General features: G+C 34.8%; 1 protein-coding gene across 1 annotated transcript; it reads right to left on the reverse strand.

Moving 5' to 3' along the window:
• Nucleotides 1-11,515: 11,515 nt before the first annotated feature.
• Nucleotides 11,516-47,962, reverse strand: LOC145669628 (uncharacterized). The gene is made up of 2 exons (XM_081737865.1): nucleotides 47,429-47,962; nucleotides 11,516-15,756 (listed from the first exon to the last, which is right to left on the reverse strand). The coding sequence occupies exons 1-2, from the start codon at nucleotides 47,779-47,781 to the stop codon at nucleotides 14,922-14,924; spliced, it is 1,188 nt and encodes a 395-aa protein (XP_081593991.1). The 5' UTR covers nucleotides 47,782-47,962; the 3' UTR covers nucleotides 11,516-14,921.
• Between the last annotated feature and the right edge of the window lie 24,127 nt (nucleotides 47,963-72,089).

A 72,089-nucleotide genomic window follows, 5' to 3' on the forward strand; every position in this document is an offset into this window, starting at 1 on the left:
TAATAAAACCATACGTGCTATAAATCTACTGAAATTTTTGGTTTCCATATTAATTTTAAAAAAAAAATGCTGGCGTGCTCCTCTTTATCGTCTTTACAGGAATTATTATTATTAAATCATTAAGCAAAGAAATAAAGGATAGAAATATGTTGTTGACAAAATCAAACATATATTGATGGGACTCTTTGTGGCTAAGTGCTTAGAACTTTGCTGTTCTTGCAGGAGCCGGGTTCGATTTCCGGTGTCAGGTACTGTTGTTTGTAGATCTACTACCATATAGCCTAGTAGCGTAGGTGATGAAATGAAGTTGAACTGTAAGTAATAAAAATATATACACAAAAATATTAGTAAATAATTAGAAAGTATGATACAGCCCAGTTTTCAATCTCGTTGATAACATAGGATAAGGATGCACAGTACACACATTCTTTTTTCCCTCTACGTTTATTCTTTTTGAGCACCAAAAGAAGAAGCGCGTGCTTACTACTAACAGCCATTTCTCAAAGTGGAATAACTTTAGACGGTGGAAATAGTCCTACGAACTACATAAAGGGAACAGTCGCCAATTGAACACTGAAATTTCGAACCAGGAAATGCTATATGTGTGTTTCTGCGTGTTCCATGTATTTCCACGTGTCCTGGGAACACCATCCATATTTTGGGCAATAATAATTAAAAAAAACAGAAACGAACAAGAAACCTTGGTGTCTGCTGCCGGTTACCTGGTTCATATTTCTTATCACAAGCAGTGACGCAATTCCGTGACGTGATACGGCTTGCAAAATATCACTGTTTGCTATTTGTATGTAGTCTAGGTTTATTTTCTTCCAGTTGCGTGACATTTTTCTGAAACACTGATGTGAAAAATACTAAATAAATATAGCGTTATCCAAGTGGAAACACAGGAATTATAATAAAGCTACCTAATGTTTTCACACTTGTGAGTAGAAAGGAGTAGGGCAGTGTCCCAATCCTCCTCAATTCATCATGTCGTAATCCTCCGTGTATACCCACTTTTACTACTGTCACTATAAAGCTACGAACTCTGGTATTAGAATCATACAAAAATGTTCTAAATATACTTTCAATACCTAACTCTCTACTCTTATATTAAATCCTCTACTACCTCTTCATATTGTCAAACATTTTTATAATATAAATCTCACATGATAGTTATCAGCGATGAAGGAAAATTTGACTTTACTTCTTAAAACTTGTGCACATTCAGAACCTGGTAGCAATGCTTTTTAAGTGTTGCCACCACATCTGCTAGCAACCACTATGGCTTAACACAAATCACAATAGAGATATATCACTGTCCCACATCTCCAACTGTGTCCCAAACCTCACACTTTTCCCCTATATTTGTGTGTGCTCCCTGATACGGAACTTTATTAAAAAATCATTATCTGAAAGTGCCAATGGGGTACATATTTGGGCAAAAGTTTACTTTCGGTCTCACAGTGCCTTCGTCTTTTGATAAAGTTATAAAACAAAGATCTCTACGCTGCTTCAAGACATAAATTACCTATAAAACACCCTTTAGAAATAACATTATAAGTGAAATTATAACGTAAAGGTATGGCGCGTTAGTTTTAGCTAACCACCAGCTCGAGGGTTATGCCCTCCATGGGGGAAAGAGAAGTCATGGGTACTGCGAGAAAGGAGTTAGACATGGTCTAAGGGATTTCCAACATTTGATAATAACTTTATGTCCTAAATAAGGTATGCAAATAGGACATTACGGTCTTTACAATCGTAATCATAATGACAGTGGAGAAAAGAAATTGTACAATGAATTATAGACATCATGATTAAAGTATTTGGATTTACATTTCATGATAATGCATTGACGAGTGAAATATCTATGAGATGAGGTGCATTTGGACGAGACAAATGGGATATTGTATTGTGACGGATATAGGCTATTCTTCTCCCTTGGGGACTGCTTCAAGCATTATTCAAAGGGATGGTAAGCTCTGTTAGTGACAAAGGAATTATTGTGTATAATATGTATGATATTGTGTGGAGGGTGATAGAGAAGAAACTTTCTGATGAGCGGAAGATCTTGATGATTCGGTGGTAAGGAATAATGATACATTGAAAAGAGGAGGAAGAGGTAGAATGACTGATGCTGTGAACGATATAAAAGTAGATATGGGCGTTGATGGAATCGAAGAGGAGTGGATGATGGGGATTGAGCGTTCCGGAAGTATTTGCGGCAAAATTCTTCTACATGGAACCAAATGTACGGAAAAGTCACGCCAGCATAGAGCTTTGGAGCAGAGCTCGGGGGTTTGATGTGGTATGGAATTCTGAGTGTGTAATGTTCGAGAACCTTAAGTTTTTGATCAAAGGGGGTTGCTGCCGAGTCCTAGCGGTATGGCCATAACTAAGCACAGGTCGAAGGAAGACTATATAAGTGTTTAAGAGTAGCTTTGCATAAATATTAATGGTTATGCCACTAATTCGTTTTAATAGATTGAGTCGATTGTATGCCTTTTTGTTGATGTCCTCGACATTAGTCTTCTATCTTAGGTGTCTATCTATGGCGAGTCCTAAGTATTAACGGTTTTGGAAATTCTAAGACGGTTGTCGTTAACAGTGATGGAAGTAAGTGTGTATTACTGTGAAATCTGGAGCGTTTCTTAGGAGGCAGAAACACTGTAGTTTTGGGTTTTGGCAGCATTGGATTTCAATCGCCGTTTATTACACTGCAGAACAAAAGTGTGTATTGTTGGTTGTAAGACGTTGTTTACTTAGTGTGTAATACGGCAAATTGCAAGAAAAGCTGTATCATCAGCGTATGGAAATAACTGAACATTTTGTGGGGGAAGAGGCATGTCAACAACATAAAGTAGATATAATAAGGGTGATGGTAAAGAGCCATAGATACGCCTGTGTGCATAAATATAGTTTGATATAACTGTTGATTAATGCATTCGTAAGTACGGTGGCCAAACAAGAAATTTTAAATAAAACGGATATATGCGATAAGAAGGCGAGAATGTAGCAGTTTTAGAAGCAAACCCTAACAATACACCACATTAAATGCCTTCTCTGAATCAAAGAGTACCAGACAGGATAGCTAGGTGGTATTATGCTGCTTACGGATGCAGTTGAGGAGACGCAGAAGCTGATCGTTGATGCTGATTTGTGGGCGGGAGCCTGCTTGATGGTGTGGTAAAAATGGTAATGAGAAAGATGAGCATAAAGTCATTTGACGATATTTTTTCCTAGGATTTTGGTGAAGATTCTGTTGAGCTGTATCGGACTGTGTTCTTGATTTTAAGAAACAAAAGAAATTTGGATTATTTCTAATGAGCTGGTACATAATTGTCCCGTGGAATAAATATGACCAAGATGATTGAGCAGTATTGGTGGATTGTCTTACATGTCGATAGATGTTATTGATTCCAGGGGCATTATAACGTTTATGATAGATGACATTAGTGATTTGTGTGGTAGAAATGGAGGCAGTGAGTGCTTTGTGAGTAGATATGTTGTGCGCCATGTTGGGTTGAAGATGAATATGTTGTGAATTGAAGTTGAAATGGTCTACAGGAAGATAAATAAAATGCTAAGTGAATGATAGGGGTGTGAAAATCTCCTATAATTAGGAAGCAAAGGTTTTAGCTTTTTCTTGGTCTCTGTGCAATGTGTGATCGTGGTGTAAGAGAGGATAAGAGGTTTACTAGCTAATGCGTTGAAACGCATCTAATATTGTGATATGTCAGAAATTGTGTTTCAGGTTTTAATCCACTGTCGTAATTTGTATACTCTTAAGATAATTACACACTGTTCGGTGGAGGGCTCTACGATGCTCAAGAGCTTCGCGGTTACCTGAGCAAACATATTCTGTATAGTTTCGAGGTGAGTGTTTAACTAGACGAAATTAGCGCGGAGGGATTTTAGGATGATTAACTCTTAGAGTACCAAGCCTACATTGTTAGATAAAGTATTAAGCGTGGGTAATTTTGACCCATTCCTGCTTCTTGTTAAAAAAATGTCAAGTTTCATTCAGGGAGTTAAAATTTCTAACGTACAATGAAAAGGGCAATGTACCTGATCGTTCTTTATATTCCAGTAAATTACATACGCTGTATACACTGTCAGTGGCGGCTCGTGATTTTTCAAACAATACCTGAATTATAGTATTGTAACATTAAAATGTATACACAAAAATACACTGTGTTTATTAGGAATAAATTCTGTCGCACATTGTATTTTAATTACATCTGACAGTCCGTGCAAGCGGTTTGCTGGTGCAATGCGCTTTGCAAACAAGCTTGTGACATTTTACATGTTTTTGAAGTGTGAAGAATCATATGTCTTGCTAAAAATAAAACCAGATATTTTAGGGAACTGAACAAAAAATATAACAATTGCTAAGAAAGAAATGTGTAGTGTGGATGGGTTGGGGGGAAAGAGTGGAAAAAAGTATTTGATAAAACTTTCTACTAATCTCACCCCAATCAAAGCTCGGTAGAACGGGGAAGTGATTGTTGCAGGTAAAAGAAAAAATACCGTTTCAATAAGCATAATAATAATAATAATAATAATAATAATAATAATAATAATAATAATAATAATAATAATATTTTTTTTGTGTGCCGTACCAGAGGGTACCAAGGCTAGGTCAAAATGACCTAGCTACCTTTTCTGTCATTTTTTGGGTATTTTGTGTTTATATGATTTTCGATTTCCAAAAGTAAAAATGGTTCTTAATGGAGGAATACCTAAGATATTAGCCCACTACCTCTCTTTGATATTATAGCATTTCTTTATAAAAGAACATCTGGGCCAAATTGACCCAGTTTTGGATTTCGAAGGGTTAAATTCATTTTCATTAAAAGAGGGATAGGACGCTGAGAGTGTATGAGTTTAGTAAGTTTAGTAGCGAAGTATGAGAAAAGGGGGTTGTGAGACAGAAGAGGAAGTAGTGAAAACTTCTAGAGTGAGTGTAATGGGCACAAGTTCACTACCCAGGAGATCTAGGATGTAGATGAAAATACTGTGGGCGAGAAATGAAGTGATCATTATGTCAGGAGTAGTGTTAAATCAGGAACGGATTGGTTTTGGAAATGGGTGAATGAAGCCTGTAGTGGAGGCAGTAATAAAATTGTTAAAAGCTGTTTCTCTCGGTCTGAGCGGCTATGGTTGTTAATATCAGAAGATATCAGCAATGTCGGAAATTATTAGACATATATTGGAATGGGAGACGAATAGGACGACCTGGTCGAACATAGATGACTGTCATTGTGACACATAAATGTTTGTAATAAATAGTTATGATTAGATGTTCTGGAATATTAGGTGTGAGTCAATACTATAGCATGTGTAAGGATAAAATACTATGCCACGCCGCTGGTGGCGCGTCAACCCGGAAGCTTCTTATCGTGTCGAATGAGTTGATAGCAGGTAAATTTTTAACTAAGTTTAGGAGTGAGATGCGTTTTACTGATAAGTAATGTGTGAAATTGTTCCTCGTGTAATAGTTGTTCAAATATGAGTATATGAGGTAAGTACAAGAGAATGTTGAGAAATAGAAATAAAAGTCATAGTAAAATACCTAGGTATATGATCACTGTGAGGTAAAATAATTGTTTCGAGTGAAGATACATGAAAGTGCACGTACGAACCATTGTAAGTGGCATGAAGATCAAGGTGAAGAATGTTGCGAGCTGTGTGTTGAACGTGTTGTAATATTAATGGTTGTACAAAAGATGAACGTTTGAGGAGTGTCGGTGACAAATGATAATAGTTTATGAATATAAAGAAATTGATTAGTCTCTCGTGAAGTCTTACCTTTTTGATTTTGAACATAATGAGTCAATAGTGGTACTACAAGTTTCGGCTTCAATTCTTCTGGAGCAAGCCAAGACTTACACTTCTAGCTGTATGTCGGAGGCGGGAATTGATGCCAAATGTAGTAGGTTGGAGCTTGTTGGAGATTCGGACAGCTTTTGATAGGAAGAGAAAAAGTGTGCACTTCTTAGTAGGATAACAGTTTCATGGGATACACCTGTTAATAGGATGTTCTTTGTATTCGTGACAGCGTTTACCTCGGAGAGGAAGTGGTCGTAATGAGCAGGATGGTTCAAATTGGTGTCTCTTCTTGAAAACGAAGATTTGTTTATGCAAACGGTCGTTGATAGTATCCTGTGATGTTCTCAGAATTCGAACTATGTTCGTTGGTCCCTGATTGTTCCGAATACGGATGCATTTTTAAAGCTACATCTCACTTCAGGTAGTTCAGCTTATATATCGTCATGTGTTATAGATGGAGGGACCCCTCGTACTACTATTGACATGGTATGTGGCTGAGGTTGCTAGTGTCGGATGTTGTTAAGAGAAGTTAAAATTACAGTTTTTCTGAACATTTCAAAACTGTATTGTCACGAATTATTTTGCGAAGTCAGCCAACTGTGATTTAATGATGAATCCATTTTTTTTTTTGTTTCTACCATTTGCGAAATATCTTTGCGTTGCCGACACTGAAGAAGTTACAGAAGTAAAAGCTTCGAACTCAAGTACTTTGTATTGTAGTTTTGCAGTAGGAAGCTGTAGACATGGTGCAGAGAACGATAAGCCGGTCAGAGTGAGAGTCAGAGCTCGAGATGCTATGTGCATTTGTATGCTTCTTAAATGGTGGTGAACTCGTTGATGATGCTTGGTGGTTGGCACTGATTGGAGAATGAAAACTCTGATAACTTGGTTCAGTGTATGCTCTGTCTCGTCGATTTCTCCGCTTCTTGTTTATCTTCAAAGGATGCGTAAAAGACTGTCCATAGTGAATTATCATATGGGATAAAGTAACCGAACTCAAGCAATATCCAAAACTATGAGATCAGATCAGTATAAGAATGAAAATGGTCATAATGATGATCAAAAATCATACTACTTGTATACTCCAGCTAGCTTCCGCTCGTGAAAGCTCTCAATTTCTTGCAACCTCTCGCCTGTTAATGTGTCAGCATCACCGTGCGCAAACACAGCCTAGACTTGGCAACTACGCCTAACTACATGTAATCCAGCTGGGAAAGTTTACGAATGCACAACTTTCTACCAGCCAGACAAAATGGCTAACAACCTATGAGAAGGTTACGCCCTCTGTAACGTGAGTGCTGAAAAGGAATTTACGTGCAAAGTGTAAGTGCTGGTCTGTGTTCTATCGAAATTTTAATTATACGGTATAACATCTAACAAAAATCAAAAAGAAAAACAAAAAATTGGGCATAAGGAACTTTGATCCTTAGCATTATGAAGGAAGTAAACATATATAACACACAACTTAATATAGACAGATTAATTCAATATAAATACAATACAACTAGAGAAAATGAAAAATTGTAAAGTGATAGGGAGGATGGAGAATGAGGGGAGGTGCGAAGCACAAGACAACACATGGGTATTTTAATCAGACAAGTGAATGTGTCTTCTGCATAGGGTCATCTCTATGTGATTATGGGAACCGGGTAAGCCAAACTGAGTAGAAAGTAATTACTGTGCAGGATACGATGGATCAAAGAGTGGAAGATGCTAATGAGTAAAATAATCAGATATAACCTTCAGCCCCAGATTAGCCCCAATTCGTGACTTTTCTTTTAATTATTTTTGAACAACTGCAACAACAGTTTTCTTAATTGGTATCTTAGCAACTTTGGATGAGACACTTGTCTGTTTCCGGGGAAGATGTGGATTTCGTATTATATGCCCAAAAGACTTGCAAAATATGGAATTAAAATGTTTAGTCTTGTTGGAGAAACATTAACTACACAACAAATATGGAAGCGTATGTGGGAACAGAACCAAAAGGTTCGTTCCAGATGGATAACAAACCTGAGGAAGTAGTGAAGAGATTGTGACAACCGATTTATGGTTCATCTCGCAACGTGACCTTTGACAATAATTGGTTTACAAGCTACAATTTAGTTAAATCAATGGAATGGGACAATAAGTTAACAATTATAGGGACAAATCCTAAAAACAAGGAAGAGTTGCCCCATTGTTTGTGAATGCAAAAAAAAAAAAAAAAAAAGGAAAGAATACAGGACTGTGTTTGGTTTTCATTAGAACTGCACCATTGCCTCCTACGCACCTAAGAAAAATCGGTGTGTAGTGCTGATCTCAAGTATGCATAATCACAGCAAATTAGATGAGAGTACCGGAGTTAAGGGGAAGCCAGAAATCGTCACACTTTACAATGAAACTAAAGGTGGGGTGGACACAATAGACCAGATACGTACTGAATATGAGGAAGACAGAAACACTAGACGATGCCCAATGGCGTTATTTTATCACTTCTTAAATGTAGAAGCGATCAATGGTAAAGTTATACATTCAGCGAAAAGAGCGAATAAATTCTAAGAGCGAAAATACCTAAAGGAATGGGAAAAGTTTGATGAAACAGAGAGCACTGAGTAAATGAAATCCCACAGAGCTTCGAAAATCGAAGGCAAGGTTTTCTGGATTGATTCTAGAAGAAGATGCTCCTGTACCTCCTCAACTAGGAAAACGAGGACGATGTTACATGTGTAAACACAGTAAGAGCAGTACTTTTGCCAAAAGTGTTGTAAGTGGATTTGCCTAAGGCACGCAAAAATGATGTGTGGAGACTGCTGTAGAATTGAAACGTGAATTTCCCTATGTGTAATACACCGCTATTAGGAGAAATACTGGTTTACTTCTTTCTAGTTAATAAATATTTTATTTTGAGTGCCGGTATTTAAGCAATAAAATAGTCACATAGTTATCGAGCTTATTATAACAAGAAATATATTGCTTCAATGAAATGAATGTACAGTTTCGCTTAAAGTGTATCCACTGTCTGGTGTATTTTGTATTTAATATTGTAAATATAATAAAAATTTAAATCCTAGTTCACATCTTATCAGGCAAAACTGTTTCTCGGTCCAGGAGGCAAAATGTTACCATTCATGAATTTTTTTTTTCACATTACCACTGTAGGGTTAAGAACGATGAATCTCAGGAGAGTAAAGTGTACTGACAGAGCGTAAACATTAGGGACAAGGGATATGCTAATAGCGATTTGGTGTGGGGTCTAAAGTGAGATACTAGATACTGCATCAATAAAGGATGCTGAGTTTGGAAGCGTTTGTTGATATAGGTTAGATTGTTTTTCGATATAGTACTGTATATGGGGAAAGTTATGCGTTGGTATAGCTCCAGAGTGGGGCTACGTAATCGGACAAGGAAACCTATGTGGAAAACTTACGGTTAGAAGATCAAAAGTTTTTGATAGATTTTGGATGATGCGGTTATCCACACCGGAAATCTGTGTTCGGCACTAAGAAAACTTTCAATGTACTTAGGATCGTCTATGAATAAAGTTCAAAAAGATGGCATCAAATTGTAGAAAAGTTAAAGTTCGTGCTCCTGTTTCGGGAAAAATATTTGTGCTTTCTCTGTGCTTTATCATTTCCATTGTGAATCCAGTAGTAAGCTTACGGCTGGAAATGCAGTAAAATACCGTTAATTCTTATTGCTACATAACACTCAATTAATATAATTTACAATGTTCAACACAGATGCCAAGAAAAGAGTGAGAGTGACTTGGGCAACGTGATCGCACGCTAGAGAAGCGTGCCAAATGAGGTGCTCCATATTCTCTGTTTAATGTGGTGATGTACAGAAGAATGCTGATCAAAAGCGCAGTGAACAGAAAACCACGTTTAAAGCATAATACCAAAATACACAAAGCGTTAAAAACAATTTTACGAATTGTACTATGAATATTAGTTTGTTGCTGGAATATGGCTGTTTAGTGGTGAGTGAAACATGTTTGAAAGAATCGGTAAGGAACAGTGGAATGCCGTTTCTCAACCAATTCTCTAAATAGATAAACGACCGCAAGACCATAGGGGCGAAGTGTTCGTACTTTTAAAATAAATGGGGCAGCAGAGCACAGAATCATCTCGTACGTGAGTGTGCAATTATTTGAGCTGAGGTCTGTCCAAAAACACAAACTTCGTCGGGTGTTTCTGCAGACCATATGGAAACAGTCCTCAAAGTTTACTTGAAACATGCCACGAATCACTTCGGGTTGCCATCACAGGGTAACACAGTTGCTCATTTTGGTGACTATAACTTGGGCTTAGATATCGATCAACTGTAAACATGGGATAACATCAGACACAAATGACATCCCTTTGTCGACAATTCTATTCAAGGACTCGATTTGGGATAATACAATGTTCATAACGCGCGTAAAAATAACAGCTTAGGTTATGTCATCTCTATTTTTCCGACAGAATGTGTCATTTCATATAAAGAGTTGCTTCTCCCAGACCGCGATTTCCCCGTTCCATGTCTTACTCCCAATCCCAGAAGCCAGCAATCCGACTCAAAAAGAAAGTTTAAGTCTGCCTGAAGTAGGCGCCTTAGGATGAAATTTTTAAAGTACTATGGTGTTACAGTGAACACTTTTACTAGTTGGAACAATAGACGAGACAATGGGTTCTTTCTCCGACGTTTTTAATGCAACAATAAACACATTGTACTGTTCAAAAAAGTAAAAACAATGAAATCTCCAACAAGGCACGGCGAACCGAGTCGCCACACATTCCGAAATAAGAAAAAGCTTTGGGAACTGTGGTATGCATTTCCAAATGAACACATATCTTTAAAAGAATTTTTTGATATAGAACTTCATATAAAAAAGCTATTGAGATGCAGCAAATACCTAGACTATATTTAAAAAAAAATCAGACACCAGCATCAACAACATTAAACAATTTTGGTCTTAGGTCTAAAACTTCTAGGATACCTCTTGTAATGTACAATGATGCAAGAGGTGCAGAGGTTGAGGGAAGAACAGAAAATTTTAATGAATTATTTTGTAATAAATTCTAAACTGCATAATCAACATACTTCCCTGTTCAATCCGCTTGCTCGTCCACTTTATCTCATTTATCTATCACTCCTCCAGAGGATGAGTTACTTTTATTTTCTCTCCTGCCTGAGAACCTCTGGCCAGGTCAATATAAGCTAAACCTTTCTGCGTTCGACGTCATCTATTATTTCTATTCCACTTTCGCTCATATTTATGGATGTTTCAAGAAAACCTCTTTTTGGAAAACAACATGTTTCTCTCCCATTTATAAATCTGAATTAGAAAGTTATGTGTTATTCTAAAGCAATATCTCGCTACTCTGAAACATATCACTCCTGTACGAGAAAATTATCAAAGACATTACTTCCGGTTCAGTACAATACTAAAGTTGGTATTGGAGGGTGGACGGCCCATCTGCCGTCAGAGAGAGCCAAAACGTGATTTTTCTTTGTTTCCTATTTACATAAAATGTAAGTAAAACTTTCATTATTTTTCAGTCGCTGTTTCATTTTTAACCTCCCTAACATCAAAAATAATAAAAGGAGACCATATCTGTATGAGTTAGCATTAGAACTAATAAATGAAAACCTGAAAGCTCGTTCTGAAATCTCAATTTAAAAAAAAAAAAAAAAAAAAAAAAAAAAAAAAAAAAAAGCTGCTGTTCTTGGCATTATACAGAAATCAATCTACAGATGATGATCCGGTCTAACCAATCCGAAGAGATATTTGCTACATCTTCGGGTGAAGAGAAAACAGAACTTGCCTTGAATGTAATGATTGTGGGAAAAACGTGTTCAGGAGGCAGTCAACAATTACTACTACTTTCAATGCATGCCAGCAATCTCAGAAAGACGGCAGTGACGTGGATGTAGATTAACTTTGAACCTGTTTTGAATCTACATATTGTGGAAACACATGTGCAAGAAGCACTCAATGATTACTGCTCCCTGCAGTAAATATCAACATTATCACAGCTAGCTCAGTGACATGGATGTTGATTAGGTTATATTCTGTTTTATTGTGTTTTGTTCAGTGTGTTCACTCATATTTAGCAGTGTTGTAATTTAATTTAAATTAAAAGTATACTTTTGGTCAACAATGATTTGTCTTAATTTACTAAACCTAAATGCGCCAAAACATACACTTTGCATCACGCACAGTGCTGGAAAATGTGATTAATCGATTACGGCCGAATTGACGTCGTTGCGAGCGGAAACGTGAATTGGCAGTACGTGAGCGGATCAAGGTAAGGAACGAGATATTTAACGAATTTTATCGCGAACTTTTGACAACTAAGATGTTTCGCATTTGTATATTTTATCACGTGTGTAACTTGACAATACCATTTTATGTACAAACATTATTTTTCAGTAAATCGTTTCACATATCTTACAATATCTTTTTACTAACAAAATGTGGACTTCATGTAAACGGTTTCCACAATTCGCATAGCCACCTTTTACCTGTATGAGATAGCATGTTTCCCCAAAAATTGCACTTCGATTATACCATTCTTCATAGTCTTCACACGAGCAGATCCTCCCCATCTGTATTAATATATCTGTTGCAAAATATAAACCTTAACCCTTTCCGGATCCTGGTATTTTGGGCTATTTTTTAGACTTTCAGTCACGCAGCTACTGCATCGTCACTATTTATCCTAGGATCATGGTTCATACGTCATTCTCTTCAGAATAGAGCACGCTTTCAAATGGTATCTCGTTCATGTCCATACCACATGCAAGGAGAGAGAAAATTGATATCAAACGGAAAATTTTGATGGGAAAATTTTTTTGTCCAACTTTGGGCCCCCCTGTGTGAACGTAGAGACCTTCAAAAAATCTGATGAGTAGTACTTGGTAAACTAAATGTGTGTACCAAATTTCAAGTTTCTATCTTGAATAGTAAGGGCGGGACAAATTTTATCTGAAATTCCCACCATACCCAAAATGACCGCAAAACACCATAATTTCACGGAAAAAATTTCCTGAGACATCCCTAATTACCCTAGGGTCATGTTTCGCCCATCATTCTCTTCAGAACAGAACTGCCTTTCAGACGGTGTGACTCACGTGGTCCTATCATGTATGTAAGGCGGGAAAATGACGAAAAACGGGATTTTTGGGGAAAACATCCCTTTTTTCCCCTTTGCCCCTCTGGTTCCCCCCTGTTTTAGCACTGACATCGGAACAAAAAATCTGGTAAATACTACTCGGTGGGCTGAATGTTTTTGCAAAATTTCAATCTTCTACGTAGAAAAATAAGCCTGCCAAAAAATATTGAACATAGGCTGAGAAAATGAGAAAAGAAATTTTTGTCTTATGACGTCATCACCTACTATGTCTGGCCGCAGGACGGTCTGAAACCATATGTAATGTCTTCTACAAGGCCTCTGGACTTGGAAAAAAAAACCGGCCGAAAAAGCTCAAATAGAAGAGAAATAACGCAATGTACCATGAAAAACGCGTATGGTAGAAAATTGTACCATAGGATCCGGAAAGGGTTAATTAAGTTATTTCTACACACTTACAACACTTTTTTTTAATAATATGTTTTCTCCTGTGTGTTTTAACATATGAATTGCAAAATGTGAGCTCCATATATATATATATATATCTTTTCAACTGTGTGTTCTCATGCTCAAATAGTACCATAGGATCCGGAAAGGGTTAATTAAGTTATTTCTACACACTTACAACACTTTTTTTTAATAATATGTTTTCTCCTGTGTGTTTTAACATATGTATTGCAAAATGTGAGCTCCATATATATATATATATATATATCTTTTCAACTGTGTGTTCTCATGCGTGTGAGATTTTCATCTCTGTATTAAAATGTCCTGCCAAACTTTTACACCAAATACTTTTCTAGAGTCGTCGTATGTGTAAAGTTTTCCACTTGTGTATATTAAAATTTGTCTTGCCAAGCTTGAACGCGAATTAAATGACGCACTAGAATCAGAAGTTGCTAACTCATTATTGCTAGATTTTACAGGATCACGCTTTAAATTTTACAGAAATATGTTGTAATAGCGATATATCAATTCAATGATCTAAAATTGTGTGCTGGTTCGTTTTGACAGGTATGCGATGTCTTACAGTACCAGATACTTATAAGGTAAACAACGGTTTTGAATAAAGTTTAAAAGCTGACTTAACAACTTTTCTTATAAAACGAGTGAAAAGTTGGTAAGTCAGTATACTCAACAACTTCTGAGTACACAATAAAGAATAGGTAGAGAATACGAAACATAGCTACGAACTTTACTTTTAACAACCCACATGCACATTCACTTCACATCATCATCCTGCGCTTCAGAAACTACAGTGAGCGAAAAAGAGTTGAAGATACTGTGTACCGAAGTTTTGGTACACAAACTCTTTCCGAACATACACCACGAATTCCGTTAACGTCATTAACACTTTAGATAAGAATGTCGTTAAAGTCGCTTTAAAATCAAAGACGTTAACAACTGGAGTGAAATCATGTTGACTATTATTAGTGAGTCTTCTTTTGACACATACAACCTTAATACGATTTTTGCGTGAAGTTGGTCTGATCAATTTAACTCATGTGGAAGGGAGGACGACTTGATTTTTGACCGCTACTTTTCTCCAATTTGCCCAGTTTCCGTCAATGAGCATGAAAAAATATCTTGTGAAATATAAATATATGCGGTGAAAACGGACCTGCGCAACTATGTATCGGCCAGCAAGATGCGGCCAAATCGCAGATGGTCCAGAAGGCCCTAGTGTTGGAATAGACTTGTAACATGTTTATCCGCTGGATATACACTTGTAGCTGATGAGGAAGGTGCCTGTTTTGTACGATATTTATCGTGAATTTAAGATTTTTTCTCAAAACTTGACTTAACATCTTGTGAGTGCGTCAAATCCCTTTCTATATCCTATGTCTAGTTACATGTCTTGCCAAAGCTGATTCCAAACTAAATCCTATTCACCACCATTTGCATGTTTTAGATTATTGAAATGTGTGTTTTAATATTGCCATTTGGCAAATATGAACTGCCAGTAAATCCTTTCCTACACTCCCGCACTTGTGATTATTGTCCTGTGTGGATTAACATGTGTCTAGCCAAATTTGAACGTCGAGTAAATGCCTTACAACACTCTTGGCAAGTGTAATGTTTTTCTCCTGTGTGGATTACCATGTGTGTAGCCAAATTTGAACGTTGATTAAATGCCTTACTACACTCTTGGCAAATGTGATGTTTTTCTCCTGTGTGGATTAGCATGTGTGTAGCCAAATTTGAACGTTGATTAAATGACTTACTACACTCTTGGCAAGTGTGATGTTTTTCTCCTGTATGGATTAACATGTGTGTTGCCAAATTTGAACGTCGATTAAATGCCTTACCACACTCTTGGCAAGTGTGATGTTTTTCTCCTGTGTGGATTAGCATGTGTGTAGATAAATTTGAACGTCGATTAAATGCCTTACCACACTGTTGGCATGTGTAAGGTTTTTCTCCAGTCTGGATTAACATGTGTTTAACCAAACTTGAACGTACACTAAATCCTTTAGCACATTCTTGGCAAGTGTGAGATTTTTCTCCAGTCTGGATTAACATGTGCTTAGCCAAACTTGAGCATACACGAAATTCCTTTCCACATACTCCGCTGATGTGGGATTTCTCACCTGTATGAACTGACTTACCGCTTGACAAAATTGAACTTTGATTAAAGCGTTTATCACTGTTTTGGTACGTATGACGCTTTTCATTTTCCTGTGTCAGCATATGTCTTGACAAACGTGATGGATGAAATCCTTTGCCAAACTGCGTCGAAGTATGAGATTCCTCATCTGAATGAGAAATGGCTTTCTTTAATATAATAAACGTATTCTCTTCTCCGTGGGAAGCAAATACGTTATCGGGCCTGTAACATATTCAATAAACAACGAAATGTGATTGGAGATAATGATTAAGTAGCAAAAAAAAGTAATCATTCGCTATATTCCATGATAAAATTAAGCTTAATTTTTTATTCCATGAAACATTGTAGAAATATGAAATGGTGTACCACTGAGAAGTCTCCATATTTCTCTACTTTCAAAATAAGAGGCTGTAGTTTTTTTCATTATATCAAATTGAACAATCATTTATGTCGTGGCGGTCATAAGTCTTTGATCATGTAATGGCGACTCCTTTAAAACAAATGGAGAGTATTAGAATTAAATCTGTCATATCTGTAGTTTCGTGTGAAGAAAAAACAAAGTTGGGAACCAAAGGTTTAAGAACAACTCAACTTATCATAAACTGTACCGAAGATTATTCACTTATATCATCATAAGAGGAAAATAAAAGACGTTTCGAAACGAAAAAAAAGTAACATAGAACTTTACAAGCTGAGGCAGAGAGACTTAACGTAACCAGACTAGAGACGAATCGTTTACAGCGTAGTGTTTGTGGTTCAGTGGTCTAGACGCTTGACCAGTAATCTGGAGGTTCTACCACCAAATACACATCCAGCAACTTTTTTTCTCTACTTTAGGAATTTTGATTGCGATTGATCGGCAATGACAGACGTTTTATCGCATTCAAATATTTGAATACTCGTTTGTTTCAATACTTGAACTATCAAATTTTCAGGAATAATACTAGTAATAATAATAATTATCTCGTGAAATATTTAAACAATAAAAACTTATTATCTCACAGGTCATACCATCAACCAGAACGTGACATTAGCAAAAAAAAATATTTCGGTTTTGTGTAATGTTGCCCATTAAAATGGGAATTTCTCATCTCGATTCTAAAACATACCGAACAAAATCGGGATGAGGCTTAACATTTTAATTGGAGACGGGACAAGGGTAACTCACAATATCGTCACGCTTTGGAGATGAGAATCGACACGAGACGAAAAGTATCGTAAACATTGCTCGTCTCATCTCGATTCTCGAAAGAGTATATTCTACTCTTTAGGTAACAATTGCTCTGTAGACTGAATCTTATATATTATTTTGTTACCTTGTATTTCAGTGCACACTAAATTATGGTCTGTGTATGTATTTTTGTAGCAAAGCTTATAGAATTACATCTGCAAACTGCACATGTTAGTTTATTATAACCCTTAGTGTTCAATGATATTCAGTTCTTTTTATTTCAGTTAGTTTCCTGAAAACGTACAATAGAATATTTTCTACAGGAAACTTTAGCGGAAAATTTGCGATTAAATTTGAGTACCTGCAGAAATGTCTCACGAAGGTACGGAACCCCTTCCCCGAAACCTCTACGTTTAAGTTAGTTTTGCCAAGTTTTAGAGCAACTTTAAAACTTTTAGTACCATTAATATTTTTATTATTATTATTATTATTATTATTACTGAAGTGTAAATTTAATGGTTCAACCTTTTTCACCCAACTCCCGCCTAGTGAGTATTGTGCTGAACAAACACAGTGTGTTTCGGTTTTCTCCGTGATCCGCTTCCTCCCACTTTCTTTATTCGAATATTTCTTTCGTTCTCATCATCGACGTCTTCTGTAGCTTAGCCGGCATAACCATTACTTAAAAACAAATTTTCTTACGATTCCTGTGAATTCAGAATCCCTACTTTCTACACGAAATTTGTCTCGAAACTTTCCGTTATAACATTTAGCTAGTTGTAGGGACGTATTGAAATGGTATGCCCTGATGGTCCTGACACTTCTCTTTAATCCCGACTATACTGTAACTTCTGGCTAACGCTACGGGCGATTTTACAGGCTTAATACAATGTGTCCTCGTACGGAATTTCTTATCTATATTATTATTATTACTGAATATTTGATACCTCAATATTGCGTCCTACTGCAATGCAAATAAGCACACTGAAATTACGAAAATGAAAATAAATTCTTTGGACACTCTATAAGGAGGAATTGAGTTATAAGAGATACTTTGGAAAGAGAGGAAAAAGGTATCAGCTACTGGACAATATGAAATTCGAAACTTCGGATGCCTTAACAGAAACTAAGTAGGATTTGTCTTCATCACGATACCCTTTCGAAGTAACACCTTTATTTGGGTAAAAGACGTTGGATTATGGTTGCGATTATATTGAAATATCATCAAAACATACAAAAAACAATAGTTACTATTTATCAATTTTTCTTGAACGAATATATGGAACGTGTTGAAAATGGAGAAGGGAAACATTATTATTGTTTCTAGTAAGAGTAAAAGAACAGTTAGTAACAATTCAGGCAATTGTATGACTCATAGGCCTGAAGGATGACCAATTTGTATTCATGAATTGTTTTCGAAATAAGCGAAGTTTTCAGACAGTAGGAATCAAGATTGTGACGTCATGTAATTAGTTTTCCCTGTGAAAGAAGTCGTTTCAACTCTAACTTGTAAGAACAAGAGAAATTGACAATTCTTCATTTTATTATACATCAGAAATATTAACATTCTAAATTATATTTTTTTTCTGAATATCCTCAGAGAGAATCGAACCGCGGAACCCTAACACACAAAGCGAATGATCAAGTCACTACCCTAAGACCGCTCTTTTAAGTAAGAGTTGCGAATTGCTCTTTCATGTAAGAGTTGGTGTGTAGCGAATTGCTCTTTTGTGTAAGAGTTGCTATGTAGCGAATTGCAAACGTTTACGATTCATATTTTTTATTAATCATTAATCACTGATTTTGGTCAAGATAACATAGTGTAGTCCAGTGAATTCAAAATTAGATTTAAAAAAAGACCCAAAGTATCTCAGTAACTGATCTCTATTATATTCGGTTATTCTTGTTTTACAGGTGTTTCCAATAACCTTGAACGACCTTGACACGAACACAGATACATCGAGGACATTTAATATTTAAAAGGCTTTCCCATCGGGAATCGAAAGTGAGACCCCGTCTAATAAACCATCTGATGTGGGGGGTGCTTGGTTCGTTCCCAAAGCAAGCAAGGTTGAGACTGACATCGTGCCCGTGGGTTTTCTCGGGATACTTCCACTTCCTCTTTTCACCATTTCGTCCATCATAATTCACTTGTTTTAATCATAGTCTTCCTTAACCTAACAGGCATAATCGTTGGACATTAAAGGATTTTATTTTCAAGCTGCTAACCCAAACCGATCCGAATCGAAAAAGTTGTATTTTCTATTGCTCATTAACGTTTTCTCACGAAAAAAAAAATGTAGAAAAAAGCCACGGCGAATCGCAATTCTATTCAAAGATGAAACAGGAGACTAGCAATATCTTAACCTAAAATGTAACCATTACGTATTGTTTGGAACTTCTAAAAAATCTGTACGGTTATTCCGGGAAGTGCCAGAGATGGAGTTGTTTATTGAATCGGTTGGTCAGTCGGTCGTGGGTCAACAGCATATCACCCACTGCGACCCACCACCACCATGACACACTACGACCCACCACTCACCATGAACCACTGCGATCATGACCCAGAAGTATGTTTCTTGTGCACATGAAAATAGAGATATGAAAGACCTAATTCTCATAAGTTGCATTTGTTTCAAAGCAGTCGCTATTACCTGGTCAAAGACTTATGTCCGTCACGATATATACGATATCAGAGTTAACCTGGTACATACCAAAATACTTATTTTGTGCTATGTGGAATAAACATTTCATTATTATAAGTGAAAATAGAGACCCATTGTCACTAACATTAATTATATATCATTACTTTTTGTGTCAGAAAATATAAAATTCGGAAGAACTTGTTGCAATTGCAGCTACAAAAAACTGTCAGTATAACAACAAAGAAACAAAGGGACGATATAACAACTTTTAAAATTTTGCACAAGGTACGTGATTTCCTTAAGTATACAAATTTCTAGTTGCGATTTTATATTGGCTGATACCTTGAGATAGTAAAATTTTGCGTATATTGATATGTAGCTACGTAGTTACATCAGATAAATTCTTATTAAATAATTACTTTTGAGAAGCATAGAGTTTTCAATTTCTTGTAATTTTTATTTACTTATTTGAAATACATGATATAACGATTCCAGAATTCCACGTTAAGGTAATGTGGACAACCATTAAAACCTTCGTTAATTGTAGATTATTACTAGTGCTTTTATCTTTGTGGTCTAAAGATAGAATTTAAATTTATCATAACCTGGTGTAATGTCATTCGCACAAATCGAAATATATATTGGGTTTGGAATCTTGCTATTACAGGGTTTTTGCAAACGATGCCTCTCGAGTGTTATTAGCATCGTGAAACACTCAAGTCGTTATTGTTTTTCACTTTAAAAATAAAAAGAGCGTACGAAGATAAATGCTACACTCTGAATACCGAAAAATTGAAGAAATATGTTATGCATCACATTATAAAATACAGGCAGCTGAACTATTTGAAATAAATATTTTAATATGTTCAGCGTCTACATTTAAGTGGCATTTTGTTACGTTACGTTCATTCAAATGGGAATCATAAAGACGGGAAGGGGATTCGTACGTCAACTCTTATAATCTAATTGGTCTCTCCTGTTGAAGAAAGGACAGTTGGCAAAATAGCTTTTTTACTTTTAAAAAAGTGTAGTGAGCAGCAGTGTTCTCGGAATTACAACATTCAAGAGTGAGAAGACGAACAATCTGCATATTATAACTCAGTACAAAAAAATTGACATCAACCTAATCTGGTATTAACTACAGAAATGGCTGAATCGATTGAAATTAAATTTTAAATGTCTGGAATTAGCCAGACATGTATGATGTATCTCATTTAGAAAACTTTTTATCTTTTCTTACGTTACTGTCTCTAGAATGAACATCCTACGAATAAGAGAAAAGCTATAAATCTTACGCTAAAAGCAGAGTATCTGATGAGTGGATTATGCTAGGGAGGTGAAATTTATCATGAAAAATCTTTACTCTATACCAGTGAGCATGTTATCTACGACTTACGAGATGAAAACGGACAATTTTGCGTAGATTTCATAATACATAAATTTACCATATGATATAAAATGAATGTGCAATGTACAGAAATTTATCAGGCTTTGTCTGATGCACTCAAGTGATAACAATTTTGCTAGCATAAAAAAATGTAGAAAAACTACGTTTTCAAGGGGATGTTGTGAAATTAAGCTGTAAACTTCAAATCAACTTATAGACTTCTTTAGATGTTTTAACAAGAGCAACGCCAAAAACAGCAAAAAGGCTTGTTATATACGACTTAAATAAATACTGCGAAACAAAGTATTTTCATCATTTCTCATTCAAACAACGCCTTTTTCATTTCCGAACGTTCTTCTTTACTTATATGGAGCAATTTACTTATATGGAGAAGTATATCTACCTACTTCCTGGGAAAAAATATCGAAGAATCACTATTTTTTTTCTCGATAATTCACAGTAATATTTCCTGTTTTATTCTCGCCTTACTACAATACAATACTCAGGGAAGAACACTTACGGACACTCTTCATTAAGTATATCTACGTACCTTTAACGGCATCATACATAATATACCTTCTTTAAACACACGTGGAGGAATAGAATTACGTAATACTATATGACTAATGTTGTAACGAACACTGGACATTTATAAACACTTACAACGTAAAAACAACAAAATAAAAATAATAATTAACATATGAAATAAATTTTCAAGAAAAACTTTTCCCGACTTTACCATCGCATTTCGAAGAAAGTATACATTTTGTTTATACTAATTCAGTCAAAATATGTTTTTTTTTTTTTTTTTTTTTTGCATAAATGCGTGTTGAAACTAGTCCGCATCTCAATAAAGTACGAGTTAAAATCAAGTTCCTGCACAAATCCTGAACCAGGGACAATAAGCATAAACTTGGTTCTGGTTGTATTTACTGTACTATCTGTGAAATTTCAAAGTTGAAGTTAAGCGTTGGTTTTCTGCACACTTTGTTGCAGAGATAGCACCCTCGTGATCAGGTGTTTGTTTCGCTGGTTACAAGAAAGTACAACATACTGAACATACGTTCGTGAAATTGTGAATGAAGGAGTAACTCAATTGCAAGAAACGTGACCTTCATTTGAAATTTTCATAGTAATTTTCAATGTGTAATTTTAGAAGTAATAGCTTAAAAAGTAAAATATATATTTCACTTTAAATTTTAGTATACATTCAAGAATATACGAAACTCAGTCACCCAGTGATTAACCAAACCCGAAGTCCCACACCTTATAAATTTAACTTCTCGACTGGGTATCATCCTACACTAAACCATGCCAACTTCGATCATTATAGCCCATTCTTAGAGTATCGTATCCTATAATATTATCTTTTCGTTTTTGACACACCAAAATTCCACAAAAGTTTTACAGTTCACAAGCATATTAGTGACGCAAGCGACGTGACCCGCCTATCGTAAACATATCGATTTCATTATTTGTGCAAAAATGTGATGTTTTTTATTGTAAATGTTAACTAAATATATAGCACGTAAAATTTCTTTCCGTTCATCTCACGCTACGTAAGTTATTCAAAATTTAACGTCTTTTTCCTGATTGTTAATAACCATCTTTAACTCTTTCAGCACTGACCTACACAATTGTACAGGTAGGTAGAATCACCAACATATACAATACCGGCCGTACATTATGTTTACACTAAGGTAACTATAATGAAGAAGTTCAAAAAGTTAAAAAATTCGTAAAATATCTGTGTTTATGAACAACTGATATGGTATTAGCGGAATGTGTGAAATAACCAACGTAAATGTCGGAATGGTGAAATCTTATACTGGCTGAAACATACAATATTGGCTCGAAAACGAACAAATTACAGCAGTGCCTAGTACTAAAATAATATTTCAAATCAGGATAAAGGTTAAAATTCATGCCAGTAAGAAAGAAAGTGAGAAGGTGGCATATTTTTTTTAATCATTCACGTAACTTCTGCCAAATATCTGTTACATAGCTACAACTTTTTTATGCATGGCTAAAAGTATCAACATGGTGGGGTTTATACTGCGCTGCACTGATGACGGGTAATTAATTAATGTAACTGATTGTAAAATTAATTTTTAGCCCTTTTACATCGGGAATCGAACTCGGGACCACGTGCACCAATGGCACGCGCTAGCAATTCGAACAACGGCGAAGGCTTTATCCACATGCACAAACTGTTCTATGACGAGAACATGACAAGACTAGTGATGGGCAAATTCCCGGGAAGATATTTTTCTGGAATATTCCCGGGAAGATTCCCAAAAATTAGAATTTATGAACAATCACAAATAAAAATGCATTCTATTTCTATATATCAGTTCAAAGTTAAAATCGTTTGTATATCACAGTATATTATTACAGTTGTCCCCAGAGGAATCTTTAAAATGTATATTCTGAACTATGTTATTTTATTTTAAGTATGCATAAATGGATATTTATTTACAATATGTTCTACGAAAGAAAATATGTTTCAAAAATGGTATAGTAAGTCCACATACTTTTAAACCGCTAAAAAGTTTAAATTTACATGAAGAGGATTTTCTAAACTTGACTCTACTACTGATATAAACATTAAATTTTACATGTTATAAACAAATTAGATTGGGTAACTGCCAGAAGACACATGTCCCACAATTTTGTCAACATTTAGGCATAAATATGTATGTTCACAATATTTGCAAGAAAAATTCTTATCTATAATTTAGCATGTAATGTTGCCACACGACCTTTCTTCCTGCCCATTTCTCGAAATGTCATGCTTCAATTCACATGTAAGTGAAATCCGCATACCTCTTCAAAAATTCAAGCCAGAGACAGGAGACAGACAGACGTCTATTACTAACAGTGTTTCAGGGTTTATTAATAGTGCTACATCTCAATTTCTACGTAATTCTAAATTACTTTAAAAATGGTTCTTTTTTCGTCATTTGTAAATCAGTACTTTGCTATTTTGGCTATTGTTTATCTTTGCTGGACCTTCATATGCGCCTACTTTTTGCGATATTCTATTCTGATGCGGTTGCTTTATGGCTTCATATGTTAAAATACGTTACCAACATTAAATTCAGACGGCATTGCCGAGCGAGCGTTAGCGAGTGTAGTCGGGATAGAGCCCCGCAGGGCTCTTTGTTTTCTATCTTCGTTGCCAGCAATTCACTTCCTTTTCTGGGGCCGCGGTGGCTCAGTGGTAGAGCGTTCACCTCTGGTGATAGGGGTCCCGGGTTCGATCACAGCCCCCGCCAAGTGAACTTTGTGGTGGACAAACACCGTGTGCGTGGGTTTTCTCGGGGTTCTCCCGTTTCCTCCCACTTTCTTCATTTCACCATTTCATTCATTACTCATCATCACCGTCTTCTTTAGCCTAACCGGCATAACTGTGGGACGTAAAACTCAAAGATTTCATTTTTTTCACTTCCTTTTTTCGCACAAAACACTTCCTCTTACACTTACGCTTTGTGCAATTCCCCTACTGCCCTAAAAAATTGTGTTCGATACTTTCTTGAGTACTTGAACATCACTATCAACTCTTTTGTTCCGTAAATTGTCCTACGTTTTGCTAGTTTTTGGCCCCTATACTAAACAATTACCCTACTTTTTAGTTCAAATGGAAATGAAACTTAAGAAAATTATATTATTTGTTATATAAAGTACAGTCAAATGATTTGAAATTTTTGAACGACCAAATTCTTTAAAACCTAGAAGTAAGTCATAATATATCAAAGTAAAGTAATTAGTCATATTGTTCTTATAATCTGGAAGATAAAATAAAGAAATAGAAATAAATTCCTTCCCGGGATTTTATAGGCCAGGAAGAAAACCCTGGAATATTCAGGGTCTCAAATAAAAAAGTAAGAAATTGTTTGATTCATATCTAGGCCCATTCTTTCTGTAAGGCCCTCGAAAATTTTAGTCATTTCACTTGTCTTTTAAATGGTGTGATTTCAAATTATATCCCCTATGGTGAAAAGCAGAACGCACGCCATTAATAGATCCACATTCTAAACATGTTACAAATAATACGATTGGGTATAATTGTATAGTTCTTACCTAGGATATTATTATCCGTTCCTAGATTGTAGAAAATGATAACTAATTATTTCACTCATCGGGTATCGATAATGTGATTTGAAGTGAAACAACTCCAACTTAGTCCCTCAGAGCGCGTACATGAGAGTTCAAAATTTAGAGTAGGTAAAAAATATAAGAAATGGATGATTTTAGTTTCTGTTATCTACAGATATAATTGTATGTTTTATATTGTATCATATAGCAACAAATGTGTTTCCCTCAGTTATTACGGATAAGACAATTTCAAATTATATACTTTGTGTTGAGAAGCGGAAAAAGTATTATTACCAACCACAACTTTGATAATATTTCAAGAAGAAGGATTGGAAATATTTTCCTGACTGGATTTCCTTGTTTCGGATTTGTATCTTTTACTCGGCAGCTATTCTACAACCAACTTTACGGAATAAATAATTTATTTTCATTTTTAGTAGTTAACTGTAACAAATTACGAGTTTGTCCTTCCAACAATTTAGGAATTTGTAAGAATATCTTTAGCTGGAAACTACAAAGAAAGTTTCAACTCGTTCTATTTCAAGCGCTTTCCAATTCGATTTTTTTTTTGCGGTGCTCTGAGCCTATCGTAGAGGTATATATGACATACTGCTATTCCTAGTATAAGAGGCAAGTAACTCGTGAGTATTTTTTTTTAAATGAAGAAGGAAGTATTAATGTCCGTACTGACAAACAATGAAAGAAATTTTGATCGTAGCATTAAACTTGTTTCAAACGTGGTGATCAGAACGGCTACTACTGTGCGGATGGTATAATTTGAGACCGTTTCATTCCTTTTAGGCGAGTGAAATGAATTGAGATCCTATTAGAGAATATAGACCAGCGGTTCCCAACCTTTTTCAACTTGCGGCACACTACGGGTGTCACTGGGATTCTCGCGGCACACTTATAGATATTATTATTTGTAAATATAAAACACAGTGGTGTTTTCTCTGTGATTGTTAATCTCCTTGTCACAGAAAAAAAAGCTCGATCACTGATTTTTTCCCGTGATAAATCATTATGCTTATTTCTCATTCTAATTTAAAAATAGAAAACAATTGCAATGAAATATTGGACTCAAGTTTTAAAAAATATGCTTTCTTTTTAAAAAAATGTGTCCTACCTTTTACTAAGAAGGAAGATCACTAAATAACGAACGAACAAACAAATCTCTTTTGCTTTTAAAACACAAATGTAGGCAATTTGTCGAAAGGATTGAACGATATTTTAAATTTTCCAGTTACGAAATAGTCTGCAACAATAAAAAAGCAATAATGGTCATAACAATGATAAAAAATATTTTTTTCACCATTAAAAATGTACAGAACAGTAACACGGTATAAAACCAGGCCGGTAGCCAGCCCAAAAATCTAGGGGAGGGGGCGGCTGTAGTTAGGGGGGAGATCCAAAAATATTATCGTTCATTACCATATTATAGTTCATTTGCAAGCCTACCGTGGAAAATTTTAGGGGCCCCGGTCCACTAGACTTCCCTGGATACGGGCCTGTATAAAACTTAAAATTGTAGATTCATAGTAGAGGTTCATAGTAATGTGAAATACAAATATACATTTTTCCCTACGTTTTGCAATTTGATTGCCATAAAATTAATAATTTTGTTTCGATTCCTCGCGGCACACCAGTAGCCCATTCACGGCACACCGGTTGGGAAACGCTGATATAGACGAATGTAAGAATAACCCAAGTACAAACATTGAAAAATTTCCCAACCATTCTATTTGAAACATATTGCGAAATTTATCACCTATTGCCAGTTATTTTCCTTCTAGTTGCAGAGAATGTAATTTAAGGTCAAGAAATTTTTTATTATTTGAGTGAAGTAAATTTTGTTACTCTGCTTTTAGATTGTAGTCAAGTGAGAATAGCCCTAGATACAAGCCCCGCAGGATTTTGTATTTTTTATTTAAGAAAAGCTTTGGAATAGAAGGTTAAGAATAGATTTATCATTACAAAATAATTATGCAAAGTATGTTTTTTGACAAAATAGAATCTTAGTACCTTTAAAAATGTGCCCAACGTCGGCTTCTTCTTTTCAGTTTTCCTCTAAAGGGAAGTAGTCATTATGACTACTAATCGATTTCCGAGTAGCGTTAGTTTCAATTTTTGTTAAGGGGCAGCAGCATTTTATCAGATAATGTTCTCGCAGTACATTTGAGAACTGTATTTTATAATGGACTTTTCGTTCTTATATATAGAACTCCTGTAGCCTGACATCATCATTATTATTTAAATTCATTTCAGAGCGATGTTAAGTCAAATTTCATTTTGGGTTATGAGATGCACTCATAAAGTGCCAGCGAGGCGTTATTTATTTATTTATAAATTAGCCCTGTACAGTCCAGATTAGGAATATAATCGTAAATACGAAATTATTAAGTACATCCCGCCTTTCGAACAAAATATTTTAGTAGCATAGAAAACTACAGTGTCTAAGCTGAATTTCATTCTGGATTGCAGGTTTACATTAGGAAAGCACGATGATGGCTATGAATCTAAGGTTTTGTGAGAGAAAGATATAAACTGCTTTAAGAAAAACTATTGTCCACTTTTATTATATTTGTTACACGGGGGAATATATTCCATGATCCAATCGAAAGTGCAGGAACGTGAGAGCACAAGAAACCAAGACTGGCGGGAAGGTTATGGAGCTAATGGTTTATAGTTTACATGTGTATCCGTTTTTTGATTTATTTTGTGTTTCCACGTATATTTCCCTTTCTTTAATTTGAACCTTTTCTCAATTTTTAAAAGTTTTTTTTTCACACTATTTTCGATTGAATTCCACCAAGATATGAGTTTTCTACCATTTTGTCAGTACTTGTGTGTATTGATAGCTTTTATCATACTTCATACTGCCTTTTTGGACAGTTCCATATTTTTTCACGTAAAGATGTAAACGCTGAGCTATTCCATATAAAATCAGGAAGTTTACGAGTGAAGCTTCAAAAATTCGAGTTAAATTTCACATTTCAAGTAATATTACAGGTTGGCGAAAAAAAGTGGAAGGCTGAGATATTTTCGAGGTCAGTTTTGAAATTAAAGGTTCTCAAAATAATGATAATTTACCAGCAAAATATTCCATGCTTGACATTTGTTCGATTAGCACTCGCAGAGAGCTCAAAGCTCATAGGATACTAGGAAGTAGCAGCATAGCACTTGCAACATAGATATTTTCTATTTTGTATCCAAGTAATATGAGAACCGTCAAAGTAATTTAATTTATATTTTTATTACTTGTTTATGGTAATGAACAATTTGTTATACAACTAATTTATATTTTAACTGAGGGTGACGTGAAAAGTCACGAAATATCAAAACTGTATGCATGGTGGCAATAATATCATGATAGAACAGCACATGATTTGGGTACTACTTTCCTAGTGCCATCATTAGCACAGCTGCGGAACTATTTCCAAACAAGCAAAAGGAGTGAAATGAATAGTATATACCCAGTCAGAAATGTCCAGTATATACTGTATTCGCATCAATAGTAATTGTATTTAAGCGCAGAACTAAACTTTAACAAACTTGAAACCAGAAACTTAATGAAACGACATAATGATCTTACCTTCCTCCAGACATTATTATGTTTGGACCTTGAATTTACCATGAAACCATTGCCTTCAGGAATCTTAGAAACACACAAATCTTGAGAGATAAGGTTGGTAACTACTCTTTACATCTCTTATACGGTACAGCTTCTATACACTATTCATACAGTATACGGTACAGCTTCTACACAATATTCATCTTATCTTCTTCTTTCAAAAAAAAAAAAAAAAATCGCAGCGAAATGATAGCTATTTCACAATAAGTTACTAGGTTTGGAAACACACCTGCTCGAAACACAGGTACCGTAGTGAGTTATCAAAATTGGCAGAAGGCAATTTTATATACACCTCCAGGATAACAATCTTACCAACTTGAAATGTGCAAAATATAGTTACAGAACCAAATACCAATTCTTACATGTTCCAATTTTAGCATGAATTCCAAATTGAAAAATTGAATATAATATTATTCAAAGAAAGAGTAGTCACATAGATTGATTATTTTATATCTGTGGAATGAAACTTCAGAAGAACGATCATGTGGCATTTCACTATATTTGACCCAAAAGCCGTTGCTTGTAGGGAGCGTAAACCCATGGCCGATAGGTTAGTTCGGCGTTTGGTCTACCATGCAGTAACATGTTAGTCATATTTGATGTTTAATCTTCTAGTATAAAAATTACAGGATCCATGACCTGTAACAATTTCCATCGTTTCTTTGTGTAATTCTCTTTCGCCTTTCCTAATTTTAATAGTCGGAATGTATTATTTCAATTTTTCCTTTTAAGGGTTATTTTCACCATGTTTTGCATTTTCTTTGATGATTGTTTTTAGGTACATTACTAATAGCAATTTTTAGAATTAATTCTTAAATGTTCACCTATTTCTTTTTAATCCAATTTTTTGTTACTTGTCCTAGTCAGCTAACCATTAACATTTAAGGAGGCTGGCGTTCTAAGAAATAGTAGCTCCTTCATCCAGGTAAATTGTTTCAGTGTATGTCTTATAGCTGGACACCGACCATGACACGCAAGGATATTTCTCCAATTGGAGCAAGAAAGAATTAATATTTCGGCATCACTTAGAGAAGCACTAGATAGATAGGATAAATTACATTCACGTTGAATTCTAAGAGATGAAAATTAATGCAAACAAATTGAATATAATAATGTGTGTCATGCTGAGACAGAGAAAGATGGACAGAACAACAAAATTTTAACTCTTAAGCATAGACAGTCTGGATTTCACTCCTGCCCCATTTTTCTGTTTGGGTTTTTCTTTTCCCTTACGGCAGAAATCGCTTTTAGAATCAATAGCGAACATAATTTACAATGCTTAATTCATTGAAAAGCAAACTGTAGGCGAAGGGAACGGAGAATATTTAGAATGAGTCTTACACGCTGTCCAAATAGAGGAACAATCTAAGGCGTATGTTCAAAACAGCCATATAACTGCACACTGCCATATAGTTGCCCCCGGTTCCATTTCAATTTTTAATTTTATTTACGGTTTTTAGATGTCTATGGCTAAACATGTGGCTTCAGAAAGAAAACCTTAGATCTGTAGATCAAGATCAGGCAAAAGTTAATTCACAATCTCCAGAACTTACTGTTGCGTCTACATATATGTAGGATTAATCAGAGACTTGCATTGAGAAAAGCTAATCTATCAAAGATTGCTTTTCTCAATGCAAGTCTTTGATTAATCCTCAAAGAATTAAGCATTCTTGAGAATGCTTATCAATGAATTAAGCATTGTAAATTATGTTCGCTATTGATTCTAAAAGCTAATCTATCAAAGATTTCTTTTCTCAATGCAAGTCTTTGATTAATCCTACATATATGTAGACGCAACAGTAAGTTCTGGAGATTGTGGATTAACTTTTGCCTGATCTTGATCTACAGATCTAAGGTTTTCTTTCTGAAGCCACATGTTTAGCCATAGACATCTAAAAACCGTAAATAAAATTAAAAATTGAAATGGGACCGGGGGCAACTATATGGCAGTGTGTAGTTATATGGCTGTTTTGAACATACGCCTTAGATTGTTCCTCTATTTGGACAGCGTGTAAGACTCATTCTAAATATTCTCCGTTCCCTTCGCCTACAGTTTGCTTTTCAATGAATTAAGCATTGTAAATTATGTTCGCTATTGATTCTAAAAGCGATTTCTGGCGTAAGGGAAAAGAAAAACCCAAACAGAAAAATGGGGCAGGAGTGAAATCCAGACTGTCTATGCTTAAGAGTTAAAATTTTGTTGTTCTGTCCATCTTTCTCTGTCTCAGCATGACACACATTATTATATTCAATTTGTTTGCATTAATTTTCATCTCTTAGAATTCAACGTGAATGTAATTTATCCTATCTATCTAGTGCTTCTCTAAGTGATGCCGAAATATTAATTCTTTCTTGCTCCAATTGGAGAAATATCCTTGCGTGTCATGGTCGGTGTCCAGCTATAAGACATACACTGAAACAATTTACCTGGATGAAGGAGCTACTATTTCTTAGAACGCCAGCCTCCTTAAATGTTAATGGTTAGCTGACTAGGACAAGTAACAAAAAATTGGATTAAAAAGAAATAGGTGAACATTTAAGAATTAATTCTAAAAATTGCTATTAGTAATATACCTAAAAACAATCATCAAAGAAAATGCAAAACATGGTGGAAATTAACCATAAAAAGAAAAATTGAAATAATACATTCCGACTATTAAAATTAGGAAAGGCGAAAGAGAATTACACAAAGAAACGATGGAAATTGTTACAGGTCATGGATCCTGTAATTTTTATACTAGAAGATTAAACATCAAATATGACTAACATGTTACTGCATGGTAGACCAAGCACCGAACTAACCTATCGGCCATGGGTTTACGCTCCCTACAAGCAACGGCTTTTGGGTCAAATATAGTGAAATGCCACATGATCGTTCCTCTGAAGTTTCATTCCACAGATATAAAATAATCAATCTATGTGACTACTCTTTCTTTGAATTATATTATATTCAATATTTCAATTTGGAATTCATGCTAAAATTGGTACATGTAAGAATTGGTATTTGGTTCTGTAGCTATATTTTGCACATTTCAAGTTGGTAGCATTGTTATCCCGGATGTGTATATAAAATTGCCTTCTGCCAATTTTGATAACTCACTACGGTACCTGTGTTTCGAGCAGGTGTGTTTCCAAACCTAGTAACTTATTGTGAAATAGCTATCATTTCGCTGCGATTTTTTTTTTTTTTTTTTTGAAAGAAGAAGATAAGATGAATATTGTGTAGAAGCTGTACCGTATACTGTATGAATAGTGTATAGAAGCTGTACCGTATAAGAGATGTAAAGAGTAGTTACCAACCTTATCTCTCAAGATTTGTGTGTTTCTAAGATTCCTGAAGGCAATGGTTTCATGGTAAATTCAAGGTCCAAACATAATAGTGTCTGGAGGAAGGTAAGATCATTATGTCGTTTCATTAAGTTTCTGGTTTCAAGTTTGTTAAAGTTTAGTTCTGCGCTTAAATACAATTACTATTGATGCGAATACAGTATATACTGGACATTTCTGACTGGGTATATACTATTCATTTCACTCCTTTTGCTTGTTTGGAAATAGCTCCGCAGCTGTGCTAATGATGGCACTAGGAAAGTAGTACCCAAATCATGTGCTGTTCTATCATGATATTATTGCCACCATGCATACAGTTTTGATATTTCGTGACTTTTCACGTCACCCTCAGTTAAAATATAAATTAATTGTATAACAAATTGTTCATTACCATAAACAAGTAATAAAAATATAATTTAAATTCCTTTGACGGTTCTCATATTACTTGGATACAAAATAGAAAATATCTATGTTGCAAGTGCTATGCTGCTACTTGCTAGTATCCTATGAGCTTTGAGCTCTCTGCAAGTGCTAATCGAAAAAATGTCAAGCATGGAATATTTTGCTGGTAAATTATCATTATTTTGAGAACCTTTAATTTCAAAACTGACCTCGAAAATATCTCAGCCTTCCACTTTTTTTCGCCAACTGGTAATATTACTTGAAATGTGAAATTTAACTCGAATTTTTGAAGCTTCACTCGTAAACTTCCTGATTTTATATGGAATAGCTCAGCGTTTACATCTTTACGTGAAAAAATATGGAACTGTCCAAAAAGGCAGTATGAAGTATGATAAAAGCTATCAATACACACAAGTACTGACAAAATGGTAGAAAACTCATATCTTGGTGGAATTCAATCGAAAATAGTGTGAAAAAAAACTTTTAAAAATTGAGAAAAGGTTCAAATTAAAGAAAGGGAAATATACGTGGAAACACGAAATAAATCAAAAAACGGATACACATGTAAACTATAAACCATTAGCTCCATAACCTTCCCGTCAGTCTTGGTTCCTTGTACTCTCACGTTCCTGCACTTTCGATTGGATCATGGAATATATTCCCCCGTGTAACAAATATAATAAAAGTGGACAATAGTTTTTCTTAAAGCAGTTTATATCTTTCTCTCACAAAACCTTAGATTCATAGCCATCATCGTGCTTTCCTAATGTAAACCTGCAATCCAGAATGAAATTCAGCTTAGACACTGTAGTTTTCTATGCTACTAAAATATTTTGTTCGAAAGGCGGGATGTACTTAATAATTTCGTATTTACGATTATATTCCTAATCTGGACTGTACAGGGCTAATTTATAAATAAATAAATAACGCCTCGCTGGCACTTTATGAGTGCATCTCATTAACCCAAAATGAAATTTGACTTATCATCGCTCTGAAATGAATTTAAATAATAATGATGATGGCAGGCTACAGGAGTTCTATATATAAGAACGAAATGTCCATTATAAAATACAGTTCTCAAATGTACTGCAAGAACATTATCTGATAAAATGCTGCTGCCCCTTAACAAAAATTGAAACTAACGTTACTCAGAAATCGATTAGTAGTCATAATGACTACTTCCCTTTAGAGGAAAACTGAAAAGAAGAAGCCGACGTTGGGCACATTTTTAAAGGTACTAAGATTCTATTTTGTCAAAAAACATACTTTGCATAGTTATTTTGTAATGATAAATCTATTCTTAATCTTCTATTCCAAAGCTTTTCTTAAATAAAAAATACAAAATCCTGCGGGACTTGTATCTAGGGCCATTCTCAATTGACTACAATCTAAAAGCAGAGTAACAAAATTTACTTCACTCAAATAATAAGAAATTTCTTGATCTTAAATTAAATTCTCTGCAACTAGAAGGAAAATAACTGGCAATAGGTGATTAATTTCGCAATATGTTTAAAAAAGAATGGTTGGGAAATTTTTCAAAGTTTGTACTTGGGTTATTCTTACATTCGTCTATATCAGCGTTTCCCAACCGGTGTGCCGCGGCACACTGGTGTGCCGTGAATGGGCTACTGGTGTGCCGCGAGAAATCGAAACAAAATTATTAATTGTATAGCAATCAAATTGCAAAACGTAGGGAAAAATGTATATTTGTATTTCACATTACTATGAACCTCTACTATGAATCTACAATTTTAAGTTTTATACAGGCCCGTATCCAGGGAAGTCTAGTGGACCGGGGCCCCTAAAATTTACCATGGTAGGCTTGCATATGAACTATAATATCGTAATGAACGATAATATTTTTGGATCGCCCCCCCCCTAACTTCATCTGCCCCCTCCCCCTAGATTTTTGGGCTGGCTACCGGCCTGGTTTTATACCGTGTTACTGTTCTGTACATTTTTAATGGTGAAAAAAGTATTTGTTATCATTGTTATGACCATTATTGCTTTTTTATTGTTGCAGACTATTTCGTAACTTGAAAATTTAAAATATCATTCAATCCTTTCGACAAATTGCCTACATTGTGTTTTAAAAGGAAAAGAGATTTGTTTGTTCGTTCGTTATTTAGTGATCTTTCTTCTTAGTAAAAGGTAGGATACATTTTTTTAAAAAGAAAGCATATTTTTTAAAACTTGAGTCCAATATTTCATTGCAATTGTTTTCTATTTTTAAATTAGAATGAGAAATAAGCATAATGATTTATCACGGGAAAAAATCAGTGATCGAGCTTTTTTCTCTGTGAAAAGGAGATTAACAATCACAGAGAAAACACCACTGTGTTTTATATTTACAAATAATAATATCTATAAGTGTGCCGCGAGAATCCCAGTGACACCCGTAGTGTGCCGCAAGTTGAAAAAGGTTGGGAACCGCTGGTCTATATTCTCTAATAGGATCTCAATTCATTTCACTCGCCTAAAAGGAATGAAACGGTCTCAAATTATACCATCCGCAGAGTAGGAGCCGTTCTGATCACCACGTTTGAAACAAGTTTAATGCTACGATCAAAATTTCTTTCATTGTTTGTCAGTACGGACATTAATACTTCCTTCTTCATTTAAAAAAAGATACTCACGAGTTACTTGCCTCTTATACTACTAATAGCAGTATGTCATATATACCTTTACGATAGGCTCGGAGCACCGCAAAAAAAAAAAAAATCGAATTGGAAAACGCTTTAAATAGAACGAGTTGAAACTTTCTTTGTAGTTTCCAGCTAAAGATATTCTTACAAATTCCTAAATTGTTGGAAGGACAAACTCGTAATTTGTTACAGTTAACTACTAAAAATGAAAATAAATTATTTATTCCGTAAAGTTGGTTGTAGAATAGCTGCCGAGTAAAAGATACAAATCCGAAACAAGGAAATCCAGTCAGGAAAATATTTCCAATCCTTCTTCTTGAAATATTATCAAAGTTGTGGTTGGTAATAATACTTTTTCCGCTTCTCAACACAAAGTATATAATTTGAAATTGTCTTATCCGTAATAACTGAGGGAAACACATTTGTTGCTATATGATACAATATAAAACATACAATTATGTCTGTAGATAACAGAAACTAAAATCATCCATTTCTTATATTTTTTACCTACTCTAAATTTTGAACTCTCATGTACGAGCTCTGAGGGACTAAGTTGGAGTTGTTTCACTTCAAATCACATTGTCGCTACCCGATGAGTGGAATAATTACTTATCATTTTCTACAATGTAGGAAAGGATAATAATATCCTAGGTAAGAACTATATAATTATACCCAATCGTATTATTTGTAAAATGTTTAGAATGTGGATCTATTAATGGCGTGCGTTCTGCTTTTCACCATAGGGGATATAATTTGAAATCACACCATTTAAAAGACAAGTGAAATGACTAAAATTTTCGAGGGCCTTACAGAAAGAATGGGCCTAGATATGAATCAAACAATTTCTTACTTTTTTATTTGAGACCCTGAATATTCCAGGGTTTTCTTCCTGGCCTATAAAATCCCGGGAAGGAATTTATTTCTATTTCTTTATTTTATCTTCCAAATTATAAGAACAATATGACTAATTACTTTACTTTGATATATTATGACTTACTTCTAGGTTTTAAAAAATTTGGTCGTTAAAAATTTTCAAATCATTTGACTGTACTTTATATAACTAATAATATAATTTTCTTAAGTTTCATTTCCATTTGAACTAAAAAGTAGGGTAATTGTTTAGTATAGGGGCCAAAAACTAGCAAAACGTAGGACAATTTACGGAACAAAAGAGTTGATAGTGATGTTCAAGTACTCAAGAAAGTATCGAACACAATTTTTTAGGGCAGTAGGGGAATTGCACAAAGCGTAAGTGTAAGAGGAAGTGATTTATGCGAGAAAAGGAAGTGAAAAAAATGAAATCTTTGAGTTTTACGTTCCACGGTTATGCCGGTTAGGCTAAAGGAGACGGTGATGATGAGTAATGAATGAAATGGTGGAATGAAGAAAGTGGGAGGAAACGGGAGAACACCGAGAAAACCCACGAGCGCGGTGTTTGTCCACCACAAAGTTCACTTGGCGGGGGCTGGGATCGAACCCGGGACCCGTATCACCAGAGATGAGCGCTCTACCACTGAGCCACCGCGGCCACAGAAAAGGAAGTGAATTGCTGGCAACGAAGATAGAAAACAAAGAGCCCTGCGGGGCTCTATCCCGACTACACTCGCTAACGCTCGCTCGGCAATGCCGTCTGAATTTAATGTTGGTAACGTATTTTAACATATAAAGCCATAAAGCAACCGCATCAGAATAGAATATCGCAAAAAGTAGGCGCATATGATGGTCCACCAAAGATAAACAATAGCCAAAATAGCAAAGTACTGATTTACAAATGACGAAAAAAGAACCATTTTTAAAGTAATTTAGAATTACGTAGAAATTGGGATGTAGCACTATTAATAAACCCTGAAACACTGTTAGTAATAGACGTCGGTCTGTCTCCTCTCTCTGGCTTGAATTTTTGAAGAGGTTTTCGGATTTCACTTACATGTGAATTAAAGCATGACATTTCGAGAAATGGGCAGGAAGAAAGGTCGTGTGGCAACATTACATGCTAAATTATAGATAAGAATTTTTCTTGCAAATATTGTTAACATACATATTTATGCCTAAATGTTGACAAAATTGTGGGACATGTGTCTTCTGGCAGTTACCCAACCTAATTTGTTTATAACATGTAAAATTTTAAATGTTTATATCAGTAGTAGAGTCATGTTTAGAAAATCCACTTACATGTAAATTTAAACTTTTTAGCGGTTTAAAAATATGTGGACTTACTATACCATTTTTGAAACATATTTTCTTTCGTAGAACATATTGTAAATAAATATCCATTTATGCATACTTAAAATAACATAACATCGTTCAGAATATACATTTTAAAGACTCCTCTGGGGACAACTGTAATAATATACTGTGATATACAAACGATTTTAAATTTGAACTGATATATAGAAATAGAATGCATTTTTATTTGTGATTGTTCATAAATTCCCAAAAAATTCCCATTTTTGGGAATCTTCCAGAAAAATATCTTCCCGGGAATTTGCCCATCACTAGTCTTGTCATGTTCTTGTCATGGGACAGTTTGTGCATGTGGATAAAGCCTTCGCCGTTGTTCGAATTGCTAGCGCGTGCCATTGGTGCACGTGGTCCCGAGTTCGATTCCCGACGTAAAAGGGCTAAAAATTAATTTTACAATCAGTTACATTAATTAATTACCCGTCATCAGCGCAGAAGTTAGAGGGAAAAAAGAGACAAAATCTATTATGCCAATAGTTTCGAGTAGCATGTTCTTAATTATATCATACTAGCAGCGTTCACCCCGCTTCGCTGCGGTCACCCCGGAACGCAATAAACTTTGTTACTTAGATAATTTTTACTTTTTCGCTTTCAAGTGATATGATAAAAACCATAGAAGATTGCACTAATGTTAACATTATATCGCCTGTCATTTATGTTAACCCGCCCCGCTTCGCTGCGATCACCCCAACCCGCCCCGCTTCGCTGCGGTCATCCCGGAACGCAATAAACTTTGTTACTTAGATAATTTTTACTTTTTCGCTTTCAAGTGATTTATAGCGCCTGTCATTTATGTTAACCCGCCGAGTCACAGGGTCATGCGGGTTGCATATAAGTACGTTTATTTTTATATGATGAACTAATAACAAAGGATTTGTACGTATGGACACCTGAATGGTCAATTATCTCAAGACACTGGTAATTGAAAATTAAAGTGATATGATAAAAACCATCTAGGGTCCAAATCCTAACAACCCCCCAAAAATGAAAGAAATCGGTTCAACCGTATTAGCGTGATGAGCGGACAAAGGATTTTTTCTACGTATGAACACCTGATTGGTCAATTATCTCAAGACACTGCTAATTGAAAATTAAAGTGATATGATAAAAACCATCTAGGGTCCAAATCCTAACAACCCCCCAAAAATGAAAGAAATCGGTTCAGCCGTATTAGCGTGATGAGCGGACAAAGGATTTTGTGCGTTCTCTTTTATATATATAGATTTTAGTTAAATTCTGAATTGCAAAACAAATTAATATCAGTATAATATATGTATTGTAGGAGAGCTGTAAAGTGGTACTATTTTATTTTTATTGGAGACACGGTGGCTGAGTAGTAAAGCTCTGCTAGTTTGTTTAGCTTCCGTCAAGCGGGTTTTTAGTTGAAGAACAAAAACGTGTACCTGGGTTTTCGCGGTATTCTGACGTTTCCTCCCACTTTTTTCACTTTATCGTTCATTCATTGCTGTCATCACCGTCTGCCTTGGTGCATAATTAAGTAACATTAAAGTAAAAGTAATAAAAACTAGAACACCTTCTTAATATATAAAATGATTAGCCCGCTGGCCGGATTCGGGCTTTCAAAGCATAAATCACATTTGGCCTGTGTATTAATTTTTAAATATACAACCATATTTCTCGGGACTAGCTTTGTAAATATGTTTTACAACGATATTTATTGGAATGTTCTTTCTGGAGAACATTCAAAGCAGAACTACATAATTAAACCTCCAATTGCTGTAAATAAAAATACAATACAATAAAATACAATACAAAAATACAACTTTCTTTGTAGTTTCCAGCTAAAGATATTCTTACAAATTTTTAAATTGTAGAAACCACAAACTCCTAACTTGTTGCAGTTAACTACTAAAAATGAAAATAAATAATTATTTATTCCGTAAGGTTGGTTGTAGAAAGCTGCAAATAAAAGGTACAAATCCGAAACAAGTCGGGAAAATACTTCAAATCCATATTCTTGAAATATTATCAAACTTGTGGTTCATAATAATAGTTTTTCCGCTTTTCAACACAAAGGATATAATTTGAAATTGTCTTATCCCTAATAACTGAGAGAAACACATTTGTTGCTATATGATTTCTTATTTTTTTTTTATTTATTTCAGACGTGTTTCCAAACTGTAGTGATTATTGTCATTTTCGATTTCGAGCGTAGAATGTTTTAAGGATTATTATAAATATTTTTATACATAACTGGAATCATTATGTATTGTCCACGATTACTCAATAGGTTATGATTATTAATATATATTTTTCCTATGTCTTTTTTATGTTATGTTAAACAAATGATACACATTACCAATTTCTTCCGTAGTATTAGGTAAAAATTCATATTATAGTACTGTACAAACTTGTATTTTACCATGCGCCAGGCGAAATAGCACTAGCTTCAGGCAAAAAATGTGCATACAAAAAAATTTGAAATAGGAAACTGATAAGAATAAATAAGAAAAGCAACAATCTTGCGATTTTAATCTCTTTTCCAGTACATTTGCAATTTCTTATCATAATTATAATAATAACAATTATTATAAAAATTAAACAAAATAAGTACCAATGAGAAACACCTACTGCGCTAGAAGACTATGGATTCGATGGTGATAGCGGCCCTATTTGATCATTTTCTCATCTCTACTCTTCCTAATATTTTGGGGTCTTTCACGTCTATAGTACTCTACTCCATAATGTTAGTTATAAGTGTATATTAACTAGCTCTTATAAATTAGTATACGAATCGAGCTTCATCCTCCTAACGTGATGACAGGGAAAGAAAAATGAAATGAAATCTTTAAGTTTTACGTCCCACGGTTATGCCGGTTAGGCTAAAGGAGACGGTGATGATGAGAGATGAATGAAATGGTGGAATGAAGAAAGTGGGAGGAAACGGGAGAACCCCGAGAAAACCCACGAGCACGGTGTTTGTCCACCACAAAGATGACAGGGAAAGAGAAAGAGTAAGTTAATAACATCTTTAACACTTCCTTTTCAAAAGTTAAGGTAAACCAAATAATGATATATAACCTACCGTTTAATTAAAATTATGATGTCTTGCATAAAACTACTTTGAAGTACCATAAGACAAAATTTGAATTGCACAAAATTTGAAAAGAGATTCACAGTACTCTGTCGGTAAAACCATGAACAGCAGAGAGGAAGTTTCAACTGCCACCGTAAGATAGAAGATGTAACTGTATTTCGGCTATAATGTTTGCGGTTAATTCAGTTCAAATTACCGGGAAAGTTCTAGTAGAGGTAAAGGTTGATAAAGGCTGCAAAGTCACTGTAAAGGATGATAAAATTTAACAGATATCATCTATAAGAATTTCCGTCGAAGTTAAATTAGTTCCGTAGAATACTACCATGTATAATGGAACTTTGATGCAGTAGTTGAAATTGAAATGTGAAACGTTCTAAACTCATAAAGCACGTAAAACTGGGAGAAGGCGTTTAAGCCTTTACTAGGGATTAATTTGCACCAGTGCAAAATACGGCTTAGATAAGAAATTATTACCACTGGAGCCTCCTGTGTTTTAAATTTAGGTAAATTTTCTATTTAGGTAGATGCTGGAACAGATTGCTTGTTAGAAAACAAATAATGAACAGTGGCAGATCCAGAAAAGTAGTATGAGAGGCGCTTCATTTAAAAATACTTTTAAAAAAATCACTAGACTTTTGGGGACTCGGCTTGCAGCTTATACACGTAGGAATCACTAGCAATAGATTTTTAGGCAAATCTTTACTTTGACTCAAACAGTGACTGCAACGATTTATCTGATCCGGTGTCGGAAGCAGTTTAGGTATGATTCCCAAAATGCTCCAGTTTGCTCCCGGAACCGGATCAGTTGAATCGGTTATAGTTACTGTCCGAGTCAAAATAATGTACAATGTTAAGAATTATACTATAAAGACAAGGGCCATAATGTTACTAAACACCACTCTTAATCAATTTAGGTGAAGTGGTGACTATCAATATTGATATCTATATGGGGACTACCACCCCACCCACACCCTACTTAAGTACCATAAAAACATCCAAACAATAATAATATGTAGTCAAACCACAACTATAAAGCTAACGTAAGAAGGAAAAAAAATTAAAAGAACACTCATTACTAATTATAAATCAGTTAAGCATGACAAGAAAAATTAATTACATTTCACCAAGATAAACCAAGGAAAAATAAATTACATTTCACAACCAGCAGCAAAACAAATACTTTGCCAAATACTCAAATGCAAAGCAAATCAAGAATAAAAATAATATCAATTAAAAAACGAAAGCACCCGCCGTTTCGCCATACCAGAACACTCATGAGTAATGAACTCATAGTTTCTGATTCCCGAAAAAGTAAAATGGCAGGAACGCATGCGCAATACTCAACTAGACATTACTGAAAAATGTTCGTTTCTGCACAGACGGCGATTTATTAAAGCGAGCAAACTTGTTATTAGGGTGAAAGCAATGTGACGTACGTAACATGTTGACTTTCTTTTCTGACTTTCTTTGAGTGTAGCGGCCTTCATAATGAAGATATCACTTTACTTATTTTTTATTGGACAGATAGGAAATGCAGCTTTAAGGTGGTATAAAATACACATCAATCAATTACCAAAAACAAATTGCATAAATGTGCAAAACGTCGTGACGTACGTACAATGAAATGGACATTGAAGTCAGACATCGAGAAGAAAACGATTAATTCTGCTCTGCTGTTGCATGTGTATGCTCGAAGAAAATTGCGTGTATAGGTGACTACTGCTATGCTATTTCTGCATTGTAACCGGAGTTTTCGATGCATCGGTATCTTAGCAAAAAAATCATAACTAGCGTGACGTACGCACATATTTCGTGACGTACGTAACAGCTTGCACTTTGAGTGGAAGTAACAATTGTGGAGTGGAGACTCAAAATTGAAAGTCTCGAAGAGAGATCGATTGGAAAGCCACAGAACAAATATAAGTTACTGATACTTGTTGATGATAACGCACAGTCGTTTGGAAGAAGCAGACATCGCAAAATTCAACATAGTATGAAAAATCTAAAAATGTGCATACAAATGTACAGTGTGGATTTTAATTAGTAATGTTCAAGTCCTTCAGGTACTCGTGGGCAAAAGTGTAGCGATCTCGTTTCTCACGGGGTTTTGGAAGAACTTTTTGGATGCGATTTCGTTCCACAGAATCAAAGTCATCTACACGTGGATGACAAAAGAATGTGTCTTTTCCCTGATCTCTTTCACGCATGTATTTCACTCGGTGCATTCCATCACTTTCGATAGCAGTACGTGTCCCACATTTTTTAAGTCTCGGTCCGACTACATACACCACTGCAACACAACTTTGATGTCAACATTTTGGGAGGGAAGCATTTTGTCTCTGACATTTTGCGAAATATTTTTCTCAGGTTCATCTCGATCTGAATATGTATCACTTCCACTGGTGCTGTAAATTGCAATGTGCAATTGGTACGAGTTTTTCAAGATCGGCACTTGTGTTTCATATATCACAGCATCAAACCTTTTAGCAGGAACAACGTATCTGGCGGACTTGATTGTTTCTAGTTGCTGTTAAGTTCACGTACATGAAATGTATAACAAAGGGAAAGTCGTAGTTGGTTGTGTCTTCATGCAGTAAAAAAGGTAACTTCGCTCTCCATTGCTGAAGTATGCTACTGTGATGTAAATAGTGACAGTAGGATCGGCTGCGTTTTACCAGAGGGCGGCCATAACTTCGTATTGATGCTTAAGTGCGTAATTTTCTGCAAAGTCTGTTTTCAAGACCACTTCATCTATATTTTCATTTCTTCTTTGAAGGTGCTCAGCTCCTGGTTTTGTCTTCTTATGTTGTATATGTGACACCGATACACTAGTAACTGTTTCTCCAGTGAAAATGAACAATTTCTAGGATGCCACTCTCCCACTGATAAACTTCAACCAATTCCTCAAGATCTTCCGGTTCACACAACAGAGCTTGGACGTATGTTTTACGTTCGTACATGTCATGCACTTATTCTTCGTACATATCTCACTCTCTGTATCGCATACACTTCCCTCAACAAGCACGTTCTTTGTCATTGGTAGCTGGTTCCATTTCACTTTGACGCCAATCATTTTTTGAATGTTCTCACAGAATGGACAAGCAAGACAAGTGATCCACTTAGATACAGTAATGCATTCTTTGGGGCGAAGGTTTAGGAAACTAGTTTAACTAATAGGTATATTTTTGCAAATTCGGTATTGAAGAGCTTATGTGTCTCGATGATGTGAAACATCATGAGTCTCTTTTGCATCTTTTCTTTTCCCCACAATTGCTGTACATGAAAACGGTATCCTTTTCCCAGGGAGCATTCGGAATATATTGTCACTCTTGTAGAAATTAATTACGGTTGCTTTTGCCTTGCTTCTTAGTAGGCCCTACGATGCTTCTACATTGTTGTGTTTTCTTTTGTGCCACGCCAAACTGCTCCACTATTTTTTAACCACTCTGAGTTTTCTTCTAGGGCTATGCTAACGATGCAGCATTCTGATAGCCCATACTCCAGATAGGACAGATTTTTTTCGGTTCCTTTCGCTGCGGACTTCTGCATGCGTATTTTTTGCCTGTAGACGCACTTTTTGCCTTCGATGCTGACATTGTCTTTCGGTACTGCTGCATTCTATGCTTTTCTTTCTCACGATTTGCTGCTTTTTCTTCTTCACTTAACTTCTCTAGCGTTTTCCGTTGTGGACTTCTGGGGCTAACTGGTGCCATATTTATATATGGAAGTTGCAGAAAAGAAATGACAATGGTGCACTTTAACACACACCATAACTGAAATCAAAGCTAAGACAATCCTGCCTCTAATGAACACGAAGCAGTCGATGCAGTGCTGCTATTTGTACTAACAATAATACTCGATTTAGAAACAATTAATATATATTGTTTCCACTGCTAAAGAAGGCTAGTATCAGTCATGACTAGACATTATTTGCCGTGACGTACGTAACAAATACCGTTATGTTACGTACGTCACGCATTCAATTCGTTGGTCACGTACTTTATTGGCTAACCAGATGTCAAACGTTTGCGGTAAATTCCTACTGTTAGAAGGAATGATCAATTTGAATAATTTAACGAATGAAAGTCGTCCATGCGTTTTTCATTGTACAGGATAAACTTAACTCCCTTTTTCGTGACGTACGTAACATAACACCACGGGTCTTCTCGATTTTCACTGGTACTAGCGATGCCTACCCACATAGAGCTGAAAATTTATATTTTGGTCTGGAAGGTAACGTTCCATAGACGACATTTCTATGAAGAATGGTGAAAGTATTGCACAGATGCTCAGTGGAACAATAACTAAACTATGCACTTCTCTTTCATTTCAATACAGCACACTTATACACTTTCTGTTACAAAGGAGCTGATTACTTTACAATAAACAACAATTTCATAACAAATTCTGCAAACCATGTAACTACACTTCATTCACTTTCGATTGATGTATAGCATGTTACGGTGGAAGCATTATGGTTTTGACCCTTCAATGTCCTGAATTGTTTGCTTTTACCCATTATTACAAACAAGACTAACCAATAAACGCCCACTTTTACCATACGTCGGGAATATCTTCAGCGTTCGACCACAACCATCACAGGTTTTCTCTAACTCAATTATACCACAGTGCTGAAAAGTGATATGAGTTAGTATCCGAATCTAATACATACTTATTTAAAAGCGACAAGTTCAAATTGTTTGAAACGAAAATTCAATTACACGCTCACCGCATTCCACAAGCAACAGCACACACATACAAGCAGACAGAACATGTGACGTCACAGTAACAAACTGCCATATGAGTGTACAGAGACACTTAGTGGAAAAAACAAGAACTACCACCAATCTCTGAACTAAGACGTCACACCAAAGGCACGAACAATTCCAACAAGTGACTCACGCAGAAACAGTTTCAGGAAGTGACTAAACCTGTAAGAACCGATTAAAGTCACTGTTTGTGTCTAATTGCAGACTTGGCGTTTAAAAAAAAAAAAATCATGCAATTTTGGGTGGGTTTCAGCCTGAAGGTTACAAATCCCGTAAATCTTAAACTGATTAGTGTTCGAATCATATTCTTGGACAAAGGGAATAACCAAATAAAATCAGTTTACAAAAATGATTTTTTTCTGCTCGTTAGTTGGCACTTTTGTGGGAAAAAATTTAAACTATTAGAATGAGGTTTCAGAGTCGGTACCAGAAAATACATAATTTCCTTTACAAATATCGATAATTCAATGTAAGTACTGATACCGGTACCATCATTATAATATCAATGTTAATAAAATGAATGCAGTTTTGTGCAGAGTGTAAAATGTTTAAATACTGAATGAAAACATTGCACAGAAACGTATGTTCAACATACTTTTTTTGTATGTTGTTGAAAGGAACCCCACGTATGAAACGCTTCACATTTAAATTTCAACAATTGAATCGAAGTCCAATTATATGCACTAGTATTCTACGAAACTGACTTAACTTTGACGGAAATTCTTTTAAATTTAGTCTGTTTTTACAGTAACTTCTTTCCATACCACTACAACAGACCCTCTTGGTAATTAGAACAGATGCTAACCCCCCACATTATAGCCAAAATACAGTTACATGTTCTATCTTAAAGCGTAGTTGAAACTTCTTGTTTACAGCTCATGGTTGTACCGACAGAGGACTACGTAACTCTTTTCATATTTCGTGCAAACTAACGACCGATGTGTAAATTAACCCCGTGTTACGGTATCTAGTAACCACTGTAAACGAAATGGAGAATCAAAATTCATTGTGTCAAATCATGACACGGGACTAGAAAAATGTTTGGGAATGAAGGAATCCATATAATTAAGAAATAACGTCCCTAATGTATTGTGGTACTTCGGAACACAAATATGCAAGCAAAGAAAGCATTTCAGAATGTTACCTATAAAAAACTTAGGAACGTCCAAGTACACATTCAACACGCAAGACATGTAAGTGTACCCTAAATAAAGTATTTTGCGCTATCCTCGTTTACCAACATTCTGCGTAATGCCCTAATCTGCATAGCAATCTTCTATTTACTGGCCATCTATCGCATGCTCGTTATAGTTGTTAGTACAATAATTCATATATCATGTACGTTTACTAAGCCCCTAAAGTGATCCTATATTGAGAAATGGAGGTCCATACCCTAGAAATTATTGCTGAGAATATAAAAGGTCGACTTCCTTGAAAGAAATTAGTGCGCTATGAAATGAATTTGTGTATGGACCTCTACAATTAATGAACATCCATTGTTGGTAAAAATGTTCTTTATTTTGTATTTTGCTAATGTCTTTGTAAGCCCCCCGTAGAAATGTGCCTAGACCCATTTAAGCTAAATGCTGAGTAAAATTACAAACGTCCATAGTTTTTGTTCCAATATAATACATTCCACGTCTAATTTAGAAAATTTTAGGATGAATATCATTCTCGCGATTTCTTATTTCACAAAAGTCTCTATATAAATAAAACAATGGTTATAGTATACAACAGGTCCTCATCATTTCCCAAGGACTCACGAAGTTCAGTCTTTTACGGATTATTTATTGAGGATCTAGGAACTTGAAAATGGGGTAACAAAGCGACTTTCATTTAGGGCCTACTTATCGACTGAAACTTGTACATGACATACCACCTTTCCTGTACGTGGTGCAAGAGTTAGAAGTATTCTCGAGTACGGTGCACTTTATGTGCGCCTCTGTAGTGCCCTTGTACTTTATATTTCACTACGTGTGTGTGTGGAGGGGGGGGGACTTGAACGCATATTGCATGTCTTGTGCTCGTGGATAGTTCTTACTGTTGCATTACGTACAAACGTGATGGTATTTCATGTAGAAGTTGTAATAGCACACATAAGAAACGCAGATCACGGTGTACTCATACGGCATATTCCAGTGTGAGTACAAAATGATCTGGGTTTCTTATGTGTTCTGTTACCACTTGTACATGACATACCACCATTTCTGTACGTGGTGCAAGAGTAAGAACTATCCTCGAGTACGGAACACGATGAGGATCTGTTGTAGGCCTATACTATTACCATTCGTTTATATCTTGACAAAAAAAAAAAAAAAAAAGGATTTCTTGTTATTATTTGGTATACAGCTAGTGTATGTGTGCCACGTCATTTCCAAATTGTAGATTTACTAACTTACGTTCGAGATATCTCCCATACCTAAATACTTCTTGTAAAGCATTTCTTTTAACCAATTTTCCAAACCCATGTAACCGTATTATCAATCTGAACCAATTAGTATATGAAAAATTGAACATTACCCTTCTGGCCGAACGGAATTTAATTTTTTTGTGGTTAATTGTTGGGAGTCATTAGAGTACGACGCGCAAGTCTCCTGAACCACTATTTTTCTTAGCGTTTCTATATTACTTTCTAATGCAGGATCTGATTCTGCAAATTCTGATTTCAGCATATCAACGGTCACTTTCACATCCAAAGCTGTACCCTTGTCCATTGTTTGCTCTCCTTCCGTTCTAGATAATATTAACTCTTTGTTGTCAGTCATCAGTTCGTATGTCCACCCTTTCCCTTCGAGTGGATCTTCCTGAGGTAAGTCATAAACAATTTCTTCTTTACACATTAATTCCAACTTAACAGACGCCTCACCAGCCATTGTGAATTCAAATTATATAAGAATTTAACACTGTTCTTATACTTCCCTTATATTGTTTGCTAGTGTTTTAATGAAATGATTTACGAGAACTTTCAGAGAAGTAACTTTATTTTTCCAATCTTCTGCGGTTGCGTATTTCTTTCATAAAGTGATTCAAGGTTAATAGAATGAATAAAGTTGAGTTATATCGGTAAAGGGACGCTGATTGGCTGGTGAAATGACGTCACTGCAGGAGCAGCTAGGATGGCGAGAAAGTGTAGAGGAGCAGACAAGCCAAGCGCACAGCCACAAGTAACACAAGACAAGGTTTGTACCGGAAATAAACAATAATAAATAATTTTAAATAATAAACCCACGTGCCTTTTTCTGCTTAGTTGTTTGTTGTAGGCCTCACTGTGGCTGAGGCATGCCTAGTCGAGATTTTCTTTAATGGGCGTTTGTTGATTTTAGAATTTTATTTCTATTATTCATGTATTTTATGCGAATGAACATCCTAGTTCTTACATATATCTTAATTAAATGTTCATTCACATCAGGATACTTTTTACTTATTTTCGCGGTTAGTCTTTTTACAATGTTTTTTTCACCGGACATTGTGCTGGTACCATTAATGTCATTGAAAATAAGTTCAAAACCCTTCATTTTTGACATCCATTCCTGGAACGAGGAGACCACCACGTGACAGAAACTCGATCCAACCTTCAAATGCTGTACCGGGTATGGAAGGAAGTACATCTGTAGTTAGTGTACCCATTGATGTGTCGTATTTTCTTCCTCGATGAGCGATGTATCTAGCAAGAAATCGAAACCCTTCCACTGAGCAATCTGTCTGTTGTTCAATAGCCGGCGATTCGGTAGGTGTTCTGTCATCTGATACAAAGAGATTTTCCATTTCGGTTTCGCCTTCAATCATTGCCAAGGGTTGTGTCATATCTTGTAGAATTCCTTCTAATAATTTCGATGTCAAGAAATCTCCATCATCTTCTTGCGCGATAGGAACTTCATTTCAAAGAGGGATTTCATTTATATTTTTCCCCATAAGCAAAAGCCACAAACGGTGTTTAAATTCGATTGGTGTCGGATGGTCATAGCAATTTCTTCTTGCATTTCATAGCGATCTTTAGTAAGGGACACTGCGAACTGGTTTTCCTTTGCGCAGGCAATCAGGAGATATGCACGAATATGTGCCAACTCTGCTATGGGGACTATATTTCTGAACACTTTGAACTTCATTTTGATGTGCCCATTTTTGGCCTCTAATGGCCATCTGTCTTTTGTGATTACACGTGTAAAGTTTGAATCAACTGCTTCATGTTGTTTGGAACCCTTTTGTATAAGAGCCTGCATGTTGGCAAGATCCCTGCTTCCTGCAATTCAGGTATGGAATCCCGAAATCCTCGATCGACCATGCTATATCAAATCGGCAAATTATTAGCAGCATCTCTGAACAGGGAGTTGGTATCTTTGGCATCGTTATTTGCACTCAGGAATGGGCCTATAACATCGATAATAAACCCAGACGGTGCGACAATCATCATTGGCTTTACAAGAGGACGACACTTGTGTACACTGTAATTATTGGACTTTTCAGTACATATGTAAGTACCTCCCATAACTAGCATAATCTTATTTGCTGGAATTCCATATACATGTAATTGTCTATTCCACTCCGGAACTTGGGTAAGAACGAGATCGGGATCTTTGTTTTTAATACTTAGAACAGTGGGAACAAATCTTTCTACCAAGACCTCCCGAACAGATTGCAGTGTTCTACATACTCCACTTTCAACTTTGTATTTAAATAATGCAGCTAGGAAACTTTGTCAAATCATTTCGCAGTTTCATGAGAAGCATTGCCAATCTGTTTCAACATTCGTGTTGGGACTTGGTCGCAAATGGGAACAGAACTGACAAAGATGCATAAATTGTTCCTTTTTTTTACACCAGTGAAAGCAAATAGGTCATTGTCCTAAACACAGGCAACATCAATAGCGTATGAACAGGGTTCAGTTTGAACACTACAACTAATCATATCCACTTCAGCCGAAACAGTTTCGCTACAAGCACGACTAGCCACTGGAACTTCCTTAAGCAAGATTTTAACTTCTCACCAACAATTTGTACAGAGCTAATTAACTTCCGCTACAAAACAGAAAGATTTCTCAAGCAAACCACGCAAGTAACTTACGGCCTGTAACTCCATTTGACCTCCAATGGCTCCTTTCCGTTTGCCTTGAAATCATTTTTCCCATACCCCACACCTTGATGGCTGAATATTCGCCATAATCACAACAACCAATGTTACAAACAATTATGCGAAACGAATCAAAGATAGAATATCCTCGTTAACTGAATTCCATATCACAGCAATGTCACTCCGGAATGATCATCCTCAGATTGAAAAAAATACATGCACAGTAGTGTAAACAGGCACTAAAAACATTCTGTAGCATCAAGCGATACCACAAATACAATTCGCAGTAAGTAACGTAATTGAACGATACGCTGTCTATTGGTGGATTCGTTGCTCCAGGTTATTACGCTTGCACTATCCTCTCTCCTACACTATCTATACACTATGCTCCTGCGATGATGATGTTGTTGATCTGGTATTATTCTGCCCAATGGCAGGTCTTTGATCCAAAGGTTCTTTTCGAAAGATGAACTCAGAGAAACATTATTTGCTGCGACATATTATTCTATACGCCGCAAGTAAACATTCTCGATTTCCGATTATTTGTCCGGCACAGTAGTCGGAACCTATAAAAGTCTCCAGCGTGGTTTTTAATTATTATTTGCCGGTGTTTATGCTTTACACGCTGTCCAAAATCCAGCTTCCTACGCTGAACCCAAGATTCCTAACAAAATCCATTCGTCACATGAAGTATCCCATATACTCTATTATAAAATATTTTTGACATTTTGCTCCATCTCCATAATAATTACTTTATTTCTGAAACTAAATTTTTTCATAATGTGTTAGCTTTATACCTTCCTGAAAGCACCAGAGGTTTGCAAAAATTTGACACTTGAATTTTGAGCTCCTTGTGTCAGGGGTTATTTTCATCCTATTTTTCACTGAAAGAGATCTGTAATTCAACAAGGAAATAATTATATATATATGATAATTAAATTAAAATTCATCGTATGACAAACATTTTACCATTTAATATCGTAAAAATCTGTTATATCGGTATTGTAACAGAGCGGTGTTTGAACGATTGACCATAGAAATTAAAACTTCTATTAGTGATAATTTCAGAGTCCTGTTTTATTATAAGTGTAAACTAACAAGAAAACATTCCGATTTGGTTTATTTAATTGCTGAAAATGGTTACTAGCACTGGATTCCGCACCAAAAGAAACAGAAAAAGAGGGTGTTTAGTGACAGACCGTATACAGGATGGAAGATAATTGAAAGCAAAGTGCGAATGTCTAGATCTAGAAATTGTCTAGAAATGATATGTCAATTTTGAAATGGGTAGATAGATTGGATATGAGGAATGAATGTATAGTTCAAATGACGACGTAATGTGAATCATGAGGGACATCTGAAAAGACGCCATGTTGGAATTAGCTCAAGAATAATATACGGGAAAGGGATCATGCGGCATATGGCCATTGACGCACACCATCTATTAAAATCAACAGTGACCAGTACAGTTTGAGATCTCTGTTTAATTTCAACTGTTATAGAACTTAAGACTGATTGTGGAGTTGATAGAAAAATGACGACATCAGAGTGCACATTTGAAAAACGATAAAGATGTACAATCGGGATCGTCACAGCTGTCTCCGGTATTGAAACTAGAGCAGTATTCGACAGGTGTCACAAATGTGCGAGGTGTTGTTTGCAAATATCCAGTTTTGTCTAAAGCATATTTAATCACAGCTTGGAACCTTGGTGCTGTAAACAGGAAGTGGGTGAGTGATTGCAAGCTAATGAAGTTGTCCCGTTGTCATATTTTGAAGTCCCATGACAAAAAAGGTGTCTATTATATATTTTACGAAATTCGTATATGTACGAAGAAGAACACATCCAGTGGTTGTATGAGTAACGTGCAACCATCAGGGATAGGAGTCGGGTAAGTTCAATATTGTCCATTTTCTGCACCAACTCTTAATCTTTATTGGTCCTCCATAAATCATCGAGGAGCAGCAGTTATATTTGCTTATAGAAGGCCAGAAAACATCAGTTATGAACTCCTTCAGGCTGTCCTTGGTCGTGTTTGCACTTTTACCAGCATATGAACGAATATTAGGTGGATCGGAAGGCTTCTTGGCTGGAAAGTGGCTTCATTCACGTTTGTGGTTGTCCCTCATTCACGTCACCTTTATTGCTACATTACCATAGGGTGCGTTACATGGTACTGCTACGTTGTCGCAGCGCATAACGCCTCCTGTTGCAGAGGTCTCTATTGATTTCAGTAGACGGTGTGCGTCAAGAGCCATATGCCAGTTGATCCATTTAACGTATATTATTCTTGCGCTAATTTCAACATGGCGGCTTTTCAGATGACCCCTATGATTCACATTAGACCTATTCAGCAGAGTTCTACATGCACTCCTAATATCCAATGTTTGACCTCAATCTCTCTACTCATTTAAAAATTAACATAGCATTTCTAGACATTTTCTATGTTTTATCTTCCTCACTTATCTCCCACCCTGTATACGGTCTACCACTAAACACCCTCTTTTTTTCTTTCTTTCTTTTGGTGCTGGTAATCATTTTCAGAGATTGAGTTTACCAAATCGGAATGCTGCCTTGTAAGTAAATCAGAAGAAAAAATGGTGTTGATCATTGAACACCGATGACGACTATTTGTTTTGGTAGGTGATGAGTCAGAGTCGGCCACGGTGGTTTTCGGTCGGAGTGGGTCATGGTGGGTGGTGGGCCAGAGTGGATCAGAGAAGTTCACAGTGGGTCATGGATCACGATGGGTAATAGATCAGTGTATCGTGGGTCAATTTTTCATTTACCCATTCCATCTCTGGACACTGTTATTATAAATTTGTATTGTAATCAACTTATTTAGTTGATTATCCAATCAGGCATATTAATAATTTACGAACATAAATTAAAATTTATTAAGGCAAATAACAACGAATGGATTGGCGAGTAATCTTCGCAGAATAGAATTTTCGAGACAAGACGAGGAATAGATTTCCGAGAATCGAGACGAGACAGAACTCATAAAAAGAATTGCGAGACGAGACAAGATAACGTTATTTGTCGTGAGGAACACTGAGTACAATTTTTGATTACTATTTGATCAGTAGGTCTCGTTTCTAACAGCCCTAGTGCTGAAAGACAAAGCTAAACCTCCAACGCAGTTAATCAATAGGTTTGAGACTGATTAAATGTCAGTGACGCTTTTTAAAAGTATATACATTTAGGAGCTTTAAGAATGTAAAACTAAAAGCATATTTTGGTATGATATAGAGTCAAGATCTAGATATTTTAGATATCACCTCTGCCTTTCTTTGACAGATTCAGAAATTAGAAAAATAGAAATCGCAATGGGATTCAAAAATAATACCTCTCATTAATGAGGTGAGGTCCAACAGTTCACTCAAACCCTTCCTTTCAAGGTGTAGTTTAAAGCAATAACTTGTCTACTGTTCTGAGCCGATGTAGGTACTCAGCTTGGCTTGTTCTTGTTGGTTGGGTCTATGGTTAAAGTTTAGTATCTATTTCTGTGACCGGCGATATGAAATGTAAAGCAGCAGATTTATCCGGAATCGAACCACCGTAATTCGTTTAACTTTCAAAGTTGTCATATCAGGAATTAGACCTAAAACCTCTTACAGCAAAGACATGCGCCGAAGCTACTATAGCAGTGGGAAAGTTTGACTAAGATTATGTGATTATTATTTAATAACGTTTTACGATTATATTCCGAGGACAACTGAGCCTTCTATATATTATTTAGACTTATGTATCTCTTCATGTATAAGACAAAATCCAAAACAAAATGTATATGTATTTAATAATTTAAAATGTTACACTATAGTATATCTTATTCGTTTAAAAGTTCATTCTTTTCTAGTATACAACATGATTTTATTTAATTACAGTTCCCATTCACAAATTTCATAATACATTTTCAGACCAATGAATGTATTTAAAAAACATTTTTATTGAGAAATTAGAACTGTAAAGTTTAAAATTAGAATGTAAAACCATTATTTAAAAAAAATCCATAATTGCGCAAACACTGTTGTTTAGCATGTTCGTTTTGGTTCGTTCGTTGGTTTTTCGTCCGAGAGAGACTGCTAACCAATTTGATGTCTCTGAAGTAGACAATTCTTTTGGCATGAAGAATGTGTTTTTGGTGTAAATTACGTCATTATGAAATGTTTTGTTTCCTGACGTATGTTAATCTTTAGTACCAACCATGAATATCTCTTATCTTATTTCATAATTTCATAATTTCATTAAAAAAAATAGTTCTTAGAGTGGATTGGAACCTTTGATCTACTTTCTCAATCTCAAAGCATTTTAGCACTGGACTATTGTTTTCAGTAAATAACGTGGTTCCCTTGATAGTTCAGGTAAATAGACAGTGAGCAAAGTTAGTAGTTAGTCAACACTGTGTTCAATTGTGCTTAATTTGCTTTATAACTTAAACTATGTATGGAAATCTATGCATAAGCAGAAATATTTAGATTCTGCAGTTATAAAAATATTTTTAAAACAGTTAAGTATAACGTAAATCTCATGGGACTTACATTAAACTTTCTGTATGAGCAACAAATGAAAATGAAATAAGCAAAAATGAATATATATATATATAGGACCGTTTTCCGAAAATATTTCCTAGAGATCTCGTCGGTTTGTTCTTTTCCAAATGACTCACCGAGATTGACTGACTTCCCTTCAAAAACATAGCAACATATGGTAGAAAACTGGGCCGTAACTTCTGGGGAGGCAAGGGGGGAAAATGCCCCTCCAGGAAAGCTCCCCGCCGTTCGAGGGGAGCCCATTTTAAGGCAAAATTTTCTTACTCCATATTCAATATGAACATGAAATTATAAATGAATCATCAAACAGGTTCACTACATTCAGTGGCGTATTTTGGGGGTGGCTTCCGGGCTTAAGCCCCCACCGAAATCTTAGTATAGTAAAGTAAATGAAATATCTTGCAGAATTTTCACATTTCCAGGCAATGCCCACCCCCCGAAAGTTAGCAAAGCCACTCCCGAAATAAAATCTTAAATACGCCACTGACTACATTCCTTTAAAAAACAGTACACAAAACGTAAATAAAACAAAAATGAGTCGATGGCCTATTTCAGTAAAATATGTCTACTATTAGGGGCCCAAGAAATAATATTTATTCGTGTGTTTTTGAGATTTGTCAATGTTGTTTCGTTAATTAATTTGTCATATATGGAGCGGGCCCAAAGGCGTAACTAACGGTCCCACAGACCTTGCTGTGTGGGAGGGCCTACAGCCTCCGCAGGATTCATAAAGAGAAAGAGAAATACGGAAAGAGGGCACCCAAGAATTAGAAAAACAACTTTTTCTAGGGGGTCTAAACACACGTATTGATGCCCCCAGAAAAAATCCAAGGTACGGCGTTGGTAGAAATGTTGGGTCCATGTTTTATGGGATACATGCGGCCTTTACAGAAATGTCTTAGTAAGTCTTGCAGTGCTTCGCTTATTAAATAGAGAAAATAAATTCGCTAGGGATATACGCAATTTTAAGGAGATTTTACAAATTTTAACACAATTTGCCTTCATATTGAATTTGGTCCCTACAGAGAAGCTTTCAATCCTCCGAAATAAATTCATGTGTACTTTCCTGGTTAGGATGAATCACATGTCACCAGAAGAAGGTTTCAGGTTTGTAATATTAAAAGAAAGAAAAAAAGAAAGTTTCCACATTTGCACGTACAGTCCTACCTATTTTGTACACTTATGTAGTTAAAAAGGAAGAAACAACTCAGATACCATCTGTAAAGTACCCTATCAGATAAATTGCGAGATCATATTTTTTTTAATTTGTGAATAGATGGTAGAACACTCTAAAGGTATTTATGTTGGAGAAACCGGATAAAAGGCTCACAGACAATGAACAAAATTTCCATAGGGTTATTGCCTGTAAAAGTCTTATTTTAAGAATTTATCGTAACTACACATACTTTAAAATGTTTATATTTCCTAAGCTTGAAATGCCAAACAAACGCGTGTAAAAGATGTCAGTAGGCGAATTGGAGTCGAAGAAGGGTAATCACATGCACGATTTCATCGGTTTTCTGATGTATTCAAATGGCAATTTTTTGAGTAACGAATTATGGATGGCTTGTACCTTTGCTTGTTGAATAAGATAAAATTGATTGTGTATTTGCTAATTAGAATGTCCAAGCTTATAAGAACCTTTACAGTGATTTGTATAAAGTACGATGAAATTTGTCCCATGAATAGAGATGTGGGTCGGGTTAATACCCAGTGGGTAAGTAAATAAAAATGGGTATTTATAGTGATGGGCAATGGGAATATTCCCGGTGGGAAGGAATTTTAAAAATGCCCATCAACACTAAACCTATATGAGCAACAGAAGAATAAGCAATTAAAGACTTTACATCAACTTGTCGTAATCATACTAATCTAACTGATCAAATGCCTACAACTCTAATACCAAATCAAATTAAATTTATATTTACAGCTACATTTTCTATAAAATATATAATACGTAATAATCCATACCCCCCTAGCTTCAATAAGACTCCTGCCAAAATTATTGAGCCACTTACGGGTGCTTCAACATGTGCCTTAGGTAACCAAAGATGAACTAGAAATATAGGCATTTTAATTAAAAAAGCAACAACTAAAGCAAAATATCATATATAATACGAATTCTAAATCTATTACACTTCTCATATTAACCATTAATAAGCTGCCCCTAATATATTCCAAATAAAAAATGCCAATCAAAAGTGGTAGTGAAGCAAACAAGGTATAAAGCAACAAGTACATTCCTGCCTGCACTCGTTCAGACTGATAGCCTCAACCCAAAATTAAAAATAATGTAGGAATTAATGAGCCCTCAAATATATATATATATATATATATATATATATATATATATATATATATATATATATATATATATATATATATATATATAAACAGTCTAGAAGAAGAAAATCTCAAGTAGAGTAAAACAAGTAATAATAAAACTAAAGTAATAAAACTCGTACTATAAAATGAACTTCTCAACACACCTTCTCTAGCCATAATTATAAGAATAACAATTCAAATACTTAACAAAATCAACGAATATCTCAAACTCTCTCTCCACAAATAATAAACTACCTCCCAGGGGACCAGCCCTATACTATTTCTTATTATAAATAAAAAAACAAACTCCATTAAAACAAAACTGAACAACTCACCATAATTTAAAATTAAAACGTAAAGGTATTAAAAACAACATAAATAATAAATATTTTAGCATCGTAATACAACTAAAGAATTCAAATAATCACCTCCGTGAGTTCGGACAATAGACACTAAAATTGACAAGCCTAAGCTACCCTCACAAACGCTAAAAGTTAGAAATAATAAACAAAAATAATTTTCGACATACAAACTACCTAAAGAATAAGATAGAAGTAAAAAACTTATCAACACAATGAATTCAAGTCTTAATAAAACCATCAGTAAATGCTTACGCTGAATAACAAAACAAGCTATTCCTAAAATAACTAAAAAACAAGAAAACAAAATAAATAATATTTTCATAAGCTTTTATAGTTTAATAAAACGTTGGTCTTGTAAACCATTAATGAATAAAATTCTAAAAGCATCAAGAGAAAGTATAAACTTATCTTTAGTCCCCAAAACTAATATTTTAATAAACTACCTCTTGAGATTAAAATAACCTGAACATTACTTATAATCAGTGGCGTATTTACGATTTTCCTTCGGGGGGTTGCTAACTTTCGGGGAGGGCTTTGCCTGAAAATGTGAAAATTCTGCAAGATATTTCATATACTTTACTATAGTAAGATTTCGGGGGGGCTTAAGCCCGGAAGCTTCCCCCCTAAATACGCCACTGCTTATAATTTTAGTAGTTTTAAGATTCATTCTAATTCAAATATCTCACCCCTTATCAATAGGACTAATGCTTATTGTCAACACTATTACTACCTGCTTAACTATTTCAACTATAAGAGAATCCCCTTGATTTTCTTACATTCTCTTCCTAGTTTTTCTAGGAGGTATATTAGTTTTATTTATTTATGTTACAAGACTAGCATCAAATGAAATATTTACTTTAACGCCTAGTCTTTTCCTACTAATTTTCCTAGTTCCACTCCTCTTAATTATTGTAATAATTATTGACCCCCTTCTGCTCCCGAACATAATTTCACTACCAGATCCACATCACTATACAACTAATTATCAAGAAATTCCTGGTATAAAATTTTATATAACATCAATCTTAATAAATTCTATTATATTAGCAACATATCTATTTATTACATTAATTGCAGTAGTAAAAATCACTTCATTATATCAAGGCCCCCTTCGGCCCTCTAAGTCATATGTCAACACCAATTCGATTACATCACCCTCTTTTTAAAATTGCTAATAACGCCTTAGTAGACCTTCCAGCCCCTATTAACATCTCATATTGATGAAACTTTGGTTCTCTTCTTGGCTTATGTTTGATTATTCAAATTGCTACAGGCCTATTTCTGGCAATACATTATGTATCAAGTATTGAATTAGCCTTCAACAGAGTAATTCACATCTGCCGAGATGTAAATTTTGGGTGTCTTTTACGTACTTTACACGCTAACGGAGCATATTTTTTCTTCATTTGTCTTTACTTACACGTCGGCCGAAGAATATACTACGGTTCTTACCTTTATCTTCACACTTGAAGAGTAGGAGTTGCTATTCTACTTCTAGTGATAGCAACTGCTTTCGTAGTTTACGTTCTTTCCTGAGGTCAAATATCCTTCTGAGGAGCAACAGTCATTACAAATCTATTATCAGCTATCCCCTATCTAGGAACAATATTAGTACAATGAATTTGAGGGGGATTTGCTGTAGATAATGCCACTTTAAATCGATTCTTTGCCTTCCATTTCCTCTTACCTTTCATTGTAGCTGCCATGTCAATAGTACACCTTCTATTCCTCCACCAAACAGGATCTAACAACCCCCTTGCCCTTAACAGAAACCAAGATAAAATTCCTTTTCACCCCTATTTCTCAATTAAGGACACTATTGGATTTCTAACAATAATAACAGCCTTAATATTACTTACCCTTTGAAATCCTTATATGCTAGGAGACCCTGAAAATTTTACTCCAACGAATCCCCTAGTTACACCAGTCCATATTCAACCAGAATGATACTTCTTATTTGCTTATGCCATTCTTCGTTCCATTCTTAATAAACTCGGAGGAGTTATTGCTTTAGTGATATCAATTCTTATTTTAATATTAATAATTATACCATTTTTCCATACTAGAAAAATACGAGGCTTACAATTCTATCCTATTAACCAAATTATATTCTGAATTATAGTTAGCACAGTAATCCTTTTAACTTGAATCGGAGCTCGACCAGTCGAAGACCCCTACATTCTAACAGGCCAAATTCTCACAGTTATCTACTTCGCTTATTTCCTATTTGTACCATATCTCTCCTCCTTATGAGATTTTCTACTAAATAAAACTTAGTTCTTTGGCCGAGAATAAGCATATGTTTTGAAAACATACAACAGAGCAAAGCTCTAAGAACTTATTCTCAATTTAATACACTTAAATTAAAAGAGAAATAAAAAGAAGCTTTATGCCTCCTAAAAATAAAAGATAATTAAGAGATAAAGGTAAAAAACACTTTCAAGCAATATATATTAATTTATCATACCGAAACCACGGTAACGTTCCTCGTACTCAAATAAATCCAAAAGAAATAAATACTACCTTACAAAAAACAAAACAGAAAAAATATCATGTCCTAAAAACAAGATACTAAATAAAGCTCTTATAAACAAAATACTAGCATATTGAGCTATAAAAATAAGAGCAAATCCCCCTGCTCTATACTCAATATTAAACCCAGAAACAAGTTCTGATTCCCCTTCCGCAAAATCAAAAGGAGTACGATTAGTTTCAGCTAAACAAGAAGCAGATCAAACTAATGCTAAAGGAAACGTGATTCATAAAAAACATAACTCTTTTTGATAATAACCAAAATTCAACAATCTATATCTCTCAGCTAAAAATACAAAAGACAACAAAATTAAAGCTAAACTAACCTCATAAGAAATAGTTTGTGCTACTGCTCGAAGACCTCCTAACAAAGAGTATGAAGAATTAGAAGATCAACCAGCAATTATTACAGTATATACACCCATACTTGTGCAACATAAAAAAAATAATAGACCCAAAGAAAAAGTCAGTATAACACTTAAATAAAGAATTCTTAATCACAGCAACAAAGATAAAAATAAACTAAAAACAGGGGCTAGATAATAAGGATAATAATTAGACATAGTAGGAAAAACTTGCTCCTTAGTAAATAACTTAATTGCATCTGCAAAAGGTTGAGGTAAACCACAAATACCTACCTTATTGGGTCCCCGACGAATTTGAATATATCCTAAAACCTTCCGTTCTAATAAAGTTAAAAATGCAACCCCAATTAAAACACAAATAATCAAAATCAAATAGGAAACCACACCTATAATGTAATCATAATACATTATTACCTGGACTCAATTCATCCATTATTTGATTCTAAATCTAATGCACTTATCTGCCAAAGTAATTACTCATTATTTTTATTCCCTAATAATAAATATTATTAGTACTTGGTCCTTTCGTACTAAAGTACTATTTCTAAATAAAGGATAGAAACCGATCTGGCTCACGCCGATCTGAACTCAGATCATGTAAGATGTTAAAGGTCGAACAGACCTATACACTAAGCTTCTGCACCTAGATAAAATCTTAATCCAACATCGAGGTCGCAATCTCTCTTGTCGATATGAACTCTCAAAAAAAATTACGCTGTCCCTGAGGTAACTTAGTCTAACAATCATCAATAAAGGATCATAAAAATACTTAAAAGTAATTATACTAAGAAGAGTTTATTTTATCTTCTCGTCGCCCCAACGCAACAATTAAATAGCAAATTTATTTATTACCAACTACAAAAATTACTACTTAAATATAAAGATCTACAGGGTCTTATCGTCCTCTTAAATCATTTAAGCCATTTCACTCAAAAGTAAAATTCAACGTTACGAATAAAGGCAGTCTTCCACTCGTCCAACCTTTCATACAAGCCCACAATTAAAGGACTAATGATTATGCTACCTTCGCACGGTCAAGATACCGCGGCCGTTTAAAGCCTCACTGGGCAGGTCAGACCTTCTATTTTAACAAAAGGACATGTTTTTGATAAACAGGCGGAGGAAAGCTTTGCCGAATTCCTTTAACCATTCTCTCCAATATACTTATAGCACCATTATAAATTACCTTAACTAATTTAAGACAAAAGTACAGTAATAAATTAAATGTAATAAAATATGATAAACAACTCAAATAAGTTATAACAAAATTACAAATGATGGCTACTTCTAAGCCCACATCTTTCATTTAATATAAAATCACATTATAAATAATAAAAGTAAAGAGCAAATCCCCCTTACTATTACTCGCGGCAGAACTACAAAAACTAAATTTACAACAAGTCTAACCGCAGCTGAATTAAATTCAATTCCTGCACAACCAGATATAATGGAAACCGAAAGGCATTTCACCACTAAAATAAAATTCATAAATAATATACTACCTATAATATCATAATACTTTAGCTCTTTCCATTTCGGGAAATAATTATATAATAATATTATTTAGTGCCCCCTGATACAAAAGGTATAACATTTCATGTTTTCTTCCCCTTAAACAAAATTTCACTTATTTAAACATTCCCTTACGGTACTAATTAACTATAATATCAACAAATTAATTCTATACACCATACAATAACATTAATTAAAGTTGATTCACTTAGTCCCAATATAAAAATTATATACATATAAGTACATTCTTGAATCAAAATAATCTGAATTGCACAGAAACCTCCTCGATGTAAACGAATAGCTCAACTAACAAGCTCTATTTTGCTATCAATTGAATCTAGGCACACCTTCCGGTACACCCACTATGTTACGACTTATCTCATCTAAACAAATGAGAGTGACGGGCGATGTGTACATACTCTAGAGTCCTACTCATAATAGCAACATAACTAATATTACATTCAAATCCACCTTCATTTAAATGATTTCATAATAAAATCCGTATAAACATTCTATTGTAATCCATCTCCTCTTACTGATAAGCTGCACCTTGACCTGAAGTCTCCCTTAATAAAGATAATGAAGGTTCCTAACCTCTCTTTAATACCTTCAACTACGGCGGTATACAAACTGCCAACAACAGTAAGTAAAGTATATCGTGGATTGTCGATTACGGGACAGATTCCTCTGAACAGCCTAAAATACCGTCAAATCCTTTGAGTTTCAAGAACATAATACCCAGGTATTATTACCCAGGTATTACTATTACCCAGGTATTACATTTTACATTGAAAATAATAGGGTATCTAATCCTAGTTTAACAAATAATTTAATAGCCTCAAACATAGAACGCATTATTTTAAATAATAATTTCACCTAAAAATAAAAAGATAAAGTGCTTTAATCTAAATTCATAACTACACCTTAACCATCTCTGCTTCTTCCCTTCAACCCCTCGTCTTACCGCGGCAGCTGGCACGAATTTCGCCGGGTCTCCCCAAACCTTAACTGCTTCAAACATTAATCAATAAACAAAAACAAGTACTGCGACCAATCACACTTCATTATTTACCTTTAAGATAAATAATATTTACTTCTTACCCGGAAGGTTACGTGTACAACTAGATAAATAAGAGAAGAAAAGCCAGGATAATACTTTATCATTAATTTATAACGCTAAAATAAATAATTATTAATCACGTATTTTATCCAATTGATTAAAATTAGTATTAAATAAACCCTATTTCCCCCTTGTCTAGGATACAATTTTGTTTTTCCCCCCCTCAAACAAAATTGTATCCTATACAAGTATATTTATTTTCTCCTCACACATATGCTGTAAAAACTAGGATATACTGGATACGTTAAGCCTATTAATATACCTCTAGTTGGTATCTCAGGTTAATTAAGAAGATTTAATAGATTTTCAAGTTTTAATTATTATTAATATATAATATTCCTAAATTTAATTATTACAACGCAATATTGATCTATTTAAATTCTCATATACCACTATAAATAATTATTAAATAATAAGATGCCTGATTAAAGGATTATAAAAGGATAAAATAGGATAGGATAGGATAAATCAAGTATTTCAATATACTCTTATTACGCCTAAAAGAATTAAACTTTCACCTTTGACATAAAAAATCAACGTGCACCGAACACTAAAGCGTAGAAATATAAGCTAATATAAGCTAGTGGGCTCATACCCCGCATATGAAGATTACTCTTCTTTTTCTAATGCTCACTAATCCTAAAACTCTTCTATTTTCTACAACACTTGTGTTAGGAACTCTTATTTCCCTAACTTCCTCATCATGATTTGGTACTTGAATTGGTCTTGAAATTAACCTCCTATCATTCATCCCCCTGATTTCAAAGACCAACTATCAACGTCACACCGAATCTGCTTTAAAATACTTTTTAGTACAAGCTATTGCAAGATCCTTACTTCTAATAGCAATTATTTTACTTTATATAGGACTGCAAACTACATATTATTTAATTACTATTTCCTTACTTTTTTAAAATAGGAGCAGCTCCCCTCCACTTCTGAATACCCGAAGTAATAGAAGCCATACTCTGAACAGAGTGCATTATTTTAATAACATGACAAAAATTAGCCCCTCGCGGCTTACTTTCTTACAGACTAAAACCCACAAACCTAATCTACTTAACCTTAGTTTTATCTTTAGTGGTAGGCTCAATCGGAGGTTTAAATCAAACATCACTACGTAAAATCATAGCATTCTCGTCTATTATTCACACTGGCTGAATACCTATAGCCCTACTATTAAGTGACATAGCATGATCCCTCTACTTCTTATTTTATGCCTTACTTTCAACAATAGCAGTCACCCTTTTCGCGATAAACAAAATATTTCATATTAATCAAACTTTTTCTAATAAAATTATTGTGACAACAAAATTAGCTATTTTTACCAGTCTTTTATCCTTAGGGAATCTCCCACCATTCTTAGGATTTTTACCTAAATGAATCATCATTATAAAAACTGCCGAACAAATATCATTTATTATTCTTACCCTAATAGTAATAACAGCACTAATTACCCTTTTCTATTATATGCGAATTGCTTATGCTGCCTTCATTATTAATTCCCGGGTTTTTTCCCTGGCCTATAAATTCCCGAGGAGGAATTTATTACCATTTCTTTACTTTATCTTCTAAATTATAAAAACCATATGTCTAATTACTTTATTTAATATATTATGATTTACTTCTAGGTTTTAAAGAATTTGGAGGTTAAAAAATTTAAAATTATTTGACGGTACTTTATATAACTAATAATATGATTTTTTAAGTTCCATTTCCATTTGCACTAAAAAAAAGGTAATTGTTTAGTATTGGGGAGCCAAAACTAGCAAAAAGTAAGATGATTTACGGAAGAAATGAGTTGATAGTGATGTTCGAGTAGTCAAGAAAGTATCGGACACAGTAGTAGTCCCCGACGTTGGCGCGAATGACTCATCCTCACTCTCTTTTATGACCGGGGTGAAAGGTCAATGACCTGGCCCGGGGTCAATGACCTAGGGGTACTTAGGACCACCCCCTCTAAATTTTGGCAGGGGTACCTTGGCCCACCCCCTAAATTTTGGCAGGGGTACCTAGGACCACCCCCCTTAAATTTTGGAAATTGCCAAATCTAAAAATTTGGTATGGTAGCCTAGAACCATAGTATGTACATCTATCAGTATTGGGTGTCTATGTCGTTCCCTTTCATGGGTAAAAAATTGCCAAAAATTCAAATTTCGGGGTTTTTTGACCTAATTTATTCTCTTTGATGAGGTGTTATTACCCTATATGGTTATATGGGCGTATACAGGGGTCCATTACCTTTCATAAGACATGGGTATATTAATGCACCCCTTGAAAAATTTGGGAGGGGTACCTTGGCCCACCCCTTAAATTTCGGAAATTGCCCAATTTCAACATTGGGTATTATAGTATAGGACCCTAATATGTATCATGATAAATTTGGGTGGTCCACCTCATTCCCTTCTAGGGGTACAAAATTGCCAAAAATATAAACGTAAGCAATACGTTATACCACGTGTTTCGTTTTTGGTCGATTTTATCCCCTTTGATGAGGTGTTATTACCCTATATAGTTATATGGGCGTATACAGGGGTCCATTCCCTTTCATAAGACATGGGTATATTTGTGCACCCCTTGAAAAATTTGGGAGGGGTACGTTGGCCCACCCCTTTAATTTTGGAAATTGCCCAATTTCAACATTGGGTATTATAGTACTGGATCCTAATATGTATCATGATAAATTTGGGTGGTCCACCTCGTTTCCTTCTAGGGGTACAAAATTGCCAAAATATAAACGTAAGCAATATGTTGTACCACGTGTTTGGTCTTTTGGCCCAATTTATCCCCTTTGATGAGGTGTTATTATCCTATATAGTTATATGGTCATGTATAGGGGTCCATTACCTTTCATAAGATATGGGTATATTTGTACACTCCTTTAAAAATTTGGGAGGGGTACGTTGGCCCACCCCTTTAATTTTGGAAATTGCTTAATTTCAACATGTGGTATCATAGTACTGGATCCTAATATGTATTATGATAAATTTGGATGGTCCACCTCGTTCCCTTTTAGGGGTACAAAATTGCCAAAAATATAAACGTAAGCAATACGTTGTACCACGTGTTTGGTCTTTTGGCTCAATTTATCCTCTTGGATGAGGTGTTATTACCTTATATGGTTATATGGTTATGTATAGGGGTCCATTTCCTTTCATAAGATATGGGTATATTTGTGCACCCCTTGAAAAAATTTGGGAGGGGCACCTTGGTCCACCCCTTAAATTTTAGAAATTGACCAATTTAAACATTTGGTATTATAGTACTGCACCCTAACATGTATTATGATAAATTTGGGTGGTCCTCCTTGTTCCCTTCTAGGGGTACAAATTTGCCAAAATATAAACGTAAGCAATACGTTGTACCACGTGTTTGGTATTTTGGCCCAATTTATTTCCTTGGATGAAGTCCTATTACCTTATATGGTTATGTATAGGGGTCTATTCCCTATCATAAGACATAGGTACATTTGTGCCCCTTTGATGAGGTTTTATTACCTTATATGGTTATATGGTCATGTATATAGGTTCATTTCCTATCATAAGATATGGGTACATTGATGCATCCTTTAAAAATTTGGGAGGGGTATCTTGGCTCATCCACTCGGTTTTAGAAATTGTTTAATATAAGCATTTGGTATCATAGTACAGGTCTCCAATATGTACCACTATAAATTTGGATGGTCCACATCGTTCCCTTTTCATAGGTAAAGAACTACCAAAAATCAAATTTCGGAGGTTATTGACCCCTATTTAGCATGTTATATGGATATGTACAGAGGTTTATTACCTTTATATGTTTATGTTCCCTTTTTAAATTTGGGAATTATCAAATAACAAAATTCGGTAAACGTTTTGTAGGACCCATTGATGTTCCTCTTATGGGCAAATATTCAAAATTTAAATGTTATTGACCGGCTTTATTATTGAATAAGTACAGGATTTATTACTTTTTTTCATAAGACACAGGTGTATTTGTGTACCAATCTTAAATTTTGGAAGGGGTACATTTTTTATTGTCGTATCAATAATTGGTAATTGGATAGTATCTCATTCATTGGGTAAATCATTATGATCACGTGATCAGTTATTGACCTATGATGGGATTAGGAGTCCAGGACATTGGTACATTGAAACTTTGTAGGATAATTTGATAATGCGTCATTGGTTTTGATTATTCCCGCCAAATATAAACGTAAGCAAGACGTTGTACCACGTGATTGTCCTTGATGAGGTAGTGTACAGGGATTCATTTCCTTTGTTGTGGTACTTCTTAAGTTTGAGTACACACACACTTCTAGAAAACAGTTGGTTCTACTCAGGTAAACAATTGACGGACATTATTGACCTTATTGAACATATAATGATATGATTAACTCTAAGACTTAGGTATATCAAGAGAAGTATTCTTTCAATTTGGGAATGGTGATAAACAGAATTTTAACATAAGGTGCGAAATTTGAAACAATACATTGAACTTTAGTCACAGCTCATAGTCTAAGATCATTGGTGGTGATTGATTTGAAATCTGATAGCTAACCTTATTGAATCTTATGACTCATAGACGAAAGGCAATACATGCTACAACAGTTTGAAATTTAATCATAAGGTGATGTAATCTGACACTAGCAAAGTTATTGTTAATGCAATTTGATTGGATGATCACTATCTTTCGTGCAATCTGATTGGTTGATCACTATCTTTCGTGCAATCTGATTGCTTTGTTGTGGTACTTCTTAAGTTTGAGTACACACACTTCTAGAAAACAGTTGGTTCTACTCAGGTAAACAATTGATGGACATTATTGACCTTATTGAACATATAATGATATGATTAACTCTAAGACTTAGGTATATCAAGAGAAGTATTCTTTAAATTTGGGAATGGTGATAAACAGAATTTTAACATAAGGTGCGAAATTTGAAACAATACATTGAACTTTAGTCACAGCTCATAGTCTAAGATCATTGGTGGTGATTGATTTGAAATCTGATAGCTAACCTTATTGAATCTTATGACTCATAGACGAAAGGCAATACATGCTACAACAGTTTGAAATTTAATCATAAGGTGATGTAATCTGACACTAGCAAAGTTATTGTTAATGCAATTTGATTGGATGATCACTATCTTTCCTGCAATCTGATTGGTTGATCACTATCTTTCGTGCAATCTGATTGGTTGATGAGTTTTAAATCTTTGCTGTATTCAGTTTTTAAGTTTTGTTTTACATTTAAAAATCTTGTTTTCGTTCAACATTTTGCACTCAATGATAAATATGATCAAAACCGTTTATTTGTTAATCGAATAGTTGAAAACCGGATAAAGTTTGACGGTTAACCGTGAAACGTAAAATTTTTTTAGTTTGAAATTTTTTTGTTTGAAACTTTTTGTTTGAAAATTCTTGCTTTCAAATTTTTGTTTGAATTTTTTGTTTCAAAATTTTGTTTGAGATTTTTTTTCGTTTGAAATTTTTTGTTTAAAAATTTTTCGTTTGAAATTTTTGTTTAAAATTTTTTGTTTGAAATTTTTCGTTTCCAAATTTTTTGTTTGAAATTTTTTGTTTCAAAATTTTGTTTGAATTTTTTTCGTTTGAAATTTTTTGTTTGAATTTTTTTCGTTTCAAAATTTTGTTCTAAATTTTTGTTTCAAAGTTTGGGTTGACATTTTTAAAGTTTGTGCACTCATTAGTAAAGAATCGGAACTGTTTAGAACTAAAACCTCTGGCAACATTGTGGTGCAATAGTACACGTCAGAACATAGGGTTGTACTTGAAATGAAAAACAAACACAATTCATTGAAATGGATCATTTTATTACACTCCACATACATCCATACCAGATAGTGGTTCTGGATATTGTCGATACAATGTATTTTGAACTTCTTGTACTAGTTTGTCTTTAGCATATAATTTTAATTCCAATTGAAGTCTTTTAAGGTCTAATGCAATATCAATTGGTGGAAACTCAATGTCCATTTGATCACTAATAAACTGTTTATCGATACATGTATGCACCCACGAACGATGTTGACAACCATCACAATATCTAGATACATGTTGTACAATATGCATAAAACATTTTTCAAAATAGTACTTTTTCAGGAATATACTAGTTTTGTTGCACACTTCCACTGCATGTTTCACACACTGAAATACGCTGATAAATTTGTTCCATTCTGTTTCCGTTAGATACACCATGTTGCGAGGGACATGAAATGTACTCTTTTTACGTAACAGCACCATCTTCTCTTCAAGGACTGTACGCATCACCACTTCATGATTTGAGCCTAATGATTTGACTATGGTCACATTTAGCTCATCATGAAAATAATCGTTCATTTGGTCGATTCGTGAACATAATATTTGCCATTCTTCACAGGTCAGTTGTACACCAAATTGTTCTGCTTTGCCCAATCGAATCACTGGTTCAAATGTTCTAGCACTGATACCAATCATCACATGCTTTGTTTGAAATATATTTATTGGATAATAGCTTGCGAAGATGAATTCTTTATCGTTAGAAGTACACATCTTTCCTCCTGAAAAGCACTTGCTCAAATGATTTCGTGGGATGACACTGTATTTGCTGGTTTATAGTTATTGCTGACGTCATAGGAAAGGAATGTGCTGACGTTTGAATTCATGATTTCATCACAGTTGCTGACCAACCAAATTCATACAACTATGTCTGACGTCAAAGGAATGTGCTGACGTTTGAATTCATGATTTCATCACAATTGCTGAAGAATCTGGCTGTGTACTAAATTCAAATTGATGACTTCGACCCATGAATCCTTTGTAACATAAAGATACAGATCCAGTATTTAAGAAACGTAACAGTTCTTCTTGTTTTGATGCTTCCATGGGTAAATATCTTGCTGGTAAAATTATATTCTTATCATTTTCAAGCTTCACTACGATTCTTAATCCAAACTTTGTAGGGATCATTTGGCTAGCTAAGATTCTATAAGGTACATTCTGTTGTAAATCAGTAATCTTGGTAAATGATTTCATCACATCACGTGTGTTTAGAAACTGCAGACAAGTAGCCATGATGACGTTATCACGAATACTAACTCGAACGATACTTATATATGATGCAAAACTGATGACGTTGCATTATCATGTTCTGACGTGTACTATTGCACCACAATGTTGCCAGAGGTTTTAGTTCTAAACAGTTCCGATTCTTTACTAATGAGTGCACAAACTTTAAAAATGTCAACCCAAACTTTGAAACAAAAATTTAGAACAAAATTTTGAAACGAAAAAAATTCAAACAAAAAATTTCAAACGAAAAAAATTCAAACAAAATTTTGAAACAAAAAATTTCAAACAAAAAATTTGGAAACGAAAAATTTCAAACAAAAAATTTTAAACAAAAATTTCAAACGAAAAATTTTTAAACAAAAAATTTCAAACGAAAAAAAAATCTCAAACAAAATTTTGAAACAAAAAATTCAAACAAAAATTTGAAAGCAAGAATTTTCAAACAAAAAGTTTCAAACAAAAAAATTTCAAACTAAAAAAATTTTACGTTTCACGGTTAACCGTCAAACTTTATCCGGTTTTCAACTATTCGATTAGCAAATAAACGGTTTTGATCATATTTATCAGTGAGTGCAAAATGTTGAACGAAACCAAGATTTTTAAATGTTAAACAAAACTTAAAACTGAATGCTGCAAAGATTTGAAAATCATCAACCAATCAGATTGCACGAAAGATAGTGATCAACCAATCAGATTGCAGGAAAGATAGTGATCATCCAATCAAATTGCATTAACAATAACTTTGCTAGTGTCAGATTACATCACCTTATGATTAAATTTCAAACTGTTGTAGCATGTATTGCCTTTCGTCTATGAGTCATAAGATTCAATAAGGTTAGCTATCAGATTTCAAATCAATCACCACCAATGATCTTAGACTATGAGCTGTGACTAAAGTTCAATGTATTGTTTCAAATTTCGCACCTTATGTTAAAATTCTGTTTATCACCATTCCCAAATTGAAAGAATACTTCTCTTGATATACCTAAGTCTTAGAGTTAATCATATCATTATATGTTCAATAAGGTCAATAATGTCCATCAATTGTTTACCTGAGTAGAACCAACTGTTTTCTAGAAGTGTGTGTACTCAAACTTAAGAAGTACCACAACAAAGCAATCAGATTGCACGAAAGATAGTGATCAACCAATCAGATTGCAGGAAAGATAGTGATCATCCAATCAAATTGCATTAACAATAACTTTGCTAGTGTCAGATTACATCACCTTATGATTAAATTTCAAACTGTTGTAGCATGTATTGCCTTTCGTCTATGAGTCATAAGATTCAATAAGGTTAGCTATCAGATTTCAAATCAATCACCACCAATGATCTTAGACTATGAGCTGTGACTAAAGTTCAATGTATTGTTTCAAATTTTGCACCTTATGTTAAAATTCTGTTTATCACCATTCCCAAATTGAAAGAATACTTCTCTTGATATACCTAAGTCTTAGAGTTAATCATATCATTATATGTTCAATAAGGTCAATAATGTCCGTCAATTGTTTACCTGAGTAGAACCAACTGTTTTCTAGAAGTGTGTGTGTACTCAAACTTAAGAAGTACCACAACAAAGGAAATGAATCCCTGTACACTACCTCATCAAGGACAATCACGTGGTACAACGTCTTGCTTACGTTTATATTTGGCGGGAATAATCAAAACCAATGACGCATTATCAAATTATCCTACAAAGTTTCAATGTACCAATGTCCTGGACTCCTAATCCCATCATAGGTCAATAACTGATCACGTGATCATAATGATTTACCCAATGAATGAGATACTATCCAATTACCAATTATTGATACGACAATAAAAAATGTACCCCTTCCAAAATTTAAGATTGGTACACAAATACACCTGTGTCTTATGAAAAAAAGTAATAAATCCTGTACTTATTCAATAATAAAGCCGGTCAATAACATTTAAATTTTGAATATTTGCCCATAAGAGGAACATCAATGGGTCCTACAAAACGTTTACCGAATTTTGTTATTTGATAATTCCCAAATTTAAAAAGGGAACATAAACATATAAAGGTAATAAACCTCTGTACATATCCATATAACATGCTAAATAGGGGTCAATAACCTCCGAAATTTGATTTTTGGTAGTTCTTTACCTATGAAAAGGGAACGATGTGGACCATCCAAATTTATAGTGGTACATATTGGAGACCTGTACTATGATACCAAATGCTTATATTAAACAATTTCTAAAACCGAGTGGATGAGCCAAGATACCCCTCCCAAATTTTTAAAGGATGCATCAATGTACCCATATCTTATG

This window comes from Thermobia domestica, chromosome 14 (assembly GCF_964235325.1).
Source record: "Thermobia domestica chromosome 14, izTheDome1.hap1.1, whole genome shotgun sequence".
NCBI lineage: Eukaryota > Metazoa > Arthropoda > Insecta > Zygentoma > Lepismatidae > Thermobia > Thermobia domestica.

What these genes read in the sequence shown, in the direction of transcription:
- LOC145669628 (XM_081737865.1), bottom strand. Translation starts at nt 47,781, where the DNA reads ATGGCTGGTGAGGCGTCTGTTAAGTTGGAATTAATGTGTAAAGAAGAA. An exon ending in AATTCCGTTCGGCCAGAAGG is followed by an intron (nt 15,757 to 47,428) that starts GTAATGTTCAAT and finishes AATATGTTACAG; the next exon opens with GCCCGATAACGTATTTGCTT.